Source organism: Coregonus clupeaformis, chromosome 12 (genome assembly GCF_020615455.1).
Source record: "Coregonus clupeaformis isolate EN_2021a chromosome 12, ASM2061545v1, whole genome shotgun sequence".
Classification (NCBI taxonomy): domain Eukaryota; kingdom Metazoa; phylum Chordata; class Actinopteri; order Salmoniformes; family Salmonidae; genus Coregonus; species Coregonus clupeaformis.
Window position 1 is genome coordinate 7,787,380 of NC_059203.1, and position 72,089 is coordinate 7,859,468.

The 72,089-nt window shown below is 42.1% G+C and overlaps 1 protein-coding gene across 1 annotated transcript; it reads right to left on the reverse strand.

Moving 5' to 3' along the window:
• Positions 1-10,634: 10,634 nt before the first annotated feature.
• Positions 10,635-39,358, reverse strand: LOC123492081 (synaptoporin-like). The gene is made up of 6 exons (XM_045224027.1): positions 39,249-39,358; positions 39,002-39,067; positions 15,320-15,447; positions 13,869-14,067; positions 13,466-13,657; positions 10,635-11,494 (listed from the first exon to the last, which is right to left on the reverse strand). Exons 1-6 carry the CDS (start codon positions 39,264-39,266, stop codon positions 11,237-11,239), a joined length of 861 nt encoding a protein of 286 aa, XP_045079962.1. The 5' UTR covers positions 39,267-39,358; the 3' UTR covers positions 10,635-11,236.
• Positions 39,359-72,089: the final 32,731 nt, after the last annotated feature.

The window sequence follows — 72,089 nt, forward strand, 5'->3', positions numbered from 1 at the left end:
GTCAGGGACAAAGTTGTGGAGAAGTACAGATCAGGGTTGGGTTATTTAAAAAATATCAGAAACTTTGAACATCCCACGGCGCACCATTAAATCCATTATTAAAAAATTGAAAGAATATGGCACCACAACAAACCTGCCAAGAGAGGGCCGGCAACCAAAACTCACAGACCAGGCAAGGAGGGCATTAATCAGAGAGGCAACAAAAATACCAAAGATAACCCTGAAGGAGCTGCAAAGCTCCACAGCGGAGATTGGAGTATCTGTCCATAGGACCACTTTAGGCTGTACACTCCACAGAGCTGGGCTTTACGGAAGAGTGGTCAGAAAAAAGCCATTGCTTAAAGAAAACAATAAGCAAACACATTTGGTGTTCGCCAAAAGGCATGTGGGAGACTCCCCAAACATATGGAAGAAGGTACTCTGGTCAGATGAGACTAAAATTGAGCTTTTTGGCCATCAAGGAAAACGCTATGTCTGGCGCAAACCCAACACCTCTCATCACCCCGAGGGACACCATCCCCACAGTGAAGCATGGTGGTGGCAGCATCATGCTGTGGGGATGTTTTTCATTGGCAGTGACTGGGAAACTGGTCAGAATTGAAGGAATGATGGATGGCGCTAAATACAGGGAAATTCTTGAGGGAAACCTGTTTCAGTCTTCCAGAGATTTGAGACTGGGACGGGGGTTCACCTTCCAGCAGGACAATGACCCTAAACTGCTAAAGCAACACTTGAGTGGTTTAAGGGGAAACATTTAAATGTCATGGAATGGCCTAGTCAAAGCCCAGACCTCAATCCAACTGAGAATCTGTGGTATGACTTAAAGATTGCAGTACACCAGTGGAACCCATCCAACTTGAAGGAGCTGGAGAAGTTTTGCCTTGAAGAATGGGTAAAAATCCCAGTGGCTAGATGTGCCAAGCTTATAGAGACATACCCCAAGAGACTTGCAGCTGTAATTTCTGCAAAAGGTGGCTCTACAAAGTATTGACTTTTGGGGGGTGTGGGGGGGGTGAATAGTTATGCACACTCAAGTTTTCAGTTTTTTTGTCTTATTTCTTGTTTGTTTCACAAGAAAAAATATGTTGCATCTTCAAAGTGGTAGTCATGTTGTGTAAATCAAATGATACAAACCCCCCAAAAATCTATTTTAATTCCAGGTTGTAAGGCAACAAAATAGGAAAAATGTCAAGGGGGGTGAATACTTTCGCAAGCCACTGTATTCAAGACAATCTAAAGCCTTTTCGGCATCAACAGCCATTACTGATAAATCTATATCTTGTTTTTTTGCGTATTGCATTAAGCTGAAACATGTTCTTGTATTTGTTTTGTAAGTGTTTATTTTGAATAAACCCTGTTTGATTGATATGTATCAAGTCTGGTAAGACTTTTGCCATTATATTGCTTATAAGCTTTGTTATTTTTTTATTTTCACATTTTATTCAACTTATGGGTCTATAATCAGCAGGGGACTCTCCAGATTTTTCTGGTTTTAATATAACTGAAATTACTATTTGATACATGGAACTAAGGAGTGCTGAATTAAGTGACATGTATGTTCTCATTTGTGTAAATAGGGGGGCTACTTTGTCCCAAAATGTTGAATAGAATTCAATGGGAAAGCCATCCATTCCTGGTGCTTTTCTCCTTGCGAATGTTTTAAAAAGTACTAATATTTCTTCTTGGTGATCTCTGTTTTTAATGATATTTTTTTTGTCTGTTGATAGTTGCTTCAGAGTTGTTGAGTCTAAGAAGGCTATAGGATCCGTCCCACTGTTGTTTAATTCTGATTTATATAGAAAAATGTTTAAATTGTCATTCATCATTGTTGTTTATCATTTTGTATCTTTATCTTTTAAAATTATAACTGGTTTAGCATGTATTTTTTTTTGTGAGAGCTGTGAGACATTAACCAGGTTTATTTGCCATAAAGTAGTATGCTTTATTTGAGTTTAACCTGTAGTTGTTGGCTCTTTTCAGAAGTAAAAGATCATATTCTGCTTAAGTTGCTTCTTTACCTCTTTGGACGCTCCCTAAATGTGCCTTTTTTATTATTACATCTGTCAATCTTATCAAATGTATGATTTAGGTCACCTGCTAAAATAATAGTTCCTGTCTGGAACTTTGATCTAATATAGCTATCTAAAAACACCCGATTTGCCCCTGGTGGGATATACAATGTAATCAATGTGTATTTTTCACCATGTAAGGTACAAATTGGCCTTCTTGGTCCATGTGCTGGGATATAAGGGAAAATGTGGTATTTGTATTTATCAGGATGCCTACACCTCTGCTGTTACCACAGTAGGTGGCAGCATAGGCCTCTCCAATCCAGCTCCTCTTTAAATGTTATATTTCTCGTTATTTAAAATGTAACTCAACTTTTACTCCATTACATTCCTAAATAAAATATATACTTTTTTTACCTTGACACCAAAAATTACTTTTGTATGCTCAGGCAGGACAGAATGATGGTCCAAGTCACACACCTATAAATATAACGCGTTGTCATCCCTACTGCCTCTGATCTGGAGGACTCACTAAACACAAATACTGCGTTTGAAAATTATGTCCGAGTGTTGTGCCCTATCTGTCCATAAAAAAATAAAAATAAAGTCAATTGTGCCGTCTGGTTTGGTTAATATAAGGAATTTGATGTAGAGCATTTACTTTTACTTTGTACTTTTACTAAAGTATGAACATTGAGTACGTTTTTGACCATTGGGTACATTTAAAACCAGATACTTTTAGTAGTATTTAACTGGGTGACATTTACAACTACCTCAACTAGCCGGTGCCCCCGCACATTGACTCTGCAACGGTACCCCCCTGTATATATAGCCTCCCTACTGTCACTTTATTTTACTTCTGCTCTGTCTTTTTCTATATATATATATATTTGTGTAATTTTAATTATTTTTTACGTTATGTTCCTTTATATTACATGTTATCGTTTTTTTAAATAATAATTTTATTTAATGTTTTTTATTTTTATTTTTTTCATTGTTTTTACTTTTTATATTTTTGTTTATTTATTTTTTATTTCTTAAATTTTTATTTATTTTATTTTATTTTATTTTCAACACTTTTTTTGTTGTTGTTTTATTTTTACTTTTTTTGTTTAAAATAAATGCACTGTTGGTTAAGGGCTGTAAGTAAGCATTTCACTGTAATGTCTGTACCTGTTGTATTCGGCGCATGTGACCAATACAATTTTATTTTATTTTATTTTATTTATTCAAGTATGACAATTTAGTACTTTTTCCACCACTGCTGAACTACAATGTAATTGTTCTGAACTGCGAGCCGACCCACAGGTTGAAAGAATGCTTTCATTCCACCCGCCAGCTGCGGGGAACCGTGGGTATCCGACCACATGCAGGACTCCTAAGTAACCTAGTACAGTAGTCTGAACTGATGAGATAATACATGAACTCAACTGGAGTCACATTCTTTTATGTAAAGAAATTGTATGGTACGATTATGAACTTAAGCTTCAATGCTTTCCCAAGGAGAATGAGTGTCTGAAGAAATCAAAGAAACTGGTAAAAGCACTTTAGTAGCTCTGCCTGCTCCAGTCGTGCTCCAGGATTGTGAGATTGCTTCAATCTCTTGTGAGGCACAACTACGACAACATAACCAACAAAAACGGGTCACAACTTCTGCAGCTCTGTCGCACGCTGGGTATGTACATAGTAAATGGTAGGCTTCGAGGGGACTCCTATGGTAGGTACACCTATAGCTCATCTCTTGGCAGTAGTATTATAGACTACTTTATCACTGACCTCAACCCAGAGTCTCTCATAGCGTTCACAGTCAGCCCACTGACACCCCTATCAGACCACAGCAAAATCACAGTCTACTTGAACAGAGAAATACTCAATCATGAGGCATCAAAGCCAAATGAACTGTATAATATTAAGAAATGATATAGATGGAAGGAAAGTAGTGTGGAAACCTACCAAAAAACAATTAGGCAACAACAAATGCAATCCCTTTTAGAAAACCTCCTGGACAAAACGTTCCACTGTAATAGTGAAGGTGTAAACTTGGCAGTAGAAAACCTAAACAGTATATTTGACCTCTCAGCTTCCATATCAAATCTAACAATTTCAAACAGAAAACCGAAAGGAAAGTATCAATAATGACAAATGGTTTGATGAAGAATGCAAAAACCTAAGAAAGAAATTGAGAAACATATCCAACCAAAAACATAGAGACCCAGAAAACCTGAGCCTACGCCTTCACTATGGTGAATCACTAAAACAATACAGAAATACACTACAGAAAAAGAAGGAACAGCATGTCAGAAATCAGCTTAATGTAATTGAAGAATCCTTAGACTCTAACCACTTCTGGGAAAATTGGAAAACACTAAACAAACAACAACACGAAGAGCTATCTATCCAAAATGGAGATGTATGGGTAAACCACTTCTCCAATGTTTTTAGCCCTATAACAAAGAACAAAAAGCAAACAAATATACATGATCAAATGCAAATCTTAGAATCAACTATTAAAAACTACCAGAACCCACTGGATTCTCCAATTACGTTGAATGAACTACAGGACAAAATACAAACCCTCCAACCCAAAAAGGCCTGAGGTGTTGATGGTATCCTCAATGAAATGATAAAATATACACAAATTCCAATTTGTTCTGGCATCTTCCCCAATATTTGGAACCAAGGACTGATCACCCCAATCCACAAAAGTGGAGACAACTTTGACCCCAATAACTATAATAATAATAATAATATGCCATTTAGCAGACGCTTTTATCCAAAGCAACTTACAGTCATGTGTGCATACATTTTTACGTATGGGTGGTCCCTGGGATCGAACCCACTACCCTGGCGTTACAAGCACCATGCTCTACCAATTGAGCTACAGAGGACCTACCGTGGGATATGCGTCAACAGCAACCTTGGGGAAATCCTCTGCATTAACAGCAGACTAGTTCATTTCCTCAGTGAAAACAATGTACTGAGCAAATGTCAACTAGAATCTGAAGTCAAATGTCTACTGTATGCTGATGATCTGGTGCTTCTGTCACCAACCAAGGAGGGCCTACAGCAGCACCTAGATCTTCTGCACAGATTCAGTTAGACCTGGGCCCTGACAGTCAATCTCAGTAAGACAAAAATAATGGTGTCCAAATACAAATTCTATCTAGACACACCCTAGAGCACACAAAAAACGATACATACCTCGGCCTAAACATCAGCGCCACTGGTAACTTCCACAAATCTGTGAAAGGAACATAAAATTCAACATACCAATTAGGATCTGACAAAAAATACTTGAATCAGTTATAGAACCTTTATGGTTGTGAGGTCTGTGGTCCGCTCACCAACCAAGAATTTGGGAAATGGAACAAACACCAAATTGAGACTCTGCATGCAGAATTCTGCAAACATATCCTCCTTGTACAGCGGAAAATACCAAATAATGCATGCAGAGCAGAATTAGGCCCGCTAATTATCAAAATCCAGAAGAGATCCGTTAAATTCTATAACCACTTAAAAGGAAGCGATTCCCAAACCTTCCATAACAAAGCCATCCCCTACAGAGAGATGAACTTGGAGAAGAGTCCCCAATGCAAGCTGGTCTTGGGGCTCTGTTTACAAACACAAACAGACCCCACAGAGCCCAAGGACAACAACACATTTAGACCCAACCAAATCATGAGAAAACAAAAAGAGAATTACTTGACACATTGGAAACAATTAACAAAAAAACAGCGCAAACTAGAATGCTATTTGGCCCTAAACAGAGAGTACACCGTGGCAGAATACCTGACCACCGTGACTGACCCAAACTTAAGGAAAGATTTGACTATGTATAAACTCAGTGAGCATAGCCTTGCTATTAAGAAATGCCGCCGTAGGCAGAGCTGGCTCTCAAGAGAAGACAGAATGAGGTGAAAACTGAGCTGCACTTCCTAACCTCCTGCCAAATGTATGACCATCTTAGAGACACATATTTCCCTCAGATTACAGAGATCCACAAAGAATTCGAAAACAAACCCAATTTTGACAAACTCCCATATCTACTGGGTAAAATACCACAGTGTGCCATCACAGCAGAAAGATTTGTGACCTGTTGCCACAAGAAAAGGGCAACCAGTGTAAACACCATTGTAAATACAACCCATATTTGTGTTTATTTATTTTCCCATTTGTACTTTAATTATTTGCACATTGTTACAACACTGTATATATACATAATATGACATTTGAAATGTCTTTATTCTTTTGGAACTTCTGAGTGTAATGTTTACTGTTAATTGTTATTGTTTATTTCACTTTTGTTTACTATCTACTTCACTTGCTTTGGCAATGTTAACATATGTTTCCCATGCCATGAAAGCCCTTAAATTGAAATTGAAATGTAATTGAATTGAGAGAGAGAGAGAGAGAGAGAGAGAGAGAGAGAGAGAGAGAGAGAGAGAGAGAGAGAGAGAGACCAGAAGGGAGAGGACTGACATAAATTATGTCAAAACATTTGCAACTAATTTATGTTACCTTACCCAATCAAATAACTATTTAATTTCTGATTCAGCAATAACAGCACAGAAGTTTACAGTAGCTGAGTAAGAATGAAGCAGATGCCATACTGTACCTACCTTAAATGGAGGACAGCTGTTTGGACACTTCAACCCTGTTTCAACAAACCAGGAGCAAATAGTACTCAGCAAACTGATAGCAATGGCACACCCACATAGTCGGACACTACTGTATACCATGAGATATTCAATATAATATAAATGGTATAGAAAGGCTAACGTAATGGTACAATAGGTTCACATACCTGTTTAATACCTTCTTAGAAGCTGGACTGACTATTATTTGAGATCCTATTTTGCTTGTATTCTTTGGCTTTGATGTTGACCACCCATATTATCAGGAAGCTTTAGTGTAGAACAGGTCACTTGGCAACAGGTGTTCTTAGGCAAATGTTAGTCTTACTGTGACCCAGCCCCCATCCGCACACACGCACTCAGGTGCTGTTTGCTAAGGCCAGAGTAATACAGTCCGATTGGATCTTCTGTTAAATACAGAAGTGCTGTTCCCTGAGAATAGCAGTAAGGAATCTGTTGTCAGGTCAGATGCTCATTGTTAGATTCCCAAGCTAAACCAATTGCAGCCAGATACCTTTCATTCCAAAGCTTGGGGACAAATGATTGCTGGACTGAACACCCAGGGATGCCTACTGATCAGCTTGTTTTTTGAGACATAAAGCCACTTTTCAATCGTCTGGGTTTAGGTTGTTTGTTTGCTAGCAGAATACCTTCACTTTGGTGAGGGGGCATACAATGGTCAACATACATAACTGCCTGACTCTCTGGGGAAACGCTGTTTCTGCTCAACCATCTGACAGACGCTCATGGGCCATCTCCCAAAACTTTGGTAACCAAGCTGAGGTGTGTTTGAGGTGGCATTCTGGGCACTGAGTGGTACCTGGGACATTGGTTGAGGCAGGGTAAGGGCTGAATCAGGTTTGAGCTGGTGTCAGCGCCTGACCCATTAGGGACATTGGCCTGACAACCCACTGTTCCCAAAAGCTCTCTTTGTGAAAATGCCAGAGAGAGAGAGAAAAAGAAAACGCCATGAATATGGATTTGTGCAACATCTTTATTAGCATTATTCGAAATGCTTGTAAAATATCATCCACACTCAGTAATCATGAACAGAATAATAATACTGGTAAGTGGTTTTCAAATTGTTCACATTATAATGTTACACGCACAGAAGGGCAAGTACATACATGGACGTTGAATTATTTAATTATTTGTTACCTGGTTAATGCAAGCCACATGCTTTGGAGCTCAAGACACTGGGTTAATTCATAATCATCATCATCATCATCATCATCAATATTATCAGACATTGTCTAATTAGGCTTATTTTTATTCATTACACAAACTTTCAAAAGTCATTCAAACCTGAATTACTTTGTTTATAGAATTCAAGACAGAGAAAACATGACAGATAAAATGGAGGGCGTTCAGTAATGGTTATATACAGACACGCTTGGCTGAGCTCACTGTTCTAATTACAACTAGGTTCTTATGGGCCTTTTTCACTGGGGCCTTGTGCTTAAATGGACTCAGCTAGCTCACTCTAGGAGGTGTATTACATTATTCTTCATTTCACAGTAGTCTGAGTGCAGCATAAAAAACTTGTACTTTCATTTGAATCATGAGCGACCATTTGTAAACAGAGCGGGTAGAAACTATTTTCCCATTTACAATTGTTAACACCAACATAAAAAACTTCCCACAAACCAACACATAAAGCCCCTTTATGAGCAAGGGCATCTTGTGTAATGAAAATGTAAATATACTGAACAAAAATATAAACCCTACATGCAACAATTTCAAAGATTTTACTGAGTTACAGTTCATAGAAGGAAATCAGTCAATTGAAATAAATTAATTTGGGCTTAATCTATGGATTTCACATGACTGGGCAGGGGCGGAGCCATGGGTGGGCCTGGGAGGGCATAGGAGGCTCTGGGCTGGCGTGGTTACACGTGGTCTGCAGTTGTAAGGCCAGTTGGATGTGCTGCCAAATTCTCTAAAATGATGTTGGAGGCTGCTTATGTTAGAGAAATGAACATTCAATTCTCTGGGAACAGCTCTGTTGGACATTCCTGCAGTCAGCATGCCAATTGCACGCTCCCTCAAAACTGGAGACATCTGTGGCATTGTATGACAAAACTGCACATTTTAGAGTGGCCTTTTATTGTCCCCAGCACAAGGTGCACCTGTGTAATTATCATGCTGTTTAATCAGCTTCTTGATATGCCACACCTGTCAACAAATTTCTGGACAACATTTGAGAGAAATAAGCTTTTTGTGCATATGGAACATTTCTGGGATCTTTTATTTCAGCTCATGAAAAATGGGACCAACACTTTACATGTTGCATTTATATTTTTGTTCAGTATATATGGGAAACAGAGAGCAATTATTCCTGTGTGCAGGAAAATGGAACTTGAATACAATCTAAATAATCATTGTACAGTGGGGAAAAAAAGTATTTAGTCAGCCACCAATTGTGCAAGTTCTCCCACTTAAAAAGATGAGAGAGGCCTGTAATTTTCATCATAGGTACACGTCAACTATGACAGACAAAATGAGGAAAAAAAATCCAGATAATCACATTGTAGGATTTTTAATGAATTTATTTGCAAATTATGGTGGAAAATAAGTATTTGGTCAATAACAAAAGTTTCTCAATACTTTGTTATATACCCTTTGTTGGCAATGACACAGGTCAAACGTTTTCTGTAAGTCTTCACAAGGTTTTCACACACTGTTGCTGGTATTTTGGCCCATTCCTCCATGCAGATCTCCTCTAGAGCAGTGATGTTTTGGGGCTGTCGCTGGGCAACACGGACTTTCAACTCCCTCCAAAGATTTTCTATGGGGTTGAGATCTGGAGACTGGCTAGGCCACTCCAGGACCTTGAAATGCTTCTTACGAAGCCACTCCTTCATTGCCCTGGCGGTGTGTTTGGGATCATTGTCATGCTGAAAGACCCAGCCACGTTTTAATCTTCAATGCCCTTGCTGATGGAAGGAGGTTTTCACTCAAAATCTCACGCTACATGGCCCCATTCATTCTTTCCTTTACACGGATCAGTCGTCCTGGTCCCTTTGCAGAAAAAACAGCCCCAAAGCATGATGTTTCCACCCCCCATGCTTCACAGTAGGTATGGTGTTCTTTGGATGCAACTCATCATTCTTTGTCCTCCAAACACGATGAGTTGAGTTTTTACCAAAAAAGTTCTATTTTGGTTTCATCTGACCATATGACATTCTCCCAATCCTCTTCTGGATCATCCAAATGCACTCTAGCAAACTTCAGACGGGCCTGGACATGTACTGGCTTAAGCAGGGGGGACACGTCTCGCACTGCAGGATTTGAGTCCCTGGCGGCGTAGTGTGTTACTGATGGTAGGCTTTGTTACTTTGGTCTCAGCTCTCTGCAGGTCATTCACTAGGTCCCCCATGTGGTTCTGGGATTTTTGCTCACCGTTCTTGTGATCATTTTGACCCCACGGGGTGAGATCTTGCGTGGAGCCCCAGATCGAGGGAGATTATCAGTGGTCTTGTATGTCTTCCATTTCCTAATAATTGCTCCCACAGTTGATTTCTTCAAAACAAGCTGCTTACCTATTGCAGATTCAGTCTTCCCAGCCTGGTGCAGGTCTACAATTTTGTTTCTGGTGTCCTTTGACAGCTCTTTGGTCTTGGCCATAGTGGAGTTTGGAGTGTGACTGTTTGAGGTTGTGGACAGGTGTCTTTTATACTGATAACAAGTTCAAACAGGTGCCATTAATACAGGTAACGAGTGGAGGACAGAGGAGCCTCTTAAAGAAGAAGTTACAGGTCTGTGAGAGCCAGAAATCTTGCTTGTTTGTAGGTGACCAAATACTTATTTTCCACCATAATTTGCAAATAAATTCATAAAAAATCCTACAATGTGATTTTCTGGATTTTTTTTCCTCAATTTGTCTGTCATAGTTGACGTGTACCTATGATGAAAATTACAGGCCTCTCTCATCTTTTTAAGTGGGAGAACTTGCACAATTGGTGGCTGACTAAATACTTTTTTTCCCCACTGTATATATTAGATAATAATAAATTGTTATCAAAATATATAGTATAAAGGACTATGAAATAAAATGCAAATGATTAAGATGTGAAGTAAAACTACTGCTGATACCTTACTGTAAATCTGAGATGAAATCCTGCCGGTTTCGTAAATAGAATGTGCACAAACAGGCATAGTAACACATAGCACAATTGCATGCACTTTGTCAACACTATGTAGGAAACTTCAAGAATGATACAATTGTAGACCACATTTCTCTTCCACGACGAAAAAGACGTCCAGTTAAAAAGGTCTGTGGCATAGCACCTAGCACAGAAAAAGAGAAACTGTAAACAGACTCAACCCACCGGCAATACAACATTCAGGACAACAACACATCTAAAAACGTAACCAAAATCTAGTTTTATGTACAATACTCCAAAATACTTACGTGTGATAACTGTACCAATCGACAACTTACTTTTTCTGGCACCGGAATATTTCCACCTAAGAACTGCATGTAGTTAATTTGGACACTCTTTTTTATGGTTTTGCACAAACTGGACACCAACAATGTGATGCATCTGAGGATCAAACCCCCCCCTTCAGTGTGCCAATCAGACTGCAAGGCTACATCTGATTGGAGTAGGAGGTGGGTCCTCCCACAGGACTGTATTCTGACACCTGCTCCAGGTCTCCCTGGGCGCTGTAGCCTCCTGACTGGTCAATACTGCCCTGGTTGTAGGGCTGCTGCTGGTTGAATGTCTCAGCCTGTTTTTCGGGAGGCGCTCCAGCGTACCGAGCTGGTCCTCCTTTATGCCAGCCAGTCTCCTTGAAGACAAACCAGATGTTTCCTGCCCACAGGACAAAGTTTAGGAAGCCAAACACCTGGGGAATGACAGAGGTAACACTTTATTTGGATAGTCCATCTGTAGATACTCTAAAGACTATCTACAGACAATCAGTAACATTTCAACTAACTATCTACCACTAACCCTAACCATTATCCTAACCCCAAACTTAACCCTTACCCTAACCCTAACCGAACCTTTATTCTAAACCTAACCTTAGCAAGCAGTTGCTTATCAACAGATAGTTTGTTGATAGTATGACCATCTGTAGAGCATCTACAGATGAACAATCCGGACTATCTAAATAAAGTGTGACCGAGACAGAGTATCACAGAAAATGAAACATACTATGGTTTATAATGAACCATAAAGTGGGGGAAAAAAGTATTTAGTCAGCCACCAATTGTGCAAGTTCTCCCACTTAAAAAGATGAGAGAGGCCTGTAATTTTCATCATAGGTACTACGTCAACTAAAAAAAAATCCAGATAATCACATTGTAGGATTTTTAATGAATTTATTTGCAAATTATGGTGGAAAATAAGTATTTGGTCACCTACAAACAAGCAAGATTTCTGGCTCTCACAGACCTGTAACTTCTTCTTTAAGAGGCTCCTCTGTCCTCCACTCGTTACCTGTATTAATGGCACCTGTTTGAACTTGTTATCAGTATAAAAGACACCTGTCCACAACCTCAAACAGTCACACTCCAAACTCCACTATGGCCAAGACCAAAGAGCTGTCAAAGGACACCAGAAACAAAATTGTAGACCTGCACCAGGCTGGGAAGACTGAATCTGCAATAGGTAAGCAGCTTGGTTTGAAGAAATCAACTGTGGGAGCAATTATTAGGAAATGGAAGACATACAAGACCACTGATAATCTCCCTCGATCTGGGGCTCCACGCAAGATCTCACCCCGTGGGGTCAAAATGATCACAAGAACGGTGAGCAAAAATCCCAGAACCACACGGGGGGACCTAGTGAATGACCTGCAGAGAGCTGGGACCAAAGTAACAAAGCCTACCATCAGTAACACACTACGCCACCAGGAACTCAAATCCTGCAGTGCCAGACATGTCCCCCTGCTTAAGCCAGTACATGTCCAGGCCCGTCTGAAGTTTGCTAGAGTGCATTTGGATGATCCAGAAGAGGATTGGGAGAATGTCATATGGTCAGATGAAACCAAAATAGAACTTTTGGGTAAAAACTCAACTCGTCGTGTTTGGAGGACAAAGAATGCTGAGTTGCATCCAAAGAACACCATACCTACTGTGAAGCATGGGGGTGGAAACATCATGCTTTGGGGCTGTTTTTCTGCAAAGGGACCAGGACGTCTGATCCGTGTAAAGGAAAGAATGAATGGGGCCATGTATCGTGAGATTTTGAGTGAAAACCTCCTTCCATCAGAAAGGGCATTCAAGATGAAACGTGGCTGGGTCTTTCAGCATGACAATGATCCCAAACACACCGCCCGGGCAACGAAGGAGTGGCTTCGTAAGAAGCATTTCAAGATCCTGGAGTGGCCTAGCCAGTCTCCAGATCTCAACCCCATAGAAAATCTTTGGAGGGAGTTGAAAGTCCGTGTTGCCCAGCGACAGCCTCAAAACATCACTGCTCTAGAGGAGATCTGCATGGAGGAATGGGCCAAAATACCAGCAACAGTGTGTGAAAACCTTGTAAAGACTTACAGAAAATGTTTGACCAGTGTCATTGCCAACAAAGGGTATATAACAAAGTATTGAGAAACTTTTGTTATCGACCAAATACTTATTTTCCACCATAATTTGCAAATAAAATCATTAAAAATCCTACAATGTGATTTTCTGGATTTTTTTTTCTCATTTTGTCTGTCATAGTTGACGTGTACCTATGATGAAAATTACAGGCCTCTCTCACCTTTTTAAGTGGGAGAACTTGCACAATTGGTGGCTGACTAAATACTTTTTTCCCCCACTGTACATGTGGTGTGTGTGTGTTGTGGTAGTGTGAGGTTCACAGTCTGACGCACCACAGAGGTATTGAGGCCTGACCAGCGGGGTCCTTGCACTGAGCCACACTTGTTGGTCATGACCTTACAGGCAGACATCAGCTCCTGCACCTCATCTGGGTCTGTGGACACCTTGATGTCCGACAGGGCTTTAGCCCAGGCTGAAGAACTGACCAGCCACATGAAGGAGAACACCACGGTCACTATAAAGTCCTGAGGGTGGAGGGGGACATGTTACTGAATATTGTTCAAGTTACTGTTTGCACAACCAGCAGATGTCAAAGGTGCAGGGACTTGGTACAGTACACAAAATATATTGCCTATAAAATATATTGTCGCATGGAAGCATTACAAACACATAGCATACTATCTTATTCAAAATGTAGGTTTGAACATGGAAAAGGGTGAAAGGTGAGCAGCTCACGATAAGAGGGCCTCGGTTGTTCTCGCGGTACTTGCTCTGGAAGAAGATGTAGACTATGGTGGCCATGAAGGAGTAGAGGAAGGCAAACACAGCGATGGTGACGAAAAACTCAGCCGAGGAAGTGTAGTCCCCAATGAGGAAGAGCCTCTCCCTCCTCCTCCCCTCACACAGCGGAGCCTCGAAGGTCACCTGGTGCAACCTTCCACAGAGGGGGGAACAGAGGAGTCTAAAACACCTGTAGTCACTCTTTAAATAATGGAGAAAATAAGTATGTTAAAAGTAATCAAAAAAACCACTGATGCTCTTATCTCATGTGTCTCTGAGTGAAATATTAGCAAAGCTACCACTGACAGCATTTTAGACATCTTGTCTGGTGCTAATCACTTTGTTTGGCTACATAACAGCTTTCAGAGTGCTACACAGATGGGTCTTGATTGCCTTGACTAAATCTTCCATATGGTGTTAGAAAATACATCTGAAATTGTCTCAAATATTAACCCACTAGGCTGGTCTTGAAACACATAGACAAAGAAGGCATTTTAATGAGGAGCAATAGTTTTAGAGGTGATGACTCCTATTCTCTGTGTATTCTTTAAATGTTCATGGGCTGCGCTGGACTCTTTTTACTGACTGATCTTTTCGACTCGTTCAGTCCAAAGAACAAATCTTTAGACTAATTTCATTCATTTGATTCAGTAATGCCCAGAGCGCGCAGGACCCCCTACGGGTGAACGATGAACTAAAAACTCGAAAGACCCATGATTCTACAAGCTTCTCGTTCATCATAGGGGGCTTATCGGAGCTGTCATTTGTAATTGAGACCTACAAAAGTGTGCTTCAAACATTTGTGATGGCTAGGCATACAAATATTATTATTTCTTGATACCTTTGAAATTAGGTCTTGTTGCGGCCGCAACCGGACTAGATTGTGAATGACTCTTGGTGAAATTACTTCACTGCCGCAAGGGAAATAAGCACATAACGTTTGCGAAATGCAGCAGCCCCCTAATCGATTAATTCTCGAGTTTGAGTTTGTTGAGCAGAGGCAGGCTGTGTAGGCTGTGTTTTGGTTCTACAAAGCTCTGTCCATCGATAACATTCAACCATCAATTAATTACATTCATTCTTGCACCACGCGATCAATTATTAGTTCTAAATATGTATTTTTCTTCTCTATGCTGCATGATCTATTTTCGTGCGTGTGCATATGACAGACAGTTGGTGGTCGGAGCACGTCTCTGGAGCTGCGGAGACAGAGACGAGCATAATAATCCGTCTGTAGGATTCATTGTGGCACGCAGGTCAAAGTAAAATTAACGAGTCACTCTGAAAAATGTATCATGACCCTCGAGTCAGTAAAAATAGATTTAAAAAGAAAGAATTGTTCGGAAACTGCACATCTCTAATTACTATTATGTGTCTGAAATGGTACTAGAGAGTGAGTTTCTTACCTAAAAGGATAGGCAAAATCGATGCCAATACTGAGGTTGCTGCTGGCCTTGTCAAGCTGGCAGTCCACACTAACCCGCAGCTGTCCACTGTAGCCTCCACATGTTGCAAATGCAAAAATGGAAAAAAGCTGTTGAGAAACAAACAAAAACCACAACATTATTGAATTGGAACTCTGTTCAGGAGTAAATTGCCTGACCTCTCACCGCCCGCTGGCCCGTACAGCAGATATTGAGCTTGACATAACATAACACCGTACACAACTGAGCCTGATAGAGTACATTTGTGGATGACCTTTGCTTCCCAAGGAGCAGATGAAATATATGTCAGGTTTGTTTCTATGGGGATCCACCAAACAGAGCTTGAGAGATCATTCCTATGTAGCAACTGAGCCAAACACTCCACTTCCACTAGGAGACAGATTCACAGGTATAAGCACTACTCATCCACAGTCTTATTTCAAGAAACCACCAACGTTTCGGCATCACTGTTCCTTCTTCAGGGTAATGTCATGAATGCTTGAACGTGGTTATGTAGATAAACAGTGCAATTAGTGCAACCAATGACAATAGTGAGGGGTGTGTCATAACTGCTAGGTTAATCAGAATGAATTAAGCGAAACTGTTAAAAGACAATAGCCCACAGCATATTGAATATATTATGCCATTGTTATCATTAGCATTAGCATAATTTTAGCATCAACATACATTGGTTCATTTAATTTCACATATATTTTTTAAATATTTCCAATTTCATTAAATGTTTTTGTTACATGTCATCTTTTGGTTCAACCATAATGCATAATAAGCATCATCAAGAGGGGGAACATATTGGGTGTACGCTGATAAGCTGTAGAAAGAATACATTCATTTTCAAGACCTGTCCACAAAAAATATAATTGGTCATATGAAAGGCCTGAGATCAAAGTCAATTTCAGACCACTAGGGGTCAATGTTTTTAAATAGGATATCCAGTAGGCCTCCCTCTGTAGTAGTAGGGTCTCGATGTTACCTCCTCTCCTTGGTAGAGCAACATGCTCAATGCCTGTGTATTTAAGGGAGGAGATGGGATGGTTAGCTTCAACAAAGTGAGCTGCTACTGGATAGTCAATGTTCTTACACCTGATTGAGCTGCGGTGTTCAGCTATGCGTTGTTTTAATTGTCTTTTCATTTGTCCTACGTAGGCTCTCCCACATGTACAGGTGATGAGATAGATTACTCCCTTTGTCTTGCATGAGATGATACCCCTAACAGGGATTTTTGGACCTGTATGTGGGTGTCTGAAGAAGGATATTTTTGTAGTGCTATTGCACTGTACGCATGAGCCACATTTGTAGTTCACATTTGGAATAGGTGTCAAGAGTGTCTGAGTGGGATCAGGGGGCAAGTCAGATCTCATTAAGCTATCCCCAATATTGCGACCACGCTTATATACCACCAGTGGGGGTTCCTTGAAGCGGTGTGCAATTTTTTTGTCTGATTGCAGAATATGCCAGTGCTTTTTCAGGATTGCTTTCATTTTCTCAGAACACTTGGTGTACTTATTAGTGCAAAACACTGTTGCCTTGTTTTTCTTCCTTGGTTTAGTTTTTAGCAATAAAACAGAAAAACCTGAAACAGAAAAAGAGGGCACCCATGGAACACATGTTAATGGAAGCTTGAATCAGGATGGTGAGAACTAGTCAGAACAGAGTATGATGGACAGCAGTGGTCCATGGCCTATGTTCCCTGAGGAGCAATGGGCCTATAACCTCTTGGATTATTACTTTGTTTTTGCCTCCGTGGTTTGAAGAAATGATGTACTACTTCAGTTATCCAAAGATTCATCTCACTAGTTATTTCCTTGTCTCCTCTCCTTCATACCCACTGATCTGAAACACAGCCTAGTTTCTTCCTCAAAGACACAAGGTAAAGAGAGCGGTAAAGAGCGGTAAAGAGAGAAGCAGCAGTACTTCCACTACAAGTCCCTCTCCATGCATCTCAGCAGCACCCACCATCTCCTCCTCTCTATCTTGGTCTCTCCAAGCCCATTTTCCGTATAAAGCTCTTTGCCTACAGGCTGCTCAAAACCATGATTACCATAATCAGAGCTGACACCTACTTAGCATGCAGCTCCATTCCGCCATTACAGGCAGCTGGATGGCCAGCTTGCCAAAAGGAGGAGAGATGACAGTTTGGTTTCAATTCCTGGAAAGGCTAATTAAATGTGCTCTGCCATTTTCAGATTACCCAGCTTGACCTCACACACTCACCTGGGTACGAGTGTCAATATTGACTAACTGTAATTGGCAGAGAGGTTTGGGACCCTCTTTCTAATTGGTCTATTAACCAATTTACTGCCTGGTGGTCAGGCTGAAATTTCAGGCGGTCTTTTCAAACAGCTTTTACACTAAAAGGGCATTATCATCATTTTCCCAACTTCACAGTATTACTCCAACCTCATAGTGTGAGTACACTGAGTATACAAAACATTAAAAACACCTGCTCTTTCCATGACATAGACTGACCAGCAGGGACGGCCTGTTCAATAGGGCGATATGGGCGACGCACTGCCAAACGGGAAAAGGAAGGGATTTTTTTTCTAATCAATTATATCACGGCAACAGTAGTTATCAGTGTTGTAATCTATACGTCTGATCTGCCACAGTGCCACACTGCCACTAAATGTCGAATCAGGCTAAAGTCGTGCTTCAAATGGCTCCACCCCCTTTTGGGGCGATTTCAGTCAGATTGAAAATCGCCCAGAACTTCTGTCATAGACTCCCATGTAAAATCTATTTTTTTCAAATTTCAGAGCCTTCAATACAATCTCAATGGGTGTCTGTGGGCTTGCACTTACGCTTTCGTCACATGAACGTAACTAAGAAAAGAGAGGGTAGCAGCGTCAATCAATTCACTACTACTATCAACATGGCTAGGCTTCAGTGCAACTCGATTGTGTCTTTGAAAGAATTTCCTTTTTTGTCGGCGAACAAATGAAGATAAATTGGCATCGAAACAATTAGGACCTCCCAGACCAAATTTAATAATTCAACAGGTTTCTACTAAAAGGGGGAAGTCCTACACCCGAGGATTTTCCAAAAAATGGTACGAACGAAAAAATAACATTGCCACTCAACTGGATGAGGGATACAGGCTAGCTGTCCGCCGCCACAACGATGAGGTTAGTGTTGATAATCACAAGTTTACTGGAGAACTGAGACCAAGTAGAGACTTTGGACAGGGTGGATATGGTTATATTGCGATATTGTCAATACAGTATATCGTAAAGTATCACTATGTAACTCGATTTCTTTCACCCCAATCCCTCAAATTAACGGTAAATAACTGAATTGTTTGCCCCACATTTAGCTAAGATGATTAGCTAGCCAGCTAAAATGTTTTATTTAGTTAGCAGTCGCATCTACAATAGTTTACTGTCAATAACATGTCTCCAAAAATGACGTGGTGTCTCCAATTGTGTTGACATTTTACAATTGCGATGCGCATCCATGAGTATCCACTTTCTGTAGCTCAGCTGGTAGAGCACGGCGCTTGTAACGCCAAGGTAGTGGGTTCGATCCCGGGACCACCCATACACAAAAATGTATGCACGCATGACTGTAAGTCGCTTTGGATAAAAGCGTCTGCTAAATGGCATATTATTATTATTATTATTATTATTATTCCAGCCTTGTGTAGGTCTCCAATTTTGTCCCTGACATCCTTGGAGAGCTCTTTGGTCTTGGCCATGGTGGAGAGTTTGGAATCTGATTGATTGATTGCTTCTGTGGACAGGTGTCTTTTATACAGGTAACAAGCTGAGATTAGGAGCACTCCCTGAGATCAGTCAATAAATGATTCTGGTATTGACTTATATGCTGCCCCTGTCTTCATGTTGTTGCTGGACATATCTTTTTAAAAATGTGTGTAGGTCACCTAAATCATCAGAAAAATTGCCCCTCCTGAGAATTTTTTCAGGAGCCGCCACTGCTGACCAGGTAAATCCAGGTGAAAGCTATGATCCCTTATTGATGTCAGTTGTTAAATCCACTTCAATCAATGTAAATGAAGGGGAGGAGACAGGTTAAAGAAGGATTTTTAAGCCTTGAGACAATTGACACATGGATTGTGTATGTGTGCCATTCAGAGGATGAATGGGCAAGACAAAAGTTTTAAGGGCCTTTGAACGGGGTATGGTAGTAGGTGCCAGGCGCACCGGTTTGTGTCAAGAACTGCTTCTCTGCTGGGTTTTTCACGTTGTGTATCAAGAATGGTCCACCCCCCCAAAGGACATCCAGCCAACATCCAGCCAACATTGGAGTCAACATGGGCCAGCATCCCTGCGGAACGCTTTCGACACCTTGTAGAGTCAGTCCATGCCTGATGAATTGAGGCTATTATGAGGGCAGAAGTTGTTCCTAATATTTGGTATACTCAGTGTATAAATAAATCACAGGAAAATCACGTTTTGACTGCACTGGGCCTTTAAGAGTTTACAGTTCAGTTTGCTTCCCTCTACTGGAGGTAATGGGTACTATTGAGCACTAACTACAGTGAAGACGGTAGCCCTATCATTAACTGACAATTAATTGAAAACATTTAACTTTCAATAAGCCTAAATGAGGCATTTAAAAACTGTTAAAAAAGGGAGTGACAATGCATGCTTGAACTGATGTACAATAACTGAACATCACATTTGTCATGTACAGTACACCACATATTGCCACAGCCAATATCAGGGGATCTGTGTCACCTTGTGGTGGTAAATGGATATTAAGGGGAAGGTAGTTTGATGTGTAGTAAGTAGATAGAATGTACAGTCCAGTGTGAGAAGTGTTTCATTAATAGAGCTGTAATGTGTTCCTGGTTAGGCTGCTGGCTGAGACGGCCTTATCTCATCACCTTCTTTCATTAACTGAGCTGCTCATAGCCATACAGCTCCTACTGCTTAATATATCCACAGTGCGTGAGTGTGTGTATGTGTGTGTGTGAGAGAGAGAGAGAGAGAGAGAGAGAGAGAGAGAGAGAGAGAGAGAGAGAGAGAGAGAGAGAGAGAGAGAGAAAGAGAAAGAGGAGTGAGAGAGAGATAGAGAGCCACAATCACAATTCACAGAATCATGAACATGTCCTAATTCCATTCTCCATGACACATGCCTGTCCTGCATAAATCAAAGATGGATAAAGGTAAAGAAAGCTCCATCCGGCCATCCCATAGTCCTGCTCCAAGGCATCCCTGCTCTCTGTCCTCTCCTAGGCAGTACAGTGGCTCCATATGTGTGCTAGCTGATGTGGAGCGTTCTGGATTCTCCCTGAGGTGGCATGGCAACAGTGGAGCACAGACGGTGTCCAGCAGTGAGCAGAGCAGAGCAGGATGCTAGGCTAGGAGATGCCATTCTAAAGCACATCTACAATGTACTGGATCAGTCTCTCCATTCTCTTAACACCCCATTTCCCCAGGTATACTGTAAGTCTCTTCTCATTGCCTAATCTCAAGCACAGAGAAACACAGCAGGAGGGCAGAAGTGCTTTAAGTACTGCGATATGGCATTTACCGCTCACATCACACTGTTTTGGTTGAGAGGGATCAGGTGCTTATGAAAAGCAAACAAGCACACACACATAGCCCACTGTGCACAGACGTCAGTTCAACATCTAGTTTTGATTTACATTTGGTTGAGTTGTCAAATAACGTTTGTTTATTCAATGTGAAATCAACAATAATTGTCACCATGTCTGTCACGCCCTGGCTCTGGGACTCTGTTATGTTGAGCCAGGGTGTGTTGTTTCTATGTGTTTTGTTTCTAGGTTCTTTATCTAGTTATTTGTTTCTAGGTTGGCCGGTGTGGTTCTCAATCAGAGGCAACGTGAATCAGCTGTTGCTTGTTGTCTCTGATTGGGACCCATACTTAGGCAGCCTGTTTGGCCACAGTGTTTGTGGGATCTTGTTCCGTGTATGGTTAGTGTTTGTAACCAAGGACGTCACGTTATCGTTTTGTTGTTTTGTTCTCTAATAAATAAGTATGTTCACTCATCACGCTGCGCATTGGTCCACTTCTTCTCAGGACGATCGTGACAGAAGATCCCACCATAACTGGACCAAGCAGCGTGTCCAGGAGCCAACGCCAGAGAGGACTCTAATGAATATCAACCTCGACTGGGTCAAGCAGCGTGAGGAGGAGAGAGTCTGGACTTGGGAGCAGAGGAGAGAGAGTCTGGCGAGAGCCATGGAGGCCTGGCCCACGGGGAGGAGAGACCCCCAGAAATTTTTAGGGGGGCTCACACCGTGGACGACGGGGCAGCAGGAGGCCGGGATAGAGTGGTTCAGCGGGTTGGCAAAGGAGGCCGCCAGGTTACGGGAGTCACTGGTCACCAGGGGGAAGGAGGATGTAGAGGCACGGCGAGAGGTACTGGGGTGTGTTGCCAGTCCGGTCCGGCCCGTTCCTGATCCCCGCGTAGGGCTAGTGGTGTGTGTCCCCAGTACGGTCCGGCTTGTTCCTGTCCCTCGCACCGAGCCTGTGGTGCGCGTCGCCAGCCCGGTCCGGCATGTTCCTGCCCCTCGCACCAAGCCTGTGATGCGTGTCGCCAGCCCGGTCCGGCCTGTCTCTGCCCCTCGCACCAAGCCTGTGGTGCACGTCGCCAGCCCGGTCCGGCCTGTTCCTGCCCCTCGCACCAAGCCTGTGGTGCGCGTCGCCAGCCCGGTCCGGCCCGTTCCTCCTCCCCGCACCAAGCCTGTGGTGCGCTTCGTCAGCCCGGTCCGGCCCGTTCCTGCTCCCCGCACCAAGCCTGTGGTGCGCTTCGTCAGCCCGGTTCGGCCCGTCCCTGCTCCCCGCACCAAGCCTGTGGTGCGCTTCGTCAGCCCGGTCCGGCCCGTTCCTGCTCCCCGCACCAAGCCTGTGGTGCGCTCGTCAACCGGTTCGGCCCGTCCCTGCTCCCCGCACCAAGCCTGTGGTGCGCTCCGTCAGCCGGTTCGGCCCGTCCCTGCTCCCGCACCAAGCCTGTGGTGCGGCGTCGTCAGCCCGGTCCGGCCCGTTGCTGCTCCCCGCACCAAGCCTGTGGTGCGCGTCGTCAGTCCGGCACAGCCCGTGCCTGGGTCACCGGTGCCTGGTCCGGTACCGGTCAGCTGCTCCACATCGGAGCCTAAGCAATCCGCTCCACCGATGTCCAGTCCAGCTCCAGCCAGCGGGGCCAGACCGGACCAGGGGAGCTACGGAGGGTGGTGGTCAAGCCCGGAGCCGGAACCGCCTCCGAGGAGGAATGCCCACCCGGCCCTTCCCTGTTCGGTTTATGTTTGGCGTGGTCGCAGTCCACGCCTTTGGGGGGGGGGTACTGTCACGCCCTGGCTCTGGGACTCTGTTATGTTGAGCCAGGGTGTGTTGTTTCTATGTGTTTTGTTTCTACGTTCTTTATCTAGTTATTTGTTTCTAGGTTGGCCGGTGTGGTTCTCAATCAGAGGCAACGTGAATCAGCTGTTGCTTGTTGTCTCTGATTGGGAACCATACTTAGGCAGCCTGTTTGGCCACAGTTTTTGTGGGATCTTGTTCCGTGTATGGTTAGTGTTTGTAACCAAGGACGTCACGTTATCGTTTTGTTGTTTTGTTCTCTAATAAATAAGTATGTTCACTCATCACGCTGCGCATTGGTCCACTTCTTCTCAGGACGATCGTGACAATGTCATTGGATTTAGGTGAAAAGTTGGGTGAAAAAAATCCAATCAGTTTTCCACGTTGATTCAATGTCATCACATTGACTTTTTGGGTCGAAATGATGAGGAAACAACGTTAATTCAACCAGTTTTTGCCCAGTGGGAGGGTTGGGTAGTAACGGATTACATGTAATGCGGATGACTTAATCCGACTACAAAAAAACAAGTAACTGTAATCAGCCGCATTACCTTTAAAAAATGGTTTAATCGGATTACTGTTACATTCTTAAAAACAGCTGATTACATTCGGGATTACCTCATCAAGAGGAAAATTAGATAAAACTTTGTCATCATTGCTGTCATTTAGCGCACCATCAAGACTTCTCACATGCAATTGTTCTGCTGATTGCTCATGAAAGGTGGATGGCGTCTTTTGTATTCAAACTGGTTGAATGAATAGAGGCTTCCAAAACATTTACACCTTGAAGTCGTCTGGACTATAGAGTTCCTGCTTGCTGCTTTGAAGCAGTGCAGTTTCACTCTCTCTCTCTCTCTCTCCTTTGTGAAATGCTTTCTGATTGCACAATATTTCAAAATGTAATCATGGGGAAAAACACTGTATTGAAAGCAACAACTGTTACTGTTGAAGAGAAAAGGATCCCAGCTTTCTGGTCTGAATTGTATTTCATATTGAAAAAAAGGGCACTCAGCCATTCAAGGTGGGTGCATAGGCCTATACATTATATTTACTGTTAGATATCAATTAAACAGGCGGCGTTAGTGCGCATGCGTATGGAGTAAAAGCGTTCCTTCAGATCTCCTCTCTGCGTATTTTGAAATCTTAAATTTGTACCGTTTTATTTCCAAGTTTGCCAACAAAAAAATATATAAACATTGTTTAGTATATTCCCCAGGCACTAACTAGCAGCAAAAAAGTGAAATATGGCGACGAAAACCAACATAACAGCTAACACAAAGTTGACAAAGGCCCAGGCTCAACAAGCAGCAGCTAGCGCTATTTTGAGTACAGATGACGACAACTCTCCAGACACCCAGCAACAAGATTCTGCCATGGCAATGTGTCAACAAATAAAAGAGGCTATAATAAAACTATTAACAATCGTTTTGACAGGCTCGAAACAAAGTTTGAGTCTCTAAAGACAGCACAGGCCGAACTGAAGGGCCGCATGGACACAGCCAATGAGGCCCTGTCTGATCATGACACCTGGATCGGAGGCCTGGAAACCACCTGCACGCAGCTTAAAAAGAAGAACGAGGCGCTCCAAGTCAAGGTTCTCGATTTAGAAGGCAGGAGTCGCAGGCTGAACATCAAACTTGTGGGGATTTTGGAGGACGAAGAACAAGGGAACCCACAGAGTTCGTGTCCAAGCTCATTCCCAAGCTGCTGGGCGACGACAACTTCCCAAAGCCCCTCATCATTGATCGTTCACACCGCTCTCTACAGGCGAAGCCCTCACCAGGTGCCAAGCCGCGTACCATAATCGCAAGGGTACATCACTTTCAGGAAAAGGAACTAATTCTATGACTTGGACGACAGCGAGCTATGGAATACAAAGGCCAAAAGGTTATCATCTTTCCCGACTACACCTTGGAGGTGATGGAGCAATGGCGTGCATTCCGAGATGCGATGCAGACCATGAGAGAGGCGTAGGTGAAATATAGCCTGTGTTTTCCAGCCAAGCTACATGTTCATCACAACAGTATGACAATAGTCTTCACCAAGCCCGAAGAGGCTGCAAGCTACATATCAAAACTACAGCAAACCCCATGAAAGGGTGAAATCACTCACCACAAACCTCTGGGATATTGACTGAGCAAACAGTGGATTTTATGTTTATTCATAAATGGTAACGTATTCATTTGTTTTCCAACAACCACGGAGAGGGCTGTTAGTTAAGTATGACTGTTGTTAGTAGTATTGGGTCTGTTCTAGCCATCATGCCCGGCGGTCCTCATTTACCTAAGATGGGGAGAAGAGTGCTTCATTTGGGGAAGCAGTTGGGAGGGCGGGTTTCTCTGGGGAAGCAGTGGGGAGAGCGGGTTTCTCTGGGGAAGCAGTGTGGAGAGTGGGTTTCTCTGGGGAAGCAGTGGGGAGGGCAGGTTTCTCTGGGGTCTGTTACTGTGCTTGGTTTTTGTTTTCTGCTGCCAGACAAGTTTTATGTTAATTCGTAAATGTTTAAGATGTTTTATTTGAAATGCTCTTGGATATAAATGTCAGGAAGTGATCTTGGGAATCAATCAGATGTTAAAGGTGTCACATTAGTCTCGTGGAATGTGCACGGTCTTGGGCACGCGTGCAAAAGGGGTATGGTATTTAAGCACTTGAAATCACTTGGTGCTGACATAATTTTCCTGCAAGAAACGCACATAAAAGCCAAGATGCAGCGGCATCTGAGATCCAACTGGATTTCTCAAGTTTATCAATCACCCTTCTTCTCCAAGGCTAGAGGTATTGCTATTCTCTTTCGTAAAAACATCCCTTTTCAACTCTTGTCCATGTCTACAGACCCACACAGTAGGTACATCATAGTATCATGGAACATTAACTATTTCCCTGTCACCCCTATTTCCCTGTCACCCTATTGAACGACCCACATTTATTTCGTAATGTTTTTGATTTACTCCCAGATCTTAGTACCACTAATCTAATAATCAGAGGCGGTTTTAATTAATCACCAAAGTGCTTGCTAATAGGTTGAACAAACATGGAACAACCATTATTCATCCAGATCAGACAGGGTTCATCCAAGGCAGCAATTATATCGCTATATGCTCAAAAAGTGTTTGACCAAATAGAATGGTCATACATGTTCGAAGCACTCACTAGGTTTGGATTTGGCGACTCATTTATCGCTTGGGTCAAAATGCTCTATGCCTGCCCAACATCCTCTATTCTGACCAACAGCGACAAATCCTGTTCCTTTGAACTACATAGATCTGTCCAGCACAGTTGCCCACTCAGTCCTCTGCTCTTCGCTGTCACCCTTGAACCCCTGGCGATACAAATAAGGGATCATCCTAATATCCAAGGTCTTAAAATAGGAAACATAGAAAGCCGCATTTCGTTATATGCAGACAATGTGCCTCTCGGACCCAGTAGCCTCTGTCCCTAACCTACTAGACTTAATCAATTAATTTGGCAAACTATCTGGCTATTCAATAAATTGGGGAAAAAGTGATCTCATGTGTATCTCAGATAATATTACAGCAAGTGAGCTAGAGAGGATACCATTTAAAGTGGTGCATGACCACTTAACTTACCTGGGACAAAAAATACCTAGAAATCCAAAGCTCATCTTCAAGCTTAGCTACAGTGAGCTGGTTGCAAAGCTAAAACAAAACATAGAGAGCTGGAGAATATTGCCTCTTTCTATGATGGGGCGTATTAATGCCATAAAAATGGTTTCTCTTCCCAGGTTCCTTTATCTTTGCCAGAATCTTCCAATTTTTCTTAACTTTGGTCTCGACAATCTTGTCATTTTGTCTGGGGTTACAAAAACCATCGTATTTGTAAAGCCCACTTGCAAAAGCCCAAGGAAAGTGGCGGCTTAGGCATACCCATCTTTAAGCATTATTACTGGGCTGCAAATGCCAGGGCATTAACGTCCTGCCAACTGGGTTTCACAGATAAGTTGGACAATGTTGCCCCCTGTGGCTAAATATGAAAGTCAAGTCTGTAACAAATTCCTCTCTTCCAGCCTTGCTTTTCTCCAAAGCAGAGCACCCAAACAAACTGACAGGCAACAACTATGTTTTGAGAAATTCTTTAAGAATTTTAAACCAGATGAAGCCTGTTTATAAGGTGCCTGATACCTCTGTATACACCCCGATATGCTTTAATCATTATTTTGTTCCATCTCGGTCTGATAAGGTGTTTGTTGAATGGAGGGAGAAGGGACTGGCCACAATTGAAGACTTATACATAGATAAGCAATTAGCATCATTCATCCAATTAAATAATACATTAAATCTCTCCCATTCAAATTTGTTCCATTATTTACAAGTCAGACACTATATCAACGGGAAAATTCAAAATGTTGACACCCTCCCTGTACAACATTAGTTTTATGATTTGCTACAGCGCCCTCCCAACTCAGAACACCTCATCTCACAGTTTGTCACCTTTTTCTCCAACTACACAGAGGCCTCTACTAGTCATCTCAAGGAGACCTGGGGTAAAGAGTTACATATTGAGATCTCAGATGATCTATGGGGAGAAGCCCTGTCTAGAATTCACTCCTGTTCCATCAATGCAAGATATCAGTTATACAATATAAAGTCATACATAGACTTCATTACTCCAAAACCAAATTACATCGAATTTACCCCCAGATCTCCCCACTGTGTGACATGTGTAAAGCCTCAGAGGATTCATTAAACTCATATTTTTTGGCTATGCCCCCTACTTAATAATTTTTGGAGGAACATCTTTGATTGGTACTCAAAGGTATATGAGAGGGCCATTGAACCTGACGCAGAACCTGCTCTCTCTGGCTGCTCAGAGTCTGTTCTAAGATCGTCCTATGAGGAACAACAGGCTCTGGTGTTTGGAATGGTGGCTGCAAAAAAAAATATCCTCACAGAATGGAAGTAACCCCCCCCTTGCTTCAGTAGATGGCTAGCAGATTCATTTTTAACATCATTAACTTGGAAAATATTTGTTTTTCAGGACTAACTCCTCCAGGAGATTTCTCAAGATTTGGGGTCAGTTTCTGGACCATCTGGACAGAGACTGACTATGAACACTGACTAGGGACACTTATTGTTGCTGTAGCTTTCATTGTTGCTCTATTCTTGTCCCATGTCTTGCTTAAGCAATACTTAATTTCACATGTCTGGCAGCTGTGTTTTTTTGTTATTTTTTTGTGCGCTTTTGTTTTGTACTAAATTGCAAAAGAAAATCCTTTAAAATAATATATATATATATATATAAAACAAGGATCTCAATTAAACAGCTAACTATCAGTGATATTAGGCTATATTTAGAATTAGCGATCTAGCTAACCACTTCCTCAGCTGATTAATTAACCCCAAATGAATTAGCCTATGTGATATTAGTGCCCAAAAAGATGTAGACAAATTCATCTGGAACCCTATTCTGATACTAAAATAATAACAACAATTGCCTAGTTGTCAAACCCCAAATTCATGACAATCACTGGTTTAGGATGCACATAAAAATATCTGGAATCATGCATTCGTGCTTGAACATGATACTAGAATAAACCATTTATTTTTTAAATAATACAATTTTAGTAGTCTAGTACACGTCTTAATGAAACACGTTGAATGACTTTATAAGATGATGAGGCTACTAATTTTTTATTATTATGTGACCCCATAGCAATTGTGGTGCGACCAACTGTAAATGTTAGCATGGAGCCCTGTCACTATGTTCTTACACATACAATAGAACATGTGAATGAAAGGATCTTTAGGCTATTCTCCCACACTAGTCCCCAAATTGGAAATACAACAACAACAAAAAATCTACATTAGACAAACGTTTTTAAATGTTTTAAAATATGTCTTTAAAAAAATATATATGTTTTTAAACGTTTTAAGTAATCAAAATGTAATCGGATTACGTTACTCATTTCGTGTAATTCAAAGGATTACGTTACCGATTACTTTATTTTTCATGTACCTGTAATCAGTAACGGATTACATTTTTCAAGTAATCTGCCCAACCATGCACACACACACGCACGCACGCACGCACGCACGCACGCACGCATGCACGCACGCACACACACACACACACACACACACACACACACACACACACACACACACACACACACACACACACAGTCAGAAACATTTCACATTTACACACATAAACACAACAAGAGAGAGAGGGAGAGAGAGACAGAGAGAGAGAGCAATTCCAACCTCACATTATGGTAAAAAACCTCCCGGGCCCACCCCCTTCCCCAGCTTTCTCGCTCTCCCCCCTCCCTCCCTCCCGCCCTCCCCCTCTCTTTCCTGCAGCTGCCTCCATTCCCTATGATTTCAGTCGTTTACCACTCGCGTTTATAGTGGAGGCCTTTGAACAGGCGAGTGTGTCATTGTGAAGAGGAGTGTGTGCTAAGCCTGTGTGTTTATCAGCCTCTCCCAGCTGGGCTCCTGGGGGAGGGATAAGACCTGGGAGAGAAGCCTGGATGTGGGCTAGGATGGAGACTGGGAGAACGCAGGGAAAGAGGCTAGGATGAGGCTAGGATAAGGGCTGGGGAATGATTATGTTCTTTTGCCCTTCTAAAGGAAATTCTTTCCACACAGATCACCACAGTCAGCTACACATACACACAACAAGATACATCCCTCACCCCCATGAAAACATACATGAGATACATAGAGTCCAGGGATGGGCTCATGGACTCAGCGAGAATGGAGAACGAAAGCAAGAGAGAGAACGGAGGACGAGGTGAAAGAGAAATGGTGAGAAGAAGAGAACGAGTGAGGAGGTGATAGAGGGAGAGGGATCGTTAAGTGTGTAGTAAAGGTGGAGATGGTCCCGTGTAGCTCAGTTGGTAGAGCATGGCGCTTGCAACGCCAGGGTTGTGGGTTCGTTTTCCACGGGGGACCAGTATGAAAAAATGGATGCACTCACTAACTGTAAGTCGCTCTGGATAAGAGCGTCTGCTAAATGACTAAAATGTAAATGTAAATCATGATAAGGACACTGTGTATTCAGTCAGTCAGTCAGTCAGTGTCACTGAGGAGCCTAAGCACAGCATTCATCAGCTACACTTAGGTTCCCTCAGGCACCATAGGCGCTGCTATCCACCCGCTCTATTCAAGACGACAGGCGTCGAAGCATGAAGTACCAACTTTGGGAACAAAAAGCCTGAAATCTTCTCTCTTTACGACTGCAGAAATCTGGACCATGTCTGCAGCCCATTAAATGTTTTGATCCACCATCACAATACTCTGGGCCATATAAAGAGTCTATACAACCACCCTGAAAGCCAGGAACCCAGCTATTATACCATTATTACCAACAAGGTCAGAAGAACTAAACAGGGACATGATCATCGCTACAGTACCTCTCTCGTCTACTGTGTTAAAGGCCACTTCAGTCTAACACGCTCAAGCTGTTGTGTAAGTGCCTATATGGGTATGGGATGACAAAGCAAAGCCTCTGAAGATTATAAACCCTCTCTTCAGTGACACTGTGTGTGTGTGGGGGGAAATCCTTCTTTCTCCACTCGAGCGGAAGCATTAGCCACAATCCACAGTTTCCTTCTTCATGGTCCGTCAGTGTGGTAACATGAGCAATTTTATGCTAGCTAGTTACAAGATAAAACGCGAACCATCTATCGAAATCTGCGACAACAGTGGGAGAATAAACAAAATCACATTTACAGTTATGAAGCTACAAATGGATCTATAAAAATATGTATTATTTAAATGGTCTGGGCCGTGGTGAGCCTACAATTTCAATAATGTCTTCTTTTGTCTATAGTCCTCTCTTTCTACCTATCTAGTCTTGAAAGAGGACTGTCTTAGATATGTTATACTATACTTTTAACATAACTAACCCAACACACACTGTGATAACAGTCCTGATCAAGACATTATGGTAGAATCAAGTTCTCATGGCAGTTGATCTCCCTACATGGCGAATGCTTTGTGCCCTGTTTAACCCATGTCCCCCCCAGCACATCTCCCTGCAAGCTTGACTGACCATAAGCAGGCAGAAAATCTCAATTTATTTTTTATAACAGTGCTTCTTCATGCTCCTCTTCTCCCTGTGGGGTTTCCATGGCTACACAGCAGCGCAGTTAGTCAGCCTCGGCCACCAAACAGTGATATGATTTGACTGTGTGTGTGTGTGTGTGTCTGTTAGTAAGCCTCCGCACCCAGCAGTGGTACAATCCGAACAAGTGTTTGTGTGTGTGGATGGTGGGACAGCAGTTATTCTTTGTGTGTGTTGGTACAATCAATGGGTCTGTATGTGACAGTGAACATTTGTGCAAAAACCTATAAGTGAGTGTTAATTATACTATATGTAAGAGTGGACTCTTTTAGCAGAACACCACTTTACATCCATATTACCGTGCAGGTTAATTTATTTATGTTTACTAAAGAGATGAGACACAAAAGTGTGTTCACCTTGATGAGTCTCTTAATAATGATTTTTGTTCTTAACACAATGGTCTATGATGTTACAGAACTACAAACTTGTGAATAAGTTGGTACTCCGTCTCTGGAGAAAAAGCAACACCAGACCATTAAACTCTACATGCTTCAAGCTTTCCATTGTAGGGTTTCACTTGCTGAGCGAGTGGCGTTGGGCATGAACTCTGCTCCTTGCTCTGACATTGGGCCCTCCCAGCAAACAGGAAGGGACAGGCCGCCCTTCTCCTGTCTGACTCACAGACCGAGCCGAGCCCAGGCCCATAGTCTCAGGGAGGGACGTGAGCGCCTCTTTGACCTAATGGTTTAGGGTTAGCAGGGCTAGGTTACAGCCTAAAGCTGCATCCACATGGGCCTTATGACAAGCTTTGCTGATTCTCGAAGTCAGTGGATTTTAACTGAAGAGTTCATTGCTTTGCATTCTGTTGATCTGGTAGTTTTGAAGCCAGATAGAGTGTTTCTTGAAGTGTTGTAAATTGAAATGACCTGATATTTGCTGATGTCCAGGGAGGTATGAGAGAGCGAGAGAGAGAGAGAGAGAGAGAGAGAGAGAGAGAGAGAGAGAGAGAGAGAGAGAGAGAGAGAGAGAGAGAGAGAGAGAGAGAGACAGAGAGAGATAGACAGAGAGAGCGAGAGAGAGATAGACAGACAGACAGAGAGAGATAGACAGAGAGAGAGAGAGAGAGAGAGAGAGAGAGAGAGAGAGAGAGAGAGAGAGAGAGAGAGAGAGAGAGACAGAGAGAGAGAGAGAGAGGAGGAGATTAATTCTCCCTTGAGAAGGTGCATATGTTTTCCCCATTTCCCCGGCATTCAATAGCAATAATGATCTGAAATGGCAATTCCTCTTATTCAGCACCACTTTTCAAATCAAAACAGAGAAATCTCAACTTGTGTAAGGTTCTGTTTTCTTGAGCATTACCTACACGCTGTCCTATGAAAACAATAAAAAAGTGTCTAGTTGAGACACCTGAGAGAGGTGCATAAAGTATTTCACAGTCACACTGAAGTCACACATACTATACTGATATCTGATACAAATCCATATTTGTTAGTCAGCTGTCAGTATTCTGAAAGAAACCTATCATCTGACACAAAAGCGCTACGCTGCAGGCAAGACAGTTACTGTACACTCATACAACTAGCTCAGTATTAGGATGCCCACACACATGCACACACACAAACACACACACAACACACACACACACCGAGGAGTTGGGGCACATAGCAAAGGATGACTTGGGAGCGAGGAGCTTACAGCTGTTTGGAGATGTCACGGTTTCAGCCGAGGCTGCTCCTCCTCCTTGTTCGGGCAGGCTTCGGCGGTCGTCGTCCCCGGAGTACTAGCTATCACCGTTTGATGTTTTCGATGTCTGTTTGGTTTTGTCTGATTGTGTACACCTGTTTCCTGTTTGGTTAATTATGTCTCCTATAAGTTTCTCGTTTGGTTAGTCTTGTGTTGTGTGTTATTGTTCGCCTGTCATCAGGTCGGCTCGTTGTTTGTTTGTTGTTTTCTCTGTCGTCGCACTGTACTGTTTTCGTGCACCTTGGAATACTAGCCTTTTGCGCATTGTTGCGCATCGTCCGCCTCTTGTTTGTTTTGAGGCCAGTGTTTTGTATATTTTTGGTCGTGTTCAGTAAAGTATTGGACTTAGCTTCTGTGTCTGCGTTTGACTCCTTCACCACATCTACATCAGCCGTTGTGACAGGAGAATTGTCTGCCAGATACTGACAATGTGCCAGAGAGCCAGATCTGCAGCTTCGGAAATGTATGGGAAGTGAACCATACATCCATGTTTACTGGCAGGTTATGGACCACATATAACTCTCTGGAATAATCATCCACAAATAGATCATACAGACTTAAAGATTGGTGCCGTTCTATGCGAGACAACACAATTGTCTATTTAAAATGTCATTTGTAATGTAAATGTCAGCACAGATCTAAACCCATTGGATTAAATATGAGCGGCTCATCAACAAACTGAACTGACAACCATGACTCTTCATCAATTTCAAAAGATGTCGGAACAGGATTCCTCTACTACACTGTACACTCTTAGAAAAAAAGGTTATATCTAGAACCTAAAAAGGGTTATTCAGCTGTCCCCATAGGAGAACCCTTTTAGGTTCCAGGTAGAACCCTTTTGGATTCCACGTAGAACCCTTTCCACAGAGGGTGCTACATGGAACCCAAAAGGTTTCTAGTACCTGGAACCAAAAATGGTTCTCCTATGGGGACAGCCGAAGAACCCTTTTGGAACCCTTTTCTTTAAGAGTGTAGACTCCTGAGAAGCCTCCATGTCAACTCTAGATAGACTCTTACTCTCTGAGAGATTTACCTTTTGTGTTTAATCTCCCCTCCAAAAAAGCAGATCAGAATAAAGGCCCTCTTGGTTCAGTCGGGACCTATGTACACATTAAATACCGTTTATCGCCTGGTCTGTTTCTACTAGGAAATACTTGTGACAATCTATTGGATTCGATTATATTAAAATTGTTAATGTGTGCCCTAACTGCTGCCAGAAAGGCAATTCAAAAAAATGGGTTTGATCCAAATACTTCTGTAGCCCTTTCCTGCAGTCAAATGACCTAGTGCACTCATGGGTGGAATGTTATTTATATTTTTCATAATTTCATAATTAATAAAATCTGGTGTTTCTAAGTTAAATAGTTTTGTTATATTTCAGTCTTCTGTGATGTATACAAAGTGTAATATTGGGATGCAAACTCAAACTTTAATACATTTCAACTCTATATCTGACATGGTACTTCTTTTTTTAAGCCCATATCCCTGACAGCTAAAATCTTCAACAGCTAAGCTGCATGGCGCGGCTACAAAAACTCTAGTGGGCTGGTCAAATGCCATCTCCACCATCAAATACCTTTGATAGATACCACTCTTGTAATATTATCTCTCAATTGTTGTATCTTGAGCTGCTGTACCAACCCCCCCTTCTTGTTAATGTTTTGTTGCTATGCAGATCATGTGACTGCTATCGCTTGTTTGATTGACATTGATAAAAACATCCAATTAAAAATGTAAAAAATAAAGAAATAATGGAATACATTTGGGGGTCTATGACTTGAGTAATGATTTGTAGCCTATCATGCATTCGTAAGCACTGTTAGCCAAAGTCAAATCACACACTCCTCATGATGCAATGTTGTGCAAAATGACCAAGACAACTGCCATCAGAGCTGCTAATAAGAATCCGTAATAGTAAAGGTACTGAAGATAACCTGGTTTTACTCGGTCATCTCTGTTTTGTTCGACCCTGGCCACTCCTACTAATCAAGCTGAACCAATGAATCACTCTGAGAATCACAGTGTGCAGTGGGTTGATTGTCTGTGTGTCACTATGCTCGTGGTTGGTAAAGATACTGATTCCTCCTCTACCCCTCTACATTTTCAACACAGTCGTAGAGAGAAACTACAATCTCCATGCCCTTGCTCCTGTGTGTTTGTGTGTGTGTGTGTGTCTGTGTGTCTGTGTGTGAGTGTATGTGCATGTGAATGTGCACGTGTGTTTTCTGCAAGCAGTCACCATGTACTGAAACATATGTACCCTACATCACAGTCAATGGTTTTCTACAGTCATATTAAAATCAACTAGGTATATTTTGACTGGTACTGTATATATATAGTACCAGTCAAAAGTTTGGACACACCTACTCATTCAAGGGTTTTTCAATATGAACTATTACTATGAAATAACACATATGGAATCATGTAGTAACCAAAAAAGTGTTAAACAAATAAAAATCTATGTTATATTTGAGATTCTTCAAAGTAGCCACCCTTTGCCTTGATGACAGCTTTGCACATTCTTGGCATTCTCTCAACCAGCTTCACCTGGAATGCTGAAGGAGGAGGTGTGATAGTGGTGCTTTGCTGGTGACACTGTCAGTGATTTATTTAGAATTCAAGGCACACTTAACCAGCATGGCTACCACATCATTCTGCAGCGATACGCCATCCCATCTGGTTTGCGATTAGTGGGACTATCATTTGTTTTTCAACAGGACCATGACCCAACACAACTCCAGGCTGTGTAAGGGCTATTTGACCAAAAAGGAGAGTGATGGAGTGCTGCATCAGATGACCTGGCCTCCACAATCACCCGACCTCAACCCAAATGAGATGGTTTGGGATAAGTTGGACTGCAGAGTGAAGGAAAAGCAGCCAACAAGTGCTCAGCATATGTGGGAACTCCTTCAAGACTGTTGGAAAAGCATTCCAGGTGAAGCTGGTTGAGAGAATGCCAAGAGTGTGCAAAGTTGTTATCAAGGCAAAGGGTGGCTACTTTGAAGAATCTCAAATATAAAATATATTTTGATTTGTTTAACACTTTTTTGGTTACTACATGATTCCATATGTGTTATTTCATAGTTTTTATGTCTTCATTATTATTCTACAATGTAGAAAATAGTAAAAATAAAGAAAAACCCTGGAATGAGTAGGTGTGTCCAAACTTTTGACTGGTACTGTATACAGTTGAATTCGGAAGTTTACATACACTTAGGTAGGAGTCATTAAAACTCGTTTTTCAACCACTCCACAAAATGTCTTGTTAACAAACTATAGTTTTGGCAAGTCGGTTAGGACATCTACTTTGTGCATGACACAAGTAATTGTTCCAACAATTGTTTACAGACAGATTATTTCACTTATAATTCACTGTATCTCAATTCCTGTGGGTCAGAAGTTTACATACAATAAGTTGACTGTGCCTTTAAAAAGCTTGGAAAATTCCAGAAAATGATGTCATGGCTTTAGAAGCTTCTGATAGGCTAATTGACATCATTTGAGTCAATTGGATGTGTATCTGTGGATGTATTTCAAGGCCTACCTTCAAACTCAGTGCCCCTTTGCTTGACATCATGAGAAAATCAAAAGAAATCAGCCAAGACCTCAGAAAAAAGTCTGGTTCATCCTTGGGAGCAATTTCCAAACGCCTGAAGGTACCACGTTCATTTGTACAAACAATAGTATGCAAGTATAAACACCATGGGACCATGCAGCCGTCATACCGCTCAGGAAGGAGACGTGTTCTGTCTCCTAGAGATGAACGTACTTTGGTGCGAAAAGTGCAAATCAATCCCAGAACAACAGCAAAGGACCTTGTGAAGATGCTGGAGGAAACAGGTACAAAAGTAACATATCGACATAACCTAAAAGGCCGCTCAGCAAGGAAGAAGCCACTGCTCCAAAACCGCCATAAAAAAGCCACACTACGGTTTGCAACTGCACATGGGGACAAAGATCATACTTTTTGGAGAAATATCCTCTGGTCTGATGAAACAAAAATAGAACGGTTTGGCCATAATGACCATTGTTATGTTTGGAGGAAAAAGGGGGCAATTGCAAGCTGAAGAACACCATCCCAAACGTGAAGCATGGGGGTGGCAGCATCATGCTATGGGGGTCCTTTGCTGCAGGAGGGACTGGTGCACTTCACCAAATAGATGGCATCATGAGGAAGGAAAATTATGTGGATATATTGAAGCAACATCTCAAGACATCAGTCAGGAAGTTAAAGCTTGGTCGCAAATGGGTCTTCCAAATGGACAATGACCCCTAGCATACTTCCAAAGTTGTTGCAAAATGGCTTAAGGACAACAAAGTCAAGGTATTGGAGTGGCCATCACAAAGCCCTGACCTCAATCCTATAGAAAATGTGTGGGCAGAACTGAAAAAGCGTGTTGCGAGCAAGGATGACTACAAACCTGACTCAGTTACACCAGCACTGTCAGGAGGAATGGGCCAGAATTCACCCAACTTATTGTGGGAATCTTGTGGAAGGCTACCCGAAATGTTTGACCCAAGTTAAACAATTTAAAGGCAATGCTACCAAATACTAATTGAGTGTATGTAAACTTCTGACCCACTGGGAATGTGATGAAAGAAAAAAAAGCTGAAATAAATCATTCTCTCTACTATTATTCTGACATTTCACATTCTTAAAATAATGTGGTGATCCTAACTGACCTAAGACAGGGACATTTTACAAGGATTAAATGTCAGGAATTGTGAAAAACAGAGTTTAAATGTATTTGGCTAAGGTGTATGTAAACTTCAGACTTCATCTGTATATAAAAAAGAAACATCCTCTCACTGTCAACTGTGTTAATTTTCAGCAAACTTAACATGTGTAAATATTTGTATGAACATAACAAGATTCAACAACTGAGACATAAACTGAACAAGTTCCACAGACATGTGACGAACAGAAATTGAATAATGACATTATGGCTTGTAGGCCTCTCCAGGTCTCTGTCTAACCATTAGACAACCAGGTGTTGGGCAAAGCTGAAAATTGGACTAATCAGAGAAGATGACCTTACTCCAGTCCTCTACGGTCCAATCCTTATGGTCTTTTGCAAACCTCAGCCTGGCTCTTCTTTGCTTCTCATTGATGAAGGGCTTTTTTCTAGCTTTGCACGACTTCAGCCCTGCCCCTAGGAGCCTGTTTCGAACCGTCCTCGCCGTGCACTTCACCCCAGCTGCCGTTTGCCATTATTCACTTGATGTCATCCTACGGTTGTTGAGTGACATTCGAATGAGTTGGTGGTCATCCCGGTCAGTAGAGAGTCGTTTTCGCCCTCTGCCGGTCTGTAGCTTTGTTGTCCCCAATGTCTGCTGCTTGACCTTTTTCTTATGAACCGCCATCTTTGAAATTTTAAGGATGGGAAGCAACCTGACGCTCACTGTATCCCTCTGCCAGTAAAGCCAGAATTGAACCCTTCTTTTCCTCACTCTAAACTTTCCTTTTCAACTCTTTTGGCATGGTCAATAGTTATTTTTTGATTAATATTACTTTTGAGGTCCTATAGCAAGAGGATAGTGATGACCACAGCAGTGGTTTTTATACTTTTCCTCATTAAATAAGATTTGGTTCAGGTGATCACCTAATCAGTACCTAATTCAGTAGAATGAGCTGGAATGGAATGGTTGTCATACATGTAGAGATGCTGATTTAAGAAAAATGTGCAGTGGTCTCTTAATTTTTTCCAGAGCTGTATATATATAATATCCCACTTGGCACAGATGTCAATTCAATGTCTATTCCAAGTTGGTTCAACATAATTTCATTGAAATGACGTGAAACCAATGTTTATTCAACCAGTGTGTGCCCACTGGAATACTGTATATGAGGTTTCTCACTGAACGTTATCTTCATCATACAGATGGTGTTTTGGCTCATATGCCTGCTATTTTAGGCTGACCCACAAATGTCACCGTGAATAGCAGTCACTCAGAAACAACCAATGTGATTGTGTCCTGCTTCACTGCGATCTGTTTCAGGCAAAAGGTATGTTTTTTACACGTTGGTGATTGCCATGTTCTCCAGCCTCCCAGTGAAGAAGACGAAGCCACACTACTCTAACCTAATACAGCCGCGATTCATTACATAAACTTGAACCAGTTGGTCATGGTAAAGCGGTTTGTTCACGCTCTGATTGATCATGCGCTGGGACGGTTACTCATCGGAGAAAGAGTAACATCATGACAGGCGACACAGAACGCAATTACGAGAATTAAAAGTTTCACCTGAGAGTAATGGAAATTAATGTAAACAAAACCTTCAATATAGCCTGTTATAACGCTGATTTGCTCGCAAAAACACAACGAGACCCCTTGGGTAAACATGAAAGGCGCAATTATATTTCCGAGCAAAAACACAACGAGACCCCTTGGGTAAACATGAAAGGCGCAATTATATTTCAGTCCGCATATGTAGCCTACATATGACTGTGATATGTATACAGCTAGGCTATATCACGGCAGACACTAATACATATGATGAATAAATTGACTTGCAACTGTAAACGTGTTATCTATCATTCAGTTATTTCATGCAAAATAAATAAGTGTTTCTGCAAACACTCAACTTACCCATTCCAAAACGCGGATAAATCCAAGAGGTAATTTAAGCACTTGAAATGTCCCAACAGACACGAGCTAATGGAATGACAACAACAATAACATAGAAAAAATAATGATATTTTTCATTAAAAAAGGCACAAAATATGTCATGTTTGTATAGCTTATTTGACATGTAAGTTAGCCTACATTGTTAGAAAATTTAATAATGGCTGTTTGAGACCTGACAAAAAAACACATTTACAATCAATAAACATACCTCGTTAGTTGATAACATTTTCAAAATACTTATCTCCGTGTTCAGTAAGACGTAAACAATTGTACAATGCTACCCAAACCGCTTGATGTCTATGCCTAGCGCGTGTAAGAGTCTCCGCTCTTATTGCTACTACACGGAAAATCCCGAGCTCTCTTCTGCTTGTTGAAAAATAAAACACCATAGAGACAGACGGGGATTGGCTTCACGGAAATGAACGATGGCTTCAAGATTTTACGATTGGATAAGATTTTTTTGTTTAGGCTACGATGTGTTTATTCTTTGAACTGCCTCTCCTCCCCACGTCCGAGATGGATGAGAGGATGTGATTGAAACCCCGTGCATGAATGTTGGCTCGATGCACCAGGCCTGACTCAGGTCGTGTAGGTAGAGAAATATATCTTATTAATCATCCATCATTTTGTAGGCTACATGCCTGCGTGCATGCACTACCAATAGACTGAAAAATCCTATGAAATGCCTTTGACCTGTGGGTATTTTCTTGTGACTCCACCACTGTCTGTAGCACATTCAAGATAAACCCCTCATCTGTCCCTCTGTAATGGTTGTGCTTTGTGCAGAATAATAACCCCCAAATCACTTGCCTATGGCTCCAAAAGCATCCAAAGTGACCTGTTTTATATGACAATTTCTCTGAATACTGGAAATGTGGACTATATTCAGACATAACTTCCATTACTTGTAGGCTACATAAATGATGTGGAATCTTACAGAATTTGAGAGAATACACCTCAATTGCTCAGAACAAAACATTCAGAGAGCGTTGCAGATATATATGGACTAAATTCTGATTCTCTATATTCCAATTCTACGTGAATGGTTCTGAGAGTTATGTGGTTCTGAAGGATCCCCTGTGTGATTCCCAGGCAAACAGTCAACATGGCTGCTGGCTAAACACAGTCCAAGGGCAAATAGGAATGTGACTCACTGAAGACATAATGTTATGTAATGTGAAGCACAGTGTACAGTCAGATTGAAATGTGTGGATTAATTAACATTTGCCTGACAATTTTTATTGTTGATAAGGACATCTTTGTGTGACTATTATGATGAAAACATGAACCAGACTTTCCTTGTATTTTTCTGTTGATATGATGATCCTTTGCTGTGTAATAGCCATTCCTAGCCACCCCACTGGAGGTTGAGCAATTTGTTATCTAATTAGCCAGCCGATGCAGACGGAAGAGAGCTGGACTGTAAACTAACTGTAGGCAAGATGATGGTGAGCAAGCAATGCTTCCTGTGTCTGCTATAGAGATGACAGTTCCAATAGAAATAAGTGAAAACCAGGCTGACAGTGTGGCTAATTTTACAACATCTCTTCTCTCACTCCACCCCTCCTCCTCCCCCTGTTTTACTCTCCTGCTCATACACATCCCTCTCTTCTCCTCTCCCCTCTCTCCCCCTCTCTACTCTCAAACGCTCTCCCAGTCTGCCTGAATTGGTCTGTCCTAGCGATTAGAAAACTGTTAGATCCGATTGGCCTAATCTTCTCATCACAGCAAATCAAAAAGAAGTGAGCAGGAAGAATAGAAGATCTCATGCATAGTTTATCCATTTAGTAGTTTGTGATTTTTTTCATAAGCTGACTGTTTCTGAAAGGGCTGCCTGCCATACCTTTTTAGATGTTGAGCCAAAAAACTCTACAGGCTTGCCAGGATCAATAAAACAATGGTCAGTACAATGATTGAGCATGGTGAGATGATGTTGACTGATATTGATTCAAATAATTACTTATCTAAAGAGTACAGGTGCCATCTCAACATACACTATATACAGAATATACAAAAGTATGTGGACACCCCTTCAAGTTAGTGGATTCGAGTGTTTCAGCCACACCCGTTGCTGACAGGTGTATAAAATCGAGCACACCACCATGCAATCTCCAAAGAATAACATTGGCAGTAGAATGGCCTTATTGAAGAGCTCAGTGACTTTCAACGTGGCACCGTCATAGGATGCCACCTTTCCAATAAGTCAGTCCGTCAAATTTCTACCCTGCTAGAGCTGCCCCGGTCAAGTGTAAGTGCTGTTATTGTGATGTGGAAAGGTCTAGGAGCAACAACGGCTCAGCCGCGAAGTGGTAGGCCACACAAGCTCACAGAACGGGGCCGCCGAGTGCTGAAGCGCGTAAAATTCATCTGTCCTCATTTGCAACACTCACTACCGAGTTCCAAACTCTCTCTGGAAGCAACGTCAGCATAAGAACTGTTAGTCAGATCACCATGCGCAATGGCAAGCGTTGGCTGGAGTGGTATAAAACTCGCCGCTATTGGACTCTGGGCGTTGGAAACGCATTATCTGGATTGATGAATCACGCTTCACCATCTGGCAGTCCGACAGACAAATCTGGGCTTGGCGGATGCCAGGAGAACGCTACCTGCCCGAATGCATAGTGCCAACTATAAAGTTTGGTGGAGGAGGAATAATGGTCTGGGGCTGTTTTACATGGTTCAGGCTAGGCCCTTTAGTTCCAGTGAAGGGAAATATTAACGCTACAGCATACAATGACATTCTAGACGATTCTGTGGTTCCAACTTTGTAGCAACAGTTTGGGGAAAGCCCTTTCCTGTTTCAGCATGACAATGTCCCCGCGAGGTCCATACAGAAATTATTTGTCGAGATCGGTGTGAAAGAACTTGACTGGCCTGCACAGAGCTCTGACCTCAACCCCATCGCCTAATCGCCCAACATCAGTGCCCGACCTCACTAATGCTCTTGTGGCTGAATGGAAGCAAGTCCCCGCAGCAATGTTCCAACAAATAGTGGAACGCCTTCCCAGAAGAGTGGAGGCTGTTATAGCAGCAAAGGGGGGACCAACTCCATATTAATGCCCATGATTTTGGAATGAGATGTTTGACGAGCAGGTGTCCACATACCTTTGGTCATGTAGTGTATCTAATAGAAGAAGATGGCGTGTGTGTGTGTGTTTTCCATGTCCGTGATAGACATCCCCCAGCCAAGTAAGTCAGGGATTTGTTTGACTATTAATTAAAGTCCTTAGACAAACACCTTTACACTCATTTAGATCAGTACCAGATCACAGCCTCCAGACCTGGCAATCATTGTCATGCAACCCCCCTGAAGATTCAGAAGGGCTTTTCTCCCCAAATGTGCAAATGCCGGGCTGCCCCCTCGGGAGGAGCCACTGTTCATTTGAAGGAGGCTGCGTGTCATCATGGTCAACTCACCAGCCCATAGTGCACCCACACCTCAGAGAATGCTGAGAAAAGGCTGCAAATAGATGCAAAGCACCTACAGGGATCTCAGCTGTGTCCAATCATCTTCCAACACTCTTATTTGTTCCCTCCCTGCACTTAAAAATTCTGAGAACAGGGGTGATTCTGTGAAGTGATAACCATCTCGTGGCAACATTTTTAAAGTGATGCTCACCTTCTGTCTACTGTAGCTCTTAAGGGGAATCGTCTTATCCCTGTCAAAATCCTTTCTTGGGGTTTTAGGGTAGACTCCTTGGTACTGGAACAGCATCCTCTGGGTTCCCCTGGGTGATGGGAATCTGTCACACACACTGGTAGGTGTCAAAACGCATCACACACACCTCGACAAACTGAAAATGTTCTGCAGACGCAAATGAGCACACCTGTACCTGGGGGACTAGAGAGTGACAGAGGAGGGGTGTTTGTGTTTGTGACAGAGGGAGAGAGAGAGGAGAGACTGAGTGATAGAGAGAAATTCCATAATGCAGATAGTGGTGAAATTGTTATAACTGACTTGAAACAACCGGCAGCCAAACGAATGTCCTTAGCTGTGGATCAACAGCATAAACGTGCTACTACAGTAGTCAAAAGGACTGGAAACATTGTTTGTCAACTTGTCAACATATAACGGCAGGGCAATTAAAGCTACACAGTAAGAGCATCAGCAAACACATTAAGGTTTAATGATAAATTAACCAGCCACATGGACCTATACATAATGTCTCTCTAATGATTATTTGCCTATGCAGCCCAGGGAGATCGTTTAAAATTGATGTCAAAATTGGACATCTATCAATGTTTTGAGGACATCGGGAAATGCCTATAAACCCGGCCATTAGGGGCAACAGTGAGCGTTATTACCATCAATTAGACTTGGGTTTTGCTAGGGCGGGTGGGCGTAATCCCATGACTCTGGATGAGAAGATTGCGTGTTCGATCCCAGTTGTGGACACTGTTTTTGCAATAACCCTATCCCAAACCTTAACCCTTACCTTAACCATTCAGATTGAGTGCCTAAACTTAACCTTTTGGAGAATGTGGATGAACATCTAATTCTGCAGTGAGACTGTGAGAGCTTGTTGATGAAGCCAGAGCATTTGTTTCAAGATTCAATGTCACCTGCACAAGTACAGTGAAATGCCTTTCTTGCAAGCTCTAAACCCAACAATGCAGTGATCAATATAAATGTAGTACTAAAAAATAACATACGGTAGAACAAAAACACACTATAAATAAAATTAAGAAGAACACAAGAAAGGATCCAGTTGCAGAGGGATCTAGTCCCAGGATCCTAAGCTTGGTGACGAGCTTAGAGGGGGCAATGGTGTTGAATGCTGAGCTGTAGTCAATGAACAGCATTCTCATTTTATCTAGGTGGATGAGGGCAGTGTGGAGTGCAACTGAGATTGAGTCGTCTATGGATCTGTTGGGGCGGTATGCAAATTGGGGTGGGTCTAGGGCACGTGTCGAACTCATTCTACGGAGGGCCGAGTGTCTGAGGGTTTTCGCACCACCCTTGTACTTGAATTAAGGTCACTAATTGGTAAGGAACTCCACTCACCTGGTTGTCTAAGTCTTAATTGAAAGGAAAAACCAAAAACCTGCAGACACTCTGCCCTCCGTTGAATGAGTTTGACACCCCTGATCAAAGACATGAAACGTAATGTTACTTGCGTAACCCCGGTTCTCTGATAATATAAGTGAGATGTTGATTATTTATGCATAGTCACTTTAACTCTACCCACATGTACATATTACCTCAACTACCTCAACTAGCCGGTGCCCCCGCACATTGACTCTGCACCGGTACCCCCCTGTATATAGCCTCCCTACTGTTATTTTATTTTACTGCCGCTCTTTTTTTCTCAACAATTTTTTATTTTTGTTTTTTTATTTTACTTTTTTATAAAAAAATTAATGCATTGTTGGTTAAGGGCTGTAAGTAAGCATTTCACGGTAATGTCTACACCTGTTGTATTCGGCGCATGTGGCAAATACAATTTGATTTTATTTTATTTGAAATACTTATTTTGATGTATCACATATGGGGATATGGCCCGTATCGCAGACATGCTCTCTGAAGCCAGGGTAGCCCCAATAGTGTAACCCCTCAGTGGCTCCGACACGGAAGACAGTATGGGCCAACGAAGGTGCAGTGACGTCCAGTCGGTAAAACCTCATGAAGGTATTACATTTACATTTTAGTCATTTAGCAGACGCTCTTATCCAGAGCGACTTACAGTTAGTGCATACATTATTTTATTTTTTTCATACCCCCCCCCCGTGGGAATCGAACCCACAACCCTGGCGTTGCAAACACCATGCTCTACCAACTGAGCTACATCCCTGCCGGCCATTCCCTCCCCTACCCTGGACGACGCTGGGCCAATTGTGCGCCACCCCATGGGTCTCCCGGTCGCGGCCGGCTGCGACAGAGCCTGGATACGAACCAGGATCTCTAGTGGCACAGCTAGCATTGCGACCACTGCTAGCATTGCCTTAGACCACTGCGCTACTCGGGCAGCCCGACATGTCGCATCACAAATCTCTAGTAAAGAGATGCCTGTGAATAGTGCCCAAGAGGCGGCCATACCTCTGGTGGAGTGAGCCCTCGGGCCCTCTGGGGGCTGTAAACCCTTGCCATTATAAGTAATTGAATAGCCTCCACTATCCAATGGGATAGCCGTTGACGAGAGAGGGGCCTCTCCTTGCAGGGAGGTGCCCAAGCAGCGAAGAGTTGGTCGCCCTTGCGTAAAACTCTCATTCTATCCAAGTAAATGCGCAACTCGCATACTGGACACAAATGGTGGAGACACTCTTCTTCCATAGTGGTGAAGGGCAGCGGACAGAAAGCCACAAGCGCTAAGGTGAGACGAGGGGTGTTTCTCAATATGCATACAACCGTGCTCCACACTCTGATGATCCGAGTACATTCGCCGACCATGTTCTCTTGTAAGGACGAGAGTGTGGAGAATGAATAAAACAATACATTTGAGAAGCACTCGCACTCCCCCTACTGTATTACCCCACTCTTCAACTCCCCATTCACTGAACCTTCTTCAAGCCAGGACAATGGCAACAAAGCAACCATTTTAATTCATAACTATCAGCTAGCTATATGTGAATCGTAATAATGTAGCTAACCACATAGTTTAACAGGCAAAAATGACCTAAAACGAATATTATGCAAGATAGATGTCAATTATTCATCGGTAGCTAACTAACTATTCTTCGTGGCTATCTGGCTAGCTAACAGTACTAGTAGCTAGCCAGTTAGCCCTATTGACTTACTATGGGTTTGTGATCTACAGTACGTAGGCAGGTAAACATGCCTAAATTAACACAACTGTATTTATTAATGTATCAAGATAAAATATTGTAGTCAGGCAACATTTGAGATGTGAATAGGCAACATTTCATTCTGAAGTCGGAGTGTATTTTCTCTCGCTTCAGCTCAAATAATGTCCGCCATTGATTTAAAAAAAATTTACCACATTTTTTATGTGGTTACGTAATATTTCTTTGCATACTTTCCATTGAAGCTTGCATCCATGCAAGCTTCAAAATATGTACAAAAGGGGTGCCCATTCGAGAAGTGCCCTCTGTGCTCCATTTCACATACTTTGATTTGGACTCATATTCCAACCCTCCCGTGCTCCAATTTGCATGCTCGGAGCAGGGTAGTATGCATTTTGAGAAACACCCTTGGGCTGTCCCCGACTAAAAAACATCTTGGTCGACCGAAAGTCATCTGTTCTTTAGACCGATCGATTGGTCGACATTTTTAAATGTGTATTTTTCCATATATAGACACACCTTATGTGTTTTAATAAAATCAACTATATGCATTGAGCTGGTCTGATGCTTTAAGCTTACTGTTTGATGAAATAAGACACAAAATACTTGAGGGCGCCAGAGATATAGATAACCAGAAGAAGAAAAAACTTAACCTGACCCCAACCATTCTCCTCCCTCTCCTGCTGGCTTTCGCAGATTCTGCCATTACTCTCCTGAGTCGGCAACCTTTCTCATGTGAAATGCCAATTTATCTTACAATTTCTACCGATCTGTATGACAGTTATGGTTTTCATATGCACATTTTCGTGGAACAGTTTCATTTCATTTATTATAACATCTTCATATCTAAAAATCATTGTCATGTGGTTAATCAAATTCTATCCAAATCTAAATGAAAATGATACAAACTTAAAAAGTAACTTCTATTGCCATTTCCAACTATGTAAAAATAGCCTGCATAAAGCCAACAAATAAAAACTGCAGCCAGCAGGTAGAAAATATCATAATAAAAAGAAATATCCTATAAATGACATTGGCCTGTCTGCAACAAATTTTAAACATTGTATCAATTATTAACTTGGGTCCTGTCTGAAGCTTGGGATAGCGAACTTGCAACATTGTATCAAATATTCTGGGCCCTCAGAGTTTCCCACACCAGTGAGCTCAGGATAGACACAGCTGTAGGCTATTTGTGCAAGGGATAAGAAGCAGTGCTTGACTTGGGAAGGAGCTGAGTAGGGGAGACCAGGGATGGTTGTTACACTTTTAGGATTTGTGTCAATTTCTCAGAGATTGTTTGAGCTACTACATTCAAAATGTGATAGGAACAGCTTCCATATGTCTGCTACAAATGAGTATACAGTAGGTATTAGCTCTCAAAATCAAACAGACAAGTTCTGACTTTGTCTCAAATACAAGGAGTGAAATGTTACAATTTACTCCACCTCCTGGGTCAGTTGTAACAGGGCTTGGAATAAAATGTAACAGATTGAAAAAATGCAGAAATCATGACATGCAACAGAATATTGAAAGCCTTTATTGAGAACATGAGAACATTGCCATGTTTAACATTCTGCACAGCAGAAATAATAAAATAATAAAATGTTTATTATTTTACATTCCATTAACTGGCCCTTCTCAACTAAACAACAACATCTGACAACTAAATAACAACATCTGGACTAAACAATTCAATGTTTGTGGTGTCCCTTATGGAATAAATGAATGAATTCCACATGTGAACACGTGAACACGTGTGATCTTGTGTGATCACATGTAATTTTATGTGAAGTTCATGTGATAACGTGACAACATGTGAAGCAACATGTGATAACATGAAACTACACATGTGACAATATGTGAGCACATGTGAGAAGAAAAATGTCATGTGAAATCATGTGTTTTTGGAACACTTCACTTGACAATTCACATGTGAAAACGTGTTTTTGGAACACTTCACATTTTGAAATTTCATATGTGAAATCATGTGCAAGTGAAATTTCACATATGAAATCCTATCACATGAGATACTGATGGGTTTTGATTATCTGACACAGGTTGCCCCGGTGGGAGGAGTTTGCCCTGGGTAAAAAGTGATTGCATTCATTTTGGAACCGGGCTGCCTCGTTCAAAGCCCATGGCGAAGTCGGCTCAAAACTAAATTAAGCATGTGGATGTTCTCATGACATTTGTTTTACTAGTCATCAGGACATCACGTGATGGTCCCAGAAGGTCCCAAACAATCGTAAACCATTATAAGTCAAGTAATGGTATGGTGGTTTTAAAGTAAGGGGTACACTGTTAAAAATATAACCCCACCTGGGATTTGAACTCACAACCTCTGGATTTGAGGTGTGCTGATATTTCTGCTGAGCAATAATGTCTGTAGCATTCCCCTACACATTCATTGCCTATAATACATCTATTCACTTAGCAAAATAATGCCATTTGCACTGCTATTTTAGTTATTAGTTAATCTGACTATTCTCTCATCATTGATTTCATTTACTTACTTCAGCAATTTTAGGGTTTTTGTATAGTTGTCTAATGTTGGTGGGGCATAAAATTATGTTTAAATGTTACTCCTGAATCACTATGATACATACAATATGTTTGGAGTGTTTACCCGACTGGATTTAGGACCACGCGGATACCACAGAGCGGGCTGACAGGCTGTGTGAAGGAAAAGCTTCTGGAAGGCTGGCTGGACCAACATGGGAGTGTTGAGCATAGTTCAGTGTACACATTGCGCTCTTTCACCAAGTTGTAAAAGGAACAGAAACTGGCTACTCCTTAGTTGACTGATGTAGCTGGCAAAGTAACAGCTGTTTAACTTAACAGGAAAAAAAACGAAACTAGTGTTTATTCGCAGTGCTGAGCTCGTATTGTAACTGACATGTAACTTCAGCTAATGTTTCATCCCTTCTCGACTGAAGTAAATGAATAAGCTACGCTAGTGAGTATCTACCACAGCCAGGTCAGATCTAGCCTCTAGTTATCTATCAGATAGCGATATGGCTATTATTACTATCTAACAGCAGTTGTTTGTATGGACATGTTTTGTAGCCTTTGTTTTGTCACGTTTCAGAAGTAAATGAACTTGGCAAGCCTTCACCAGTTGATGTTCCATTAGAGAGAGAGCTGGCCAAAAGTTGGTTTATATTAGCTACTATCTTTACCTCAATCAAACTAGACCTGAATCAAATGATGAAACCATCGGCCAAATGATTGAAGATTGATATTCTGAAGTTTTTACAGTGCAATGTGAGTTTTATTAGTCAGTATGTCAATGTAATTCCCTACTTTTCACACTGACACAGTAATAAACAGCTCTAACGTTACAGGCTTCACTGTCATGGTGCACAGTAGAGGTCTGCGTGGGACCGATTTCTTCATCCTGCTTCGCCTGCACCCGCTGGCTTTCTGTCGGACTCCCACCCGCTCCGGCAAAAACTGGTCCCAAACCCAACCGCAGTCCTGCAATGTTATTTTAGGCCTACACTCTAAAAAGTAAAGGTTCCTGGAGGATCCTTTAGGGGTTCTTCAAATGGAAACTGTGGGGGAACCCCTATAAGTTATTTGAAGAACTCTTTAAAAGGGTTCTTCAAAGAACCCCTTATAATGGATCTTCGAAGAACCTTTCGAAGAACCTTTTGGGGTTAATTTTTGAACTACGCCCCCCCTCCCCTATTAATGTTATTATTAATAATACGCGTAACAATAACAACAATAACACAATATTTTTAGTCATTGTGTATTATGATTTTAGTGGCAAAGCAGAATAAAAAAATCTAAATATGAGGTAAACTCCCAGCAGAGCCCCAAGTCCAATGGGTATATCCTCTGGCATGTTGATGTTAATGTGTTGATGTTCTCCATATCCATAGCCAGAATGATTTTGCAGTGCATGGTGCTCAAAGGTTTCCTGTTATATTCATCGGAGGTGTAGGGAGGGTGAAGTCTGTGAATCCAAAAAATAGTAGTTATACAGATGATTAACAAAACATGCACACGACAGTTTCATACCTTGGTTTTTGTGGTAAATGTGAATGACAAAAACTGTTTTAATAATGGTTTTCGTACACATACCTTGTCCATAATGTAGAGGCCTATGGGATATTCATTGTAGAGGTAAGGGAGGAGGATGGTAAATCTGATCTGCATAACATACCAATACCAATTGACATACTGTCACAAGCTGATGTGGATGCGGTGTTGGAGTCAGCCGCAGGACACAGAAGCTTAGTCGAAACGACTTTAATTGTCACAAAGACAATAACAAAAATAACGGGCCTCAAACACAGGAGGCGAGCGATTACGCAAACAGTGCGTAAAAACACTAACAACTACAGCACAATAAAGATTCACCAACGGACAGGCGGACAACAACACACAACTGCAAACAAAACCAAAGGAAACTTATAGGTGACATAATCAATACATAAGACGAAACAGGTGCACCAACAAGACAAAACCAAACAAACATAGAGAACATCAAGCGGTAGCAGCTAGTACTCCGGGGACGACGAACGCCGAAGCCTGCCCGAACAAGGAGGAGGAGCAGTCTCGGCAGAATTCGTGACACATACATTTGTATGCCTCCTTGTCTGTATACCTGCAGACACAGAAACAAAAGTGAGCAGTTCAGTCATCTGCACCCAATACAGCTAGATTACAACATATTCTTATAGCCTACAGTACATATTCTTACCTCTTTGTTGATTGATATCCATTGAATTGTGTCCATTTTCTGTTTTAGAAAGATTTGCACAAATATGAAAAAGATGGACACTTTCTCTAGAGCTATGTTTATAGCCTACATTTTAGGAGTAGGAAGATTTTCAGATGGAGAAATATGGGTGATCAATATTTAGGCCTGTTTCTAGGCAATGTAGTAAACTACAGCCTAATAATAGGCTTATTTAGGAAGTAAATTTCCTTTGAAAGATAACTGTCCCGTGATTCTCCGCCCATGTATACAGTCATGGTCAAACGTTTTGAGAATGACACAAGTATTGGTCTTCACAAAGTTTGCTGCTTCAGTGTTTTTAGATATTTTTGTCAGATGTTACTATGGTATGCTGAAGTATAATTACAAGCATTCCATAAGTGTCAAAGGCTTTTATTGACAATTACATTAAGTTTATGCAAAGAGTCAATATTTGCAGTGTTGACCCTTCTTTTTCAAGACCTCTGCAATCTGCTCTGGCATGCTGTAAATTAACTTCTGGGCCACACCCTGACTGATGGCAGCCCATTCTTGCATAATCAATGCTTGGAGTTCGTCAGAATTTGTGGGTTTTTGTTTGTCCACCCGCCTCTTGAGGATTGACCACAAGTTCTCAAGGTCTGGGGAGTTTCCTGGCCATGGACCCAAAATGTCGATGTTTTGTTCCCCGAGCCACTTAGTTATCACTTTTGCCTTATGGCAAGGTGCTCCATCATGCTGGAAAAGGCATTGTTCGTCACCAAACTGTTCTTGGATGGTTGGGAGAAGTTGCTCTCGGAGGATGTGTTGGTACCATTCTTTATTCATGGCTGTGTTCTTAGGCAGAATTGTGAGTGAGCCCACTCCCTTGGCTGAGAAGCAACCCCACACATGAATGGTCTCAGGATGCTTTACTGTTGGCATGACACAGGACTGATGGTAGCGCTCACCTTGTCTTCTCCGGACAAGCTTTTTTCCGGATGCCCCAAACAATCAGAAAGGGGATTCATCAGAGAAAATGACTTTACTCCAGTTCTCAGCAGTCCAATCTCTGTACCTATTGCAGAATATCAGTCTGTCCCTGATGTTTTTCCTGGAGAGAAGTGGCTTCCTCGCTGCCCTTCTTGACACCAGGCCATCCTCCAAAAGTATTCGCCTCACTGTGCGTGCAGATGCACTCACACCTGCCTGCTGCCATTCCTGAGCAAGCTCTGCACTGGTGGTGCCCCGATCCCGAATTGATGGGTAGACCTACAGTAGACACAGGACAGCAGCTTAAGCTTAAAGCTACAGTCTGGGATCTGGGAATAATGGTCATTTCAATTATTGAACCATTGATTAAATTCTTGGATAATATAATGTATAAATGTACACTAAGGTAATTCTTTGTCATGCCTCATTTTAGGAGGATCAAATGGTGACAGGGGTCTCAGCAGTCAGGCAGCCAGGGAAGACCAGGCTGTGACAGAGGTGAGGTGAAATGTCTCTCTGTCCAGCAAACAATGGACAAGCCAGATGTTATTTTAAGGCAGTCTGACAAACCTCCAAAGTTGATTTCCAAACTGTACAAGGGTTGATAGAGGCTTTTCCCGATGACACAAAACATGTAAAACAAAAATGTGAGGAAGACCTGGGAGACGCTATTGATGACGATGAATGGATACAGATATGTTAGAATGCCCAGTCATGTTCATATAATCTCAGACATAAATTACTGAAGTTTAAGATCATCCATAGAATGTACTATATGCCAGTGAAACGGAATATCATGCACTCAGAAATGTTATTATTTTGCTGGAGGTGTAAAACACAAAAGGGGACATATTTGCATATGTTGTGGTCTTGTGAAGGATGGCAAAGAGTATGTTCTTTTATTTGAGCATGTCTACAGATTCTCCCTTCCCCCTGTTTTTGTTTGCTTGGAAATGTTGATACTGGAGACTGTTATCAGAAGAAACTGTGTAACCTAGCATTTATAGAGGCTAATAAATGCATTGCCATTATTTGGAAGGTTGGTTATCCTCCCACAATGTATGGCAGAAATGTCAAGTTATGTTCAGTATCACTAGATTTGTTTTAAGATTAAGGGTATACTGTGCAGCTTTCATAAGGTCTGGATGCCTTATTTGGAATACTGTACGATAAAATGAGTCTATATTGGAAACATGCCCACGCCAGGGGAGATTTAGGCAATCCCTAGCTGCTGGGTGGCTCAGTCCTGGCCCTGCTGTACTGTTGTCACTCTGGCCTTGGCCTAACACACTTGAAACCAATAATGAATGTTTCACTAAGATCCTAAAGCTGTGAGTGGTGTGTTGGGTTGGGGCATCAAAACTATGAAATAACACATATGGAATCATGTAGTACCCAAAAAAGTGTTAAACAAATCAAAATATATTTTATATTTGAGGTTCTTCAAAGTAGCCACCCTTTGCCTTGGATGACAGCTTTGCACACTCTTGGCATTCTCTCAACCAGCTTCATGAGGTAGTCACCTGGAATGCATTTCAATTAACAGGTGTGCCTTGTTAAAAGTTAATTTGTGGAATTCCTTTCCTTCTTAATGCGTTTGAGCCAATCAGTTGTGTTGTTACAAGGTAGGTGGGGTATACAGAAGATAGCCTTATTTGGTTAAAGACCAAGTCCATATTATGGCAAGAACAGCTCAGATAAGCAAAGAGAAATGACGGTCCATAATTACTTTAAAGAAATGAAGGTCAGTCAATCCGAAAAATTTCAAAAAGGTTGAAAGTTTCTTCAAGTGCTGTCGCAAAAACTATCAAGCGCTATGATGAAACTGGCTCTCATGAGGACCGCCACAGGAAAGAAAGACCCAGAGTTACCTCTGCTGCAGAGGATAAGTTCATCAGAGTTAACTGCACTTCAGATTGCAGCCCAAATAAATGCTTCACAGAGTTCATGTAACAGTAACATATCAACATCAACTGTTCAGAGGAGACTGCGTGAATCAGGCCTTCATGGTCGAATTGAAACACGAGCGATGGACATTAGACCATTGGAAATCTGTCCTTTGGTCTGATGAGTCCAAATTTGACATTTTTGGTTCCAACCGCCGTGTCTTTGTGAGACGCAGAGTAGTTGAACGGATGATGTCCGCATGTGTGGTTCCCACCGTGAAGCATGGAGGAGGAGGTGTGATGGTGTGGGGGTGCTTTGCTGGTGACACTGTCAGTGATTTATTTATTATTCAAGGCACACTTGACCAGCATGGCTACCACAGCATTCTGCAGCGATACGCCATCCCATCTGGTTTGTGCTTAGTGGGACTATCATTTGTTTTTCAACAGGACAATGACCCAAAACACACCTCCAGGCTGTGTAAGGGCTATTTGACCAAGAAGGAGAGTGATGGAGTGCTGCATCAGATGACCTGGCCTCCACAATCACCCGACCTCAACCCAATTGAGATGGTTTGGGATGAGTTGGACCGCAGAGTGAAGGAAAAGCAGCCAACAAGTGCTCAACATATGTGGGATCTCCTTCAAGACTGTTGAAAAAGCATTCCTCATGAAGCTGGTTGAGAGAATGCCAAGAGTGGGCAAAGCAATCATCAAGGCAAAGGGTGGCTACTTTGAAGAATCTAAAATCTAAAATATATTTTGATTTGTTTAACACTTGATTGGTTACTACATGATTCCATGTGTGTTATTTCATAGTTTTGATGTCTTCACTATTATTCTAAAACGTAGAAAATAGTAAAAATTAAGAAAAACCCTTGAATGAGTAGGTGTGTCCAAACTTTTGACTGGTACTGTATATATAAATTATTGCGGACCTTGGGCATGCAAGAACCCGGATACAGCAGAAGTCGGAAGTTTACATACACTTAGGTTGGAGTCATTAAAAGTCGCTTTTCAACTACTCCACAAATGTCTTGTTAACAAACTATAGTTTTGGCAAGTCGGTTAGGACATCTACTTTGTGCATGACACAAGTAATTTTTCCAACAATTGCTTACAGACAGATTATTTCACTTATAATTTATTGTATCACAATTCCAGTGGGTCAGAAGTTTACATACACTAAGTTGACTGTGCCTTTAAACAGCTTGGAAAATTCCAGAAGATGATGTCATGGCTTTAGAAGCTTCTGATAGGCTAATTGACAGTCAATTGGAGGTGTACCTGTGGATGTATTTCAATGCCTAACTTCAAACTCAGTGCCTGTTTGCTTGACATCATGGGAAAATCAAAAGAAATCAGCCAAGACCTCAGAAAAAAAATGTAGACATCCACAAGTCTGGTTCATCCTTGGGAGAAATTTCCAAACGCCAGAAGGTACCACACTCATCTGTACCAATAATAGTACGCAAGTATAAATACCATGGGACCACGCAGCCGTCATCCCGCTCAGGAAGGAGACACGTTCTGTCTCCTAGAGATGAACGTACTTTGGTGCGAAAAGTGCAAATCAATCCCAGAACAACAGCAATGGACCTTCTGAAGATGCTGGATGAAACAGGTACAAAAGTATCTATATCCACAGTAAAACGAGTCCTATATCGACATAACCTGAAAGGCCGCTCAGCAAGGAAGAAGCCACTGCTCCAAAACCGCCATAAAAAAGTCAGACTACGGTTTGCAACTGCACAAAAGGGACAAAGATCGTACTTTATGGAGAAATGTCCTCTGGTCTGAAGAAATAAAAATAGAACTGTTTGGCCCTAATGACCATCATTATGTTTGGAGGAAAATGGGGGAGCTTGCAAGCCAAGGAACACCATCCGAACCGTTAAGCACGGGGGTGGCAGCATCATGCTGTGGGGGTGCTTTGCTTCAGGAGGGACTGGTGCACTTCACAAAATAGATGGCATCATGAGGAAGGAAAATTATGTGGATATATTGAAGCAACATCTCAAGACATCAGTCAGGAAGTTAAAGCTTGGTCGCAAATGGGTCTTCCAAATGGACAATGACCCCAAGCATACTTCCAAAGTTGTGGCAAAATGGCTTAAGGACAACAAAGTCAAGGTATTGGAGTGGCCATCACAAAGCCCTGACCTCAATCTCATAGAAAATGTGTGGGCAGAACTGAAAAAGCGTGTGCGAGCAAGGAGGCCTACAAACCTGACTCAGTTACACCAGCTCTGTCAGGAGGAATGGGACAAAATTCACCCAACTTATTGTGGGAAGCTTGTGGAAGGCTACCTGAAACGTTTGACCGAAGTTAAACAATTTAAAGGCAATGCTACCGAATTCTAATTGCGTGTATGTAAACTTCTGTCCCACTGGGAATGTGATGAAAGAAATAAAAGCTGAAATAAATCATTCTCTATACTATTATTCTGACATTTCACATTCTTAAAATAAAGTGGTGATCCTAACTGACCTAAAACAGGGAATTAATTAATACAAGGATTAAATGTCAGGAATTGTGAAAAACTGAGTTTAAATGTATTTGGCTAAGGTGTATGTAAACTTCCGATTAAAACTGTATGTATATATTTGCTGCTGCTCGACTAAAGAAATCTCAGTCAACCAACAGCCTATGGACTAGTCGACTAATTGGGGTCAGCCCTAGGTTAGACCTTAAGCATGCAAGGACCCAGAGTGTTAAGCCTGTTGCATTCAATTTAATGGAGGAGAAAACGTCCCTCTGTTCAAAAAAGAACCTGCAAGAAGCACAAAACCTTGGATACAGAGCAAAGGCAAGGAATTATCTATATATTGGTAACACCACTCCTCAAACACGCATCACTTGTAATAATACAGTGATTGTGTAGAGTGGGCTAAGGCATTTGATCCTCAAAGATTTAGATTGGCAAGCCTGTACCGTTCAGATCCATTCTCTCACGGGCCATGCCCATAGGACCATGGTTTCTGTGGTGTTGGTGGAAGATCTCCTGATTCGCTTGGGTCAAGAGATCCAGCATAACGATCGCCCGGGATGGTGGTAATGTAGGAGAGTGACATGATATTAGAGGGATAGCCAGTACAAACGTGTAGTGCACACCACAAGGTGTAATAATGCTGCAAGGGACAGAGATTGCGTCCCAGCAACTGGGGTACCTTGTAATGTGTCCAAGGCGAATGTGCATTGTTCTTGTAACGACATGATTGAACCTCTTGGACTGTGCCTTTAGTGAGTGGCGACAGGTATGGCCATACATTCTGGCCGAGTGTGGGGCTGTCTGCCAGAGAGCAGCCGACGGAATGACGCAAGCCGCCAGACAGTATAGCGAAGAGGAAAAAGGAAACTTACTGGTTACCCAGATTTCCTAATCCTAAACAGTAGAGCAACTATGTGTCTGGTCTGTCTTGGCCCAACTCTGAGGAGGAAGGGTTATCAAGAGCAGAATATTTCCCCAACCGCTTGCTCCCGTAGAGGGGAGGTAGAGTGGTCAGTGGCCGGACTGCGTGAACCAAACGCAGGTGTAGGGACGAGGAAGACGCCTAAGCGTTGTAGACTCGCGAGTACCAAATAGGTGAATGGGGCTCTGGCGCCTGAAAAGGGCGCAGTTTCCCCCTCCCCTTTCTTGAACCAAAAAGTATGCATAATTAAATACTGGGCTAAGGGAGTCTCGTAGTGAGACAGAAAAAGGCTGTTCCTAGGTTTCATTCCCTGCCCCGCTCACCTAGAGTGATGGCACCCCCTGATGGATAACCAAGGGGGTGCACTCGTGAGTCTGTTCTATTGCGTTCGCTTGTGCATAATTGAGTCAAAGTGCATGGGAAGACGGCCATGATAGACGGCAAATGGCAATCAGTCATCCTGCTCTGTTTGTCATAAGCGACCAGAGGGAGAGTGTAGCTGACTTCTACCCCTGGCTGGAACCTGAAAAGGTGCCGAGGGTAGAGCCTAAGGGAGAATAGCACTTGGGGTTAGGGAGACCACATGTTACATGAAATCCAAATAAAAATCAATTTAAATTACAGGTTGTAATGCAACATAATAGGAAAAACGCAAAGGGGGATGAATACTTTTGCAAGGCACTGTAGGCCTATACTGTATTCTATACTAGACGTCCAAAACACAAAAAAGCAGATCCCAACTACAGTGAGGGAAAAAAGTATTTGATCCCCTGCTGATTTTGTACGTTTGCCCACTGACAAAGAAATTATCAGTCTATAATTTTAATGGTAGGTTTATTTGAACAGTGAGAGACAGAATAACAACAAATAAATCAAGAAAAACGCATGTCAAAAATGTTATAAATTGATTTTCATTTTAATGAGGGGAATAAGTATTTGACCCCTCTGCAAAACATGACTAAGTACTTGGTGGCAAAACCCTTGTTGGCAATCACAGAGGTCAGACCTTTCTTGTAGTTGGCCACCAGGTTTGCACACATCTCAGGAGGGATTTTGTCCCACTCCTCTTTGCAGAGCTTCTCCAAGTCATTAAGGTTTCGAGCCTGACGTTTGGCAACTCGAACCTTCAGCTCCCTCCACAGATTTTCTATGGGATTAAGGTCTGGAGACTGGCTAGGCCACTCCAGGACCTTAATGTGCTTCTTCTTGAGCCACTCCTTTGTTGCCTTGGCCGTGTGTTTTGGGTCATTGTCATGCTGGAATACCCATCCACGACCCATTTTCAATGCCCTGGCTGAGGGAAGGAGGTTCTCACCCAAGATTTGACTGTACATGGCCCCATCCATCGTCCCTTTGATGCGGTGAAGTTGTCCTGTCCCCTTAGCAGAAAAACACCCCCAAAGCATAATGTTTCCACCTCCATGTTTGACGGTGGGGATGGTGTTCTTGGGGTCATAGGCAGCATTCCTCCTCCTCCAAACACGGCGAGTTGAGTTGATGCCAAAGAGCTCGATTTTGGTCTCATCTGACTACAACACTTTCACCCAGTTCTCCTCTGAATCATTCAGATGTTCATTGGCGGCAGGTAGCTTAGTGGTTAAGAGCGTTGTGCCAGTAACCGAAAGGCCGCTGGTTCTAATCCCCGAGCCGACTAGGTGAAACATCTGCCGATGTGCCCTTGAGCAAGGCACTTAACCCTAATTGCTCATGTAAGTGGCTCTGGATAAGAGCGTCTGCTAAATGACTCATTTATTCAGACGGCCCTGTATATGTGCTTTCTTGAGCAGGGGGACCTTGTGGGCGCTGCAGGATTTCAGTCCTTCACGGCATAGTGTGTTACCAATTGTTTTCTTGGTGACTATGGTCCCAGCTGCCTTGAGGTCATTGACAAGATCCTCCCGTATAGTTCTGGGCTGATTCCTCACCGTTCTCATGATCATTGCAACTCCACGAGGTGAGATCTTGCATGGAGCCCCAGGCCGAGGGAGATTGACAGTACTTTTGTGTTTCTTCCATTTGCGAATAATCGCACCAACTGTTGTCACCTTCTCACCAAGCTGCTTGGCGATGGTCTTGTAGCCCATTCCAGCCTTGTGTAGGTCTACAATCTTGTCCCTGACATCCTTGGAGAGCTCTTTGGTCTTGGCCATGGTGGAGAGTTTGGAATCTGATTGATTGATTGCTTCTGTGGACAGGTGTCTTTTATACAGGTAACAAACTGAGATTAGGAGCACTCCCTTTAAGAGTGTGCTCCTAATCTCAGCACGTTACCTGTATAAAAGATACCTGGCAGCCAGAAATCTTTCTGATTGAGAGGGGGTCAAATACTTATTTCCCTCATTAAAATGCAAATCAATTTATAACATTTTTTACATGTGTTTTTCTGGATTTTTTGTTGTTATTCTGTCTCTCACTGTTCAAATAAACCTACCATTACAATTATAGACTGATAATTTCTTTGTCAGTGGGCAAACGTACAAAATCAGCAGGGGATCAAATACTTTTTTCCCTCACTGTATATAACAAAACAACATTGCTGTAATGTAAAAGCAATATACTAGCCTATGCAAAGCAAACAGTGGGACACAGGTAGCCTACCTTTAGAGACAAAGTAACAACGGCCATAACAGATAGCACTACTGGGTGATCTGAAAAGTCATTGTCAATCGATCAATAATATAATAATACTTTTAGCAAAAAATGTATTTTCAATTTACAATCTGTAGAAACAATGAGAAAATAAGCGTTCAGAACTTTTGTGAAACATCACAGTACAGTTGAAAAATATATGGTAAATAGAAATCCAATGTGGATGGTGTTAAGAGATAGATGGGAGGGGTTGAATGGAGCTGAAGGTTGGGACTAGTAACAACTAATCACAACAAGATAACTAATGTAAAAACATACTGCGTCCATAATAAGTATATAGGTTATAGGTTAAGAACTTTTGTGAAAGAGCACAGTTTGAATGATATGGCATATAGAAGCAAACCGGATGGATATCATAAAAATAATTGGAGAGGTTCAGGGTAGAGGAAGTTCAGGAGTAAAAACATACAAAATATAACTATTGTAAAATTGACTGTGTCCATAAAATGTATATAGTATGTATAAGCTGGAAGTAGAGGCCTAAGCGTTGTTGTTCACTAGTTTACTCCAATTAGGGGAGGGGTGGAGGGAATGGAAAGTAATAAAGAAAAATATAAATATTTTTAAAGGATGTGTATGTGTATGTATATGTATATATGTGTATATATATATATATATGTGTGTATGTGTATGTATGTATGTATGTATGTATGTATGTATGTATGTATATATATATATAATATATATATATATATAATATATATATATATATATATATATATATATATATATATATATATATATATATATATATATATTTGCGGGAAAAAATTAATGGCGGATTGGAAGTGATGCAGACAATTACATTGATGGAAGTTACAATCTATCTGCAATATTAAAGCTGATCTACCCCCTAAATATTAATTTTTAAAAACAAAGAAAAAAACAACAATGGCCATGACAATTTGCTGGCCTCTCCAAAGTTACACAGAATATATCCAACTTCCGTCCAGCCAGACCTACCAATCTGGCCGGTTGGCCAGACCTAGCTATCTGGCAGGCCGGCCCGGACCTGCCTATCTGGCCGGCTGGCTGGACCTCCCTATATGGCCTGCCGGTCGGCCCTACCTATCTGTCCAGCCGGTCTGACCTATCTATCTGGCTGGCCAGCCGGACCTGCTTGACCTGTCTATCTGGTTGGCCGACCGGACCTACCTATCTGGACGGCCGGACCTATCTATCTGGCTTGCCGACCTGCTTGACGTGTCTATCTTGCAGGCTGGCTGGACCTAGCTACCTGGCCGGCCGGACCAAGCTATCTGGCTGGTCGGCCGGACCTACCTTTCCGGACCAACCTATCTTTCCGGCCGTACCTACCTTTCTGGCAGGCCGGGTCTACCTATCTGGCCGGACGTTCCTACCTATCTGGCCGGCCAACCAGCCGAACTAGCTATCTAGTGGGCGGGACCTACCTTTCTGGCTGGCCTAGGCCCATTAGTTCCAGTGATGGGAAATCATAACGCTACAGCATACAATGACATTCTAGACAATTCTGTACTTCTAACTTTGTGGTAACAGTTTGGGGTATCCCCTTTCCTGTTTCGGCATGACAATGCCCCCGTGCACAAAGCGAGGTCCATACAGAAATGGTTTGTCGAGATTGGTGTAGAAGAATAGCTTGACTAGCCTGCACAGAGCCCTGACCTTAACAGACCCCTGCAGAAGGCCTTATGTTCTAGCCTATAAATAGTTAACCCTGACCCTGAGCTTGTCCATGGAGGAGTCACACATAGGGTTTCCCTGAATAAAACAACGGTGTGGAAGCATGGGGCATCGGGTTTATGAACTGATATACAAAGCAACAACTGACGCATCAATACGTTCTTTTCAATTTAAGCTATTATATACAATTCTCGCTACAAAAAGAATCCTCAGTATATGGGGCATTGAACAGCCAGCCCTGTGCAGACTCTGACACGCAGAAACAGAATCAATAGAGCATCTCTTTTGGTACTGTCCATCGGTGGCTTGTTTTTGGAGTCAGGTCCAGGAATGGTTGTTATGTCATAAAATCAGGGAGCGGTTGGACCATCATCACCAGCATTTCGTCCGATCCGAAATTGGTTTAGACATGATTCTGCCGCCCCCTGGCTGAGTATAGAGAGAAATATGGTGTCTCATATTGCCCTGGATGAGGTGGTCTTCACTTATATACCCATTAAACAATGTAAACTACGCTTTGGTCCTATTATTGCTCACAAAATGTATATTTAGCGCAAAATTGTATGCCCATATATTTCACAGTAATGCCTTGCGATCTCGAGGGTGGCCTTTTGGAACCCCCGAATGGTCCAAATGTGGAATCTGTACCCTTGTCTATATCATGAACAGTAATAGTTTGAGAACATTCCAAGATTTGAAAGACACATACACTAGCAGGCAACTCCTTTTTTCTATATCTACAACTTAGGTCAGCTATGCTGGCCTATGGAGTCCCTTGGGAAACCCAACTACCAAACCATCCAATGATGGGATTTATACATAAATTATCTGGGCTCCCGAAAGGACTGATCTCTATAATATATAAACAACTTTTGGAAAGCTCATATTATGAGCTAGCCATTAAAAAAGTATGGTCCATTCAGTATGAATCTGAACAACCCTTTAACTGGAACAAAATATGGAAAAATATGATCTTGGCATCCCATAATCTGAACCATCAATTGATACCTTTTAAGTTTGTTCACAGACTATTTAACACCAAGGAAAAGTTTTATGATGAAATTGGCTCCAACTCCCAAATGTTCACTGTGTCTCCTAAATCAGGTAGGCACATTCCTTCATATGATGTGGGAGTGAGCTGCAGTTAAATGCTTCTGGGACAAAGTTACAAAATTCATTTTGAAGTGCATGAATGTAAATATTCAATGCATTCCCTCTACTATGTTACTTAATGATGATAGGACCTTGAATCTCTCAATCAATCAGAGACGATTACTAAAAGCATCCTCGGTTGGGGGGCGGTTGGGCAGATAGAGATATGGAGGGTAGGGCTGACAACCAACCTGTGTTGCTAGGTGGGGTGAGAAGGGGTGGGGGAGTATGGGGGATTGGACGGAGACATGTTGGGTTGGGAGTTGGTGTTATAGGCCCACCTCTTTTTGTTTCTTTTTCTTTACATACCAATTTTACTATTACAAATTATTTTTTATCAATATTATCATTTCTCTGTATGTATTTCTTACTTTTGTTTTTCTTTTGAGTGGCAGCCCTTGGGTACATGTTATATAAACTGAATATGTGAATTGTAATTGATATTGTACCTGTAAACCCCCAACAAACAATGACAAAACAAATAAAACCTTGGTCGAAAATAATAATATAAAATAAACTGTAGCCTACTTTTAAATGTCTAACCTACCACCACTTATGTCCCAGTTCTCATGAATGTAATGTTTCACATTTTCAAAGTAGGTGATATCTTACCTAGCTATCATTGTAATTCTTCATCAAGATACACACCGAATGACCAATTAAAAAAATATATATTTAAAAGGGAAAGCCTGCCTTTGTCAGAGCCTTTTTTCAGATCTCTCTGTGTGGGTGAGTGACATGCTGAAAGACGATTCGAGAGCAGGCTGAGTTAAGCCGGTGGAGCACAGAGTAGTGTTGCTCTCTCTGGGTGTGGATGGAGTAGACAGCACAGAGTAGTGTTGCTGTCTCTGGGTGTGGATGGAGTAGACAGCACAGAGTAGTGTTGCTCTCTCTGGGTGTGGATGGAGTAGACAGCACAGAGTAGTGTTGCTCTCTCTGGGTGTGGATGGAGTAGACAGCACAGAGTAGTGTTGCTCTCTCTGGGTGTGGATGGAGAAGAAAGCACAGAGTAGTGTTGCTCTCTCTGGGTGTGGATGGAGTAGACAGCACAGCGACACTGAGAACAATTATCATTCTTCTCCTCCGTTTAAGCCTCTTTCATACAGTATCTCGCCTAGCGGAGGAATTATAGCAGCCGGAGTTGGCCAGTCCCTTATCCACCTCCTACTGTAGGAAAATGCCAGTGGAACTCTCAGAGCAATTACTGTACAACTGGTAGGCGTCCCAGAGCACATCCAACGTTTACAATATGGCATAGTCTGTCTATCGTTTTCCATGGTGAGCTTGGGGTCAAAAGTATATTTTAATGGCAATCTGAGGAGTATTTGATTGTGTCTCTCTGCTTTTCTCAGTCCCTCTTCCATTTTCTATTCTGTGTGAAACCACAGTTTTTTCCTCTCTTCCTTTCATAGGTATTCAGCAGGTTCTGTGCCTTGCCTTGGGGTGTGTTAATGGTCCATATAGTAGTGTTTGATGGACTAGTATCTGAACACCTGTGTGCTTTGCTGTTTAACACTCTCACTCCATTTTCTTCATAGGAGGAATGGGAGATATTTGGTCCTGACAGGCTTCACATGAATTTGGTTATTTTCTGCAGTGAAATGTCATGGCTCAGTAATTTTGGACACCATCACATTTTTCACAATTGGTTATCAATTAAACCTATAATGCGCCTTCAAAAACACAAAGAAATGAAACACGATTAGACACTAATACAAAGCGTTTGGAAATATGTCTGGTTAAATGGCTTTAGCCCTAGTCTCATTCTGCACCAGTTACACAGCCTAAATAATCAGGATTAATGTTAGCACGATAGGGGAAAGAGAGAAAAGGGGGGAGGGGGGAGGGAGAGAAAGAAAGAGAGAAAGAGAGAGAGAGGGAGAGGAAGAGGAGCTGCAGCATAATGATGACAAACTGGTAATATGCCAACCTGGTCTCAGGGCAAATCATAGGATTTGGTATGTACAATTATTTCCCTCCATTTAGTATGATGTATTATGTGACGTTGGGTTACATTATGAATGGAACAGCGGTTGGACAATATCATAAGAATTAGAGCACGTATAGTATAATACGTCTTACCCGTTCATGCAATATCAAACGAATTGGAGGATGCATACCCTTCAAACTCAACTCTGGACCTCGAAGCCAGTTCCCCTGCATTTTTTCATTGTTCCCCTCTAATCAGGGACTGATTTAGACCTGAGACTCAAGGTGTGTGCAATTAATTATCAGGTACAACAGAAAACCAGCAGGCTCCAGACTGCGTAGGGTATGAGTTGAATAACCCTGACATATAATATTATAGATCTTTCTCTGAGACCAGGCTGCATTGTAATGACAAAGGTTAGAATAATTTTGGTTAAGGATAGGAAAAGGGTTAGGGGAAGGGTTAGCTAAAACGCTACAGCTGTCCCCGATGCGACTCGAACATGCAACCTTTGGATTGTTAGACAGTTGCGGTATATCTTTAGTTTCTGTCTAAAGTAACCAGACCCTTTGACATATCATATGTCTTGGAGGTCCACAAAAATAAGGCCATCCTGGATACGCACAGTGGCGGACTTACCATTAGCTAGAAGAGGCAATTGCCTCAGGACTCACATCATCAAGGGGCATAATTTAAGAAAAATAATACTAGTATTTAAAAATACAAATAAATCTCAGCTTGAGGCTCGGCTTCTGCCTGGGGCCTCCAAATCACTAAGTCCACCCCTGGATACGCAGCAACACATGCATGACATTCTCATAAACAAACATGTGCATTCAGGCACAAACATACACACATCTCTGTCTTTATCTTATACAGTCATGGTCGAAAGTTTTGAGAATGACACAAATACTAATTTTCTCAAAGTCTGCTGCCTCAGTTTTGATGATGGCAATTTGCATATACCCCAGAATGTCATGAAGAGTGACCAGAAAATGGCATGATTTGCCATGAAAATGAACTTAATCCCCCCAAAACATTTCCACTGCATTTCAGCCCTGCCACAAAAGGACCAGCTGCCATCATGTCAGTGATTCTCTCGTTAACACAGGTGAGAGTGTTGACGAGGACAAGGCTGGAGATCACTCTGTCATGCTGACTGAGTTAGAATAACAGACTGGAAGCTTTGAAAGGAGGGTAGTGCTTGAAATCATTGTTTTCCTCTGTTAACCATGGTTACCTGCAAGGAAACATGTGCTGTCATCATTGCTTTGCATAAAAGGGCTTCACAGGCAAGGATATTGCTGCTAGTAAAATTGCACCTAAATCAACCATTTATCGGATCATCAAGAACTTCAAGGAGAGAGGTTCAATTGTTGTGAAGAAGGCATCAGGGCGCCCAAGAAAGTCCAGCAAGCGCCAGGACCGTCTCCTAAAGTTGATTCAGCTGCGGGATCGGGGCACCACCAGTGCAGAGTTTGCTCAGGAATGGCAGCAGGCAGGTGTGAGTTCATCTGCACGCACAGTGAGGCGAATACTTTTGGAGGATGGCCTGGTGTCAAGAAGGGCAGCAAAGAAGCCACTTCTCTCCAAGAAAAACATCAGGGATAGACTGATATTCTGCAATAGGTACAGGTATTGGACTGCTGAGGACTGGGGTAAAGTCATTTTCTCTGATGAATCCCCTTTCCGATTGTTTGGGGCATCCGGAAAACACCTTGTCCGGAGAAGACAAGGTGAGCGCTACCATCAGTCCTGTGTCATGCCAACAGTAAAGCATCCTGAGACCATTCATGTGTGGGGTTGCTTCTCAGCCTAAGAACACAGCCATGAATAAAGAATGGTACCAACACATCCTCCGAGAGCAACTTCTCCCAATCATCCAAGAACAGTTTGGTGATGACCAATGCCTTTTCCAGCATGATGGAGCACCTTGCCATGAGGCAAAAATGATAACTAAGTGGCTCGGGGAACAAAACATCGACATTTTGGGTCCATGGCCAGGAAACTTCTCAGACCTTAATCCCATTGAGAACTTGTGGTCGATCCTCAAGAGGTGGGTGGACAAACAAAAACCCACAAATTCTGACAAACTCCAAGCATTGATTATGCAAGAATGGACTGCCATCAGTCAGGATGTGGCCCAGAAGTTAATTGACAGCATGCCAGGGCGGATTGCAGAGGTCTTGAAAAAGAAGGGTCAACACTGCAAATATTGACTCTTTGCATAAACTTAATGTAATTGTCAATAAAAGCCTTTGACACTTATGGAATGCTTGTAATTATACTTCAGTATACCATAGTAACATCTGACAAAAATATCTCATAACACTGAAGCAGCGAACATTGTGAAGACCAATACTTGTGTCATTCTCAAAACGTTTGACCACGACTGTACACATGCACACACAGCTTTCAACTACAGCCTTGGTAAACACATAATTAAACCATATCACATAACTGTCCAATCAGTAAAAGCCTGTCTCTGTGTACAATCAGGTTCAGCACATACAAGAAGATAACATAGGCACTTTATTACATTAGACCCAGAGCCATTTACAGTGCCTTCAGAAAGTATTCACACCTCTTGACTTTTTCCACATTTAGTTGTATTTCAAGGTGGGATTAAAATTGATTTAATTGTAATTTTTTGTCAACTATCTACACAGAATCATTTGTAATGTCAAAGCGGAAGAGAAATTCTAACATTTGTAAAAAAAAAAATATGAAAAATAAAACACTAATCTCTCTTTTTACGAACATATCAATAATATTTAAAGGACAGCTTTTTTCCATCTTCGTAACATTGCAAAAATCTAAAACTTTTTGTTCAAAAATTATGCAGAAAAGCTAATCCATGCTTTTGTCACTTCTAGATTAGACTACTGCAATGCTCTACTCTCCGGCTACCCGGATAAAGCACTAAATAAACTTCAATTAGTGCTAAACACGGCTGCTAGAATCTTGACTAGAACCAACATTTGTTATCATATTACTCCAGTGCTAGCCTCTCTACACTGGCTTCCTGTTAAGGCTAGGGCTGATTTCAAGGTTTTACTGCTAACCTACAAAGCATTACATGGGCTTGTTCCTACCTATTTCTCCGATTTGGTCCTGCCGTACATACCTACATGTACGCAACGGTTACAAGACGCAGGCCTCCTTATTGTCCCTAGAATTTCTAAGCAAACAGCTGGAGGCAGTGCTTTCTCCTATAGAGCAAAATTTTTATGGATTGGTCTGCCTATCAATGTGAGAGACGCAGACTCGGTCTCGACCTTTAAGACTTTACTGAAGACTCATCTCTTCAGTAGGTCCTATGACTGAGTGTAGTCTGGCCCAGGGATGCGAAGGTGAACGGAAAGGCACTGGAGCGACAAACCACCCTTGCTGTCTCTGCCTGGCCGGTTCCCGTCTCTCCATTGGGATTCCCTGCCTCTGACCCTATTACGGGGACTGAGTCACTGGCTTACTGGTGCTTTCCATGCCGTCTCTAGGAGGGGTGCGTCACTTGAGTGGGTTGAGTCACTGACGTGATCTTCCTGTCCGGTTTGTCGCCCCCTCTGGCTCGTGCAGTGGAGGAGATCTTCGTGGGCTATACTCAGCCTTGTCTCAGGGTAGTAGGTTGGTGGTCTGTTGATATCCCAAAGTGGGTGGGGTTATATCCTGCCTGGTTGGCCCTGTCCGGGGGTATCGTCGGACGGGGCCACAGTGTCTCCGACCCCCCATGTCTCAGCCTCCAGTATCTATGCTGCAATAGTCTATGTGCCGGGGGGCTAGGGTCAGTCTGTTATATCTGGTGTTATTCTCCTGTCTTATCCGGTGTCCTGTGTGAATTTAAGTATGCTCCCTCTAATTCTCTCTCTCTCCCTCTCTCCCCTCCCGGAGGACATGAGCCCTAGGACCATGCCTCCTTGCTGTCCCCAGTCCACCTGGTCGTGCTGCTGCTCCAGTTTCAACTCTTCTGCCTGCGGCTATGGAACCCTGACCTGTTCAACGGACGTGCTACGTTGTCCCAGACCTGCTGTTTTCAACTCTCTATCTCTACCGCACATGCTATTTCAACCTCTAAATGCCCGGCTATGAAATGCCAAGTGACATTTACTCCTGATGTACTGACCTGTTGCAACCTCTACAACCACTGTGATTATTATTTGACCCTGCTGGTCATCTATGAACGTTTGAACATCTTGGAGAAAAATCTACTGTTATAATCTCCACCTGGCACAGCCAGAAGGGAACTTGCCACCCCTCATAGCCTGGTTCCTCTCTAGGTTTCTTCCTAGGTTTCTGCCTTTCTAGGGAGTTGTTCCTAGCCACCGTGCTTCTACATCTGCATTGCTTGCTGTTTGGGGTTTTAGGCTGGGTTTCTGTATAGCACTTTGTGACATCTGCTGATATAAAAAGGTCTTTATAAATAAATATTATTGATTGATTGATTAATATACCATATCTTGATTAAATAACTATTCTACCCCCTTAGTCAATACATGTTAGAATAACCTTTGGCAGTGATTACAGCTGTGAGTATTTCTGGGTAAGTCTCTAATAGCTTTACACACCTGGATTGTACAATATTTGCACATTATTCTTTAAAAAAGTCTTCAAGCTCTGTCACGTTGGTTTTGATCATTGCTAGAAAGTGATTTTCAAGTCTTGCCATAGATGTTAAAACTGTAACTAGGCCACTCAGCAACAGTCAATGTTGTCTTGTTAAACAACTCAAGTGCCTTGTGTTTTAGGTTATTGTTGAAAGGCGAATTTGTCTCCCAGTGTTTGTTGAAAAGCAGACTGAACCAGGTTTTCCTCAAGGAGTTTGCCTGTGCTTAGCTCTATTCTGTTTCTTTTTATCTAAAGAAAACTCCCTAGTCCTTACCGATGACAAGCATACCCATAACATGATGCTGCCACCACCATGCTTGAAAATATGAAGAGTGGTACTGGATTTGCCCAAAACATAACGCTTTGTATTCAGGACATAATGTTCCTTTCTTTGCCACATTTTTTGCAGTTTTACTTTAGTGCCTTATTGCAAACAGGATGCATGTTTTGGAATATTTTTTATTCTGTACAAGCTTCCTTCTTTTCACTCTGTCCTTTAGGTTATTATTGTGGAGTAACTACAATGTTGTTGATCCATCCTCAGTTTTCCTATCACAGCCATTAAACTTAGTAACTGTTTTAAAGTCACCATTGGCCTCATGGTGAAATCCCTGAGCGGTTTCCTTCCTCTCCGACAACTCAGTTAGGAAGGACACTTGTATCTTTGTAGTGACTGGGTGTATTGATACACCATCCAAAATGTAATTAAAAACTTCACCATGCTCAAATAGATATTCAATGTCTGCTTTTTATATTTTTACTCCTGAACTTATTTAGGCTTGCCATAACAAAGGGGTTGAACACTTATTGATTGACTCAAGACATTTCAGCTTTTCATTTTTAATTAATTTGTACACATTTCTAAAAACATAATTCCACTTTGACATTATGGGGTCAGTGACACAAAATCTAAATTTAATCAATTTTAAATTCAGGCTGTAACTAAACAAAATGTGGAAAAACTCAAGGGCTATGAATACTTTCTGAAGGCACTGTACATACCGCTCTGAGTAGACCTACACACTTCATTTGAGCTCTTGCCACAAATTGAAATGCAGTGAAAACAGTCTGTTTCAAACATCTGAGTCACTCACCCAGGTGCCTCTGATAGACAGAGCTCCTACCACGTCTGTCATTGGTCAGTAGACCGCTTCAGACTCCATGACAACAGGCTTAGCCCATGCGTTGCTTGGCAACTAATCCGGTGGTCACGGAGTGGGTCAATGATGGTCAATTATCGGATGCTTATCTCTTTGCAGAGGTTAACCATTACACTAAATTCATTTTTCCAAACACTATTTTGTAACTGACAATGTGCACTTTTTCATGTCACAGAACATTTGATTATGTGCTTTCAGTTATTGATAAACCGAAAATGGCTTTTGGGCTTTCTGCATTATAAACAAGCATGCACCCAGCCATCTCTAACACAGGGAATTAATGTGGCAAAATGACTATGGCCACTTCTAATAATATACCTTAATATACCTACAGTACATCAGGGTCAGAGAGAAGTACAGTGCCTTGCAAAAGTATTCATCCCCCTTGGCGTTTTTCCTATTTTGTTGCATTACAACCTGTAATTTAAATAGATTTTTATTTGGATTTCATGTAATACACAAAATAGTCCAAAAAAAATAACTTGTTCCAAACAATTCTAAAAAATAAATAACGGAAAAGTGGTGCGTGCAAATGTATTCACCCCCTTTGCTATGAAGCCCCTAAATAAGATCTGGTGCAACCAATTACCTTCAGAAATCACATAATCTCAGTATATATACACCTGTTCTGAAAGGCCTCAGAGTCTGCAACACCACTAAGCAAGGGGCACCACCAAGCAAGCGGCACCATGAAGACCAAGGAGCTCTCCAAACAGGTCAGGGACAAAGTTGTGGAGATGTACAGATCAGGGTTGGGTTATAAAAAAATATCTGAAACATTGAACATCCCAAGGAGCACCATTAAATCCATTACTAAAAAATTGAAAGAATATGGCACCACAACAAACCTGCTAAGAGAGGGCCGCCCACCAAAACTCAAGGACCAGTTAAGGAGGGCATTAATCTGAGAGGCAACAAAGAGACCAAAGATAACCCTGAAGGAGCTGCAAAGCTCCACAGCGGAGATTGGAGTATCTGTCCATAGGACCACTTTAAGCCGTACACTCCACAGAGCTGGGCTTTACAGTATGAAAAAAGCCATTGCTTAATGAAAAAAATAAGCAAACACATTTGGTGTTCGCCAAAAGGCATGTGGGAGACTCCCCAAACATATGGAAGAAGGTACTCTGGTCAGAACTTTTTGGCCATCAAGGAAAACGTTATGTCTGGTGCAAACCCAACACCTCTCATCACCCCGAGAACACCATCCAACACCATGGAGGTTCACCTTCCAGCAGGACAATGACCCTAAGCATACTGCTAAAGCAACACTTGAGTGGTTTAAGGGGAAACATTTAAATGTCTTGGAATGGCCTAGTCAAAGCCCAGACCTCAATCCAATTGAGAATCTGTGGTATGACTTAAAGATTGCTTTACACCAGCGGAACACATCCAACTTGAAGGAGCTAGAGCAGTTTTGCCTTGAAGAATGGGAAAAAATCCCAGTGGCTAGATGTGCCAAGCTTATAGAGACATACCCCAAGAGACTGTAATTGCTACAAAAGGTGGCTCTACAAAGTATTGACTTTGGGGGGAGTGAATAGTTATGAACGCTCAAGTTTTCAGTTTCAGTTTTGTCTTATTTATTTTTTGTTTCACAAGAAAAAATATTTTGCATCTTCAAAGTGGTAGGCATGTTGTGTAAATCAAATGATACAAACCCCCCAAAAATCCATTTTAATTCCAGGTTGTAAGGCAACAAAATAGGAAAAATGCCAAGGGGGGTGAATACTTTCGCAAGCCATTGTAAGCTCTATAGTGGGAATGACACTTGTTTGGATTTTCAGTGATTGTTTGCTATATTTGGGTGACATCAAATGGAGGAGCAGAATCTTCTGAAGCCGTAGTTATAAATTGTAATTGAAACTCTGGTGCCCTCTGTGGTTTAATTGGTTTGATGTCATATTCTTATTTTCGAATGCACAAGGCTTACCGGTATGTCTGGACTAGGCTGTCTGCATAGTTGTCATCCAGCCATGTGTCTGCACTCTGAATGGATTTACACATGACATGATGCATTTGTAGGCTCAGTACCAAAGGGGTTATGAAGCCAGCTGGGTGAATCCTACTGCCAGTGTACAACTGCATCTCAGCTAACTATCACATCGTTTTATGTATCCGCCAATGCATTGTTCAACCACATCGTGGGATAAGAAATATCCCTATATCTTCA

Excerpts from the sequence above, each read along its gene's own strand:
- LOC123492081 (XM_045224027.1), bottom strand. Across the intron at positions 14,068-15,319 it reads GATTTTGCCTATCCTTTTAG|GTTGCACCAGGTGACCTTCG; the intron begins GTAAGAAACTCA and ends CCTCTGTGGAAG. Across the intron at positions 13,658-13,868 it reads ACAACCGAGGCCCTCTTATC|GACTTTATAGTGACCGTGGT; the intron begins GTGAGCTGCTCA and ends CTCCACCCTCAG.